This window comes from Zootoca vivipara, chromosome 16, assembly GCF_965207765.1.
Source record: "Zootoca vivipara chromosome 16, rZooViv2.hap1.1, whole genome shotgun sequence".
Classification (NCBI taxonomy): domain Eukaryota; kingdom Metazoa; phylum Chordata; class Lepidosauria; order Squamata; family Lacertidae; genus Zootoca; species Zootoca vivipara.
The window spans coordinates 39147244-39211045 of record NC_142599.1 but is presented as its reverse complement, the minus strand read 5'-3'; the positions used below and the strand labels follow the sequence as shown (position 1 = coordinate 39211045).

The 63802-nt window shown below is 46.7% G+C and overlaps 2 protein-coding genes and 1 long non-coding RNA gene across 3 annotated transcripts; 1 reads left to right on the top strand and 2 right to left on the bottom strand.

Moving 5' to 3' along the window:
- Positions 1 to 26425: 26425 nt before the first annotated feature.
- MCL1 (MCL1 apoptosis regulator, BCL2 family member) lies at positions 26426 to 33313 on the bottom strand. The gene is made up of 3 exons (XM_035097650.3): positions 32491 to 33313; positions 28400 to 28647; positions 26426 to 27992 (listed from the first exon to the last, which is right to left on the bottom strand). Exons 1-3 carry the CDS (start codon positions 33251 to 33253, stop codon positions 27876 to 27878), a joined length of 1128 nt encoding a protein of 375 aa, XP_034953541.3. The 5' UTR covers positions 33254 to 33313; the 3' UTR covers positions 26426 to 27875.
- A 4001-nt stretch (positions 33314 to 37314) lies between these two features.
- On the top strand, positions 37315 to 46088 carry LOC132591349 (uncharacterized). The gene is made up of 2 exons (XR_009556921.2): positions 37315 to 42027; positions 45084 to 46088. It is a non-coding gene; the product is annotated as an uncharacterized LOC132591349 (long non-coding RNA).
- Positions 46089 to 48304: 2216 nt separating this feature from the next.
- Positions 48305 to 62066, bottom strand: ENSA (endosulfine alpha). The gene is made up of 3 exons (XM_035097649.3): positions 61888 to 62066; positions 54529 to 54657; positions 48305 to 53452 (listed from the first exon to the last, which is right to left on the bottom strand). The coding sequence occupies exons 1-3, from the start codon at positions 61945 to 61947 to the stop codon at positions 53282 to 53284; spliced, it is 360 nt and encodes a 119-aa protein (XP_034953540.1). The 5' UTR covers positions 61948 to 62066; the 3' UTR covers positions 48305 to 53281.
- Positions 62067 to 63802: the final 1736 nt, after the last annotated feature.

Genomic DNA, 63802 nt, shown 5'->3' with positions numbered 1-63802 from the left:
CTTGATCTAGATGCTATACTCTTATTGATGCAGCCCAGAATTGCATTGGCTTTTTTAGCTGCTGCATCACACTGTTGACTCATGTCCAGTTTGTGGTCTACCAAGACTCCTAGATCCTTTTCACATGTACTGCTCTCAAGCCAGGTGTCTCCCATCCTGTATTTGTGCCTTTCATTTTTTTTTGCCCAAGTGTAGTACTTTACATTTCTCCTTGTTAAAATTCATCTTGTTTGCTTTGGCCCAGTTGTCTAATCTGTTAAGGTCATTTTGAAGTGTGACCCTGTCCTCTGGGGTATTAGCCACCCCTCCCAATTTGGTGTCATCTGCAAACTTGCTCAGGATACCCTGAAACCCATCATCCAAGTCATTGCTAAAGAAGTTGAATAAGACTGGGCCCAAGACAGAACCCTGTGGCACCCCACTAGTCACTACTTTCCAGGATGAGGAGGAGCCATTGATGAGCACCCTTTGGGTTCGGTCAGTAAGCCAGTTACAAATCCACTGAATGGTAGCATTGTCTCGCCCACATTTTACCAGCTTCTTTATAAGAATATCATGGGGCACCTTGTGAAAGGCCTTGCTGAAATCAAGATAGGCTATGTCCACAGCATTCCCTTCAACTACCAGGCTTGTGACTCTGTCAAAAAACGAGATCAGATTAGTCTGACATGACTTACTTTTCAGAAACCCATGCTGACTTTTAGTGATCACAGTGTTTCTTTCTAGGTGCTCACAGACCCTTTGCTTAATGATCTGCTCTAATGAATAAAGGGAGTAAGGATGGAGATGGTTTGTGCTCAGTATAAAGCCACTTCCTATTGGGGACAGGCCTTTGCTAAGTGGTAGAGCTCCTGGGGAGTGTTATCGAGCTCCAGCAGGCTGGGGGGAAACTCCCTGCCTGAAACCCCGGGCAGCTTCTGCCAGTCAGTGCAGACAGCACTGAGCGTGGTGGGCAAATAAGCATAGCTGTCAAGTTCTCCCTTTTTTTAAGGGAATTCCCTTATGCTGAATAGGCTTCCTCGCGAGAAAAGGGAAAACTTGACTGCTATGCAAATAAGTCTGACTTAGGGGGAAATCTGGGGCCTGATATCCTGGCGGGCTGAGGCCTACAGTGTGAAAGTTGGTATTTAACTCCGAGCAACTTAGCAAAAACGTATAGGACAAGTTCAAATATTTGCTGGAAATGTAAAGAGAAAGAAGGCACCTTTTATCATATGTGGTGGAACTGTAAAGAAATAAAAGAATTCTGGGAAATGATATACAATTAATTGGAAAAAATGTTTAAAATAATGTTTGTTAAAAAAAACAACCCAGAAGCTTTTTCGTTAGGAATTGTAGGTGCAGAAATACTGAAGGAGCAGAAAAGACTGTTTATGTACTCAATGACAGCTGCCAGGATGCTAGTAGCCCAGAGCTGGAAAGAAGGTGAGGTCCCTAGCAGAGGGGAATGGCAGACCAAACTGATGGGCTATGCAGAGATGGCAAGAATGACCAGGAAAATCAGAAACCAGGAAGATCACTTTAATAAAGAATGGGGGAAATTTATATTATATTTGGGAGACCACCGTAAACAACTGAACTCTTTAGCAGGACTTAAATAACGCTTGTAATATAACAAAGACTTTGGATATAATGGACAATTGAACAATTAGAGTGAGTTAAAGTATGCAGTAGAAAAGGTTAATTACTAGTCCAAAGATTCGGAATAATTTGTTTGTTTGTTTTTATTTGTAATTTTTGAATGCAAACTTTAATTTGTAAAATCAAATAAAAATCAACACCAAAAAATGCAGCGTGAAAGTTGGCATGCATTGCCATCTGGGCACGGCTAGAGAGCTGGATGGGTTGGTGGCTAGAAAAGGGCTGGCAATAGCCTTCCAGAGGCCTGAGCTCATTGAACTGAAAACCTGTCGCTTCCAAGACACTGAAAGCAGCTGGCTTCACCTCCCCAGAATCCTGGGAACTGTAGTTTGATAAGGGTGGCTCTGTTGGGGGGGGAGGGGTCACAGGATTCTTTTGAGAATGCCAGGTGGTTTAAATGCCTGGCTCACTTCTTCAAAACTAAGTTCTACTCACATTGAAATGAAAGGGCCTCCATTTCCCACGACCATTAATTTCAGAGGGTCTACACTCTATGATTGACGCTGGATACTGCAACCCCAGATTTAAGTCCAGGTGTGTGTTTAACTGCTCAAGGCCTTTGGTTCCAGCATTTGTTTTCAAAGTAATATAACCTCAGTTCTAACTACTTCAGTTGACCTATTCTTCATTTTTTTTTAAAAAAAAAAATTAAACAAAATGGCTTGCTCTTTCCGGATCTGAAATGATAAAACAGAACAATTGTGTGGGAGGAAAAGTTTTTCTCAGTGATCTGTATTGTTTTGCTTCGCTTGTCTGTTAAACGGAAAAAAATAATAATTATTTTTTCAACAGAGAAATGGCACAAATGCGTACTTTTGAAAATGGAGCTTCGCCTCAACATGCCATTGCCAAGAACAGCCCAAAATATTAGTACCTAATGGAAATTCTCAGTTCTAATCTGAGTCATCCTCACATCAGCCCAAAGGGCAGGTGATGGGCGCATGGCTCTCAGGCGCTGTGGGTTAGCGAGTCAGCCGCTGATGACTCAGAAGGACACCCTCATAGCGAGAGGCTCTGTGAGGAAACTCTGGAGCAGATGTGGCTGTGAAGAGGGAACAGAGAAAAGGTCGTAGGTGGCTGCAGGGTTGAGGGAAGTGGGAGATTAGACGAAGAGCCTTCCTTGATCAGAGCAAAGGTCCTTTGAATCCCAGAAAGGAAATACATATTCCATTATGCAACACAGCACCACAGAATTGTATAGTTGGAAGGGACCCAGGAGGGTCTTCTAGTCCAGGCATAGGCAAACTTGGCCCTCCAGATGTTTTGGGACTACAATTCCCATCATCCCTGACCACTGGTCCTGTTGGCTAGGGATCATGGGAGTTGTAGTCCCAAAACATCTGGAGGGCCAAGTTTGCCTATGCCTGTTCTAGTCAACCCCCTGCCATGCAGGAATCTTTTGGGCCTTTTGGGGGAATCTTTTGAACCCACGGATCTGAGAGGAAGAGTCTCGCACTCTACTGACCGATCTCAGATGCCGCCCTATTTCCTCTTTCAGCCTCCCTTGTCTCCAGTCAGGAATCCCCGGGCTGTGTGAAACAGCACTGGCAGAGCGCTGAAGTCTCTGGGACTTTCGAAGCAGATTCCTCCTGCTCCTTTGGCACAGGAGGAAGAAAATGCAGGAAGGCTTTTTGAGTCAACAAGCTGGAGGGCAAGGGGAGGAGAGATATTCTGCTGTTAAAAGTTTACTTCCATCCTGGGAGGTGGGCAGGACAGGCAAGCAGATTGATTGGGGGGTGAGGAGTGTACACACAGCATACATTTATAACACATTTATCCCCCTACAACTGAATAATTTCAGGAACTGTACTTTAGCCTCTTGCTGAGCTACGGTTCCCAGCACTCTTTACAAACTAGTTCCCAGGATTTTTTTTTGGGGGGGGGGAATGTGTGCTTTAAATGTAGAGTGCTGACGTGTCCTGGGTATCAGGGGTCCCCCATGCAGTTGATATTTAGCCCCCACCCCCCCACCCTTGGTTAGGGGGTGAGAGGCCTGTGCAGGGGGACAAATAAACACCATGTGGTGAAAAAGAAGTTTAGAGGCATAGTGCAAAAAAATTAATCGGAACTAAAGAGCATTGGATTGCTCTTTTGACTTCATAATAAAGTCTTGATGAAATCAAAAACTAACAGACATGAGCATGTGCAAAGCGCACTTTCCTTGCCAGTGATGAACCTCTGTATTAATGAGGGGATTTTCCAAGGAAACCACATTTCTTATTTATTTATTTCTTTTTTTAAAAAGAGAAATATTTATTGTCATGTTGTTCGGAGAGGAGAAGCGCAAGTTGCTTGGAGACGTTTCACAATAAAGGGGCAACAAGAAAACATAACAAATCAGGAAACGGGGAGGAAGGAACCAGGACATCACGAATACATGCTATAAAGCTTTACATAGCAATCATAAGTAGAAAGTACTGGGAGAGGAATAAGAAAATAGGCATTTCTTATCTGTTGTGATTCCTCGTAATGACGATTGAGGATCAACAAACGCTGATCGCATATTAATATTTCTTGTCTATTTCGTTTTCGTTCCTAAGGATTTGGGTTGGTAGGGGCATAAACACACCACACATTTAATCCTGAGGATGGTGGTACTCCCCCCCCACGCTACAGTTCCCAACACCCTTAAACTACAGTTCCCAGGTGCTTTCAATGTGCTTTAAGTGTATGGTGTGTGTGTGCAGCCATGGAGGACAATTTGGAAATCAATGTGGGTGTGCAAAGATGGGGCTGCCAGCCTCCTCGAATGTCAGCTGTTCTTATGACTCACTGGTGCTGTGTCAAGAATTTGCAAGCACATTCACTGACTCATGATGTTTTATGAATTTCCTATTTCCACAGCCTCCAGAGATCAGGCAGAATATGGGCACCGTCCCCCCCACCCCACCCCTTTCAAGCCCCAGCAAAATTTTATATTAAATTAGAATACAGAATTTGAAGGAAAGCATAGGACAATCGGGCAAACAGCATCAACAGAAACATGTTGTTAATCATGGTTACTATAATTAAGCTAACATAGCAAAAGAATACATATAACACAGCCTAACAGGTTTATGGGAAAATGGGTATTTTTTGTAATGTTTTGGAACAACTAGTTCAGCAGTGATGTGCAAACCTATGCAGCTTTCAACCTGCTGTAACAGTAGTTATTTTACTCCTTATCTTTGGTTTATTTTGCTTATTGTTGTGGAAACTTTTGCTGTCCAACTCCCCGAGGGATTCTGAGTCCCCCTAAGTCCAGGATCAGTCAGAGAAGAATGGATGGAGGCAGGAACCAGTCAAAGCAAGGCAGATCTTCATTTTTCTGTTGCAACAGAGTCCCCCCACCTATCCACTCTCCTTGCAAGGAGGCGAGAGACCAAGAACAAAGTGTGCAGGAACCTTTAAAGACTTTAGACATCGCCCAACCCCTTAGCCAATGACCACCCTAAGAGCATCACACTTACATTACAGAAAGAGGTGGTCTCCCACAGAAATCTTGAGCGTGTGCTTTCTCTCCTGTCAACCTGAATCCAGGCCACAGGCCCACCCTATTCCTATACAAAATATGCCTTTAAGACAGGATTTGTAAGTGAAAAAGAAATAATGGGAAAGGTGTCTCCAAGATATTGCCTTCTGGAGAGGAAATATTTAGAGTACCGTAATTAGGAGAGCCAATATGGCCTTTTTTTGTTGTTCTGTGTGCTAAAATAATGTGTAGTTTTCTCAGGGAATATTTCCTAAATTTTGAAGGGTGAAGGACTGGTTTTCTGTGGAATACGTGTCTGCTATGTGTGCGTGCCCTAAACCTTTATAACATTATTAATAAAATATGATTTATTAAGAAAAGTAAGTAAGAAAGAAATATTCTGTTAAAACAGAAAAGCTCGTATTATTATGACAGAGTAGGGTTCTCTCCTTCCCAGCATTGAAACTTGGATGGGAAATAACAGTAAAAGCTGAGCTATAAAAACTAAAATGGCAGCTATAGAAACATAAAAGAAAATGATAGTCTGAGCATCAAACATCACATGCATGGATTGTAATGCAGCTGAGTTCACACCCTTGCATATTTGTGCTTAGACACAACCCCACACCTGGAACATTTCAACTTATATATACCGTATAAAAGACGCAAGTTTCTAGACCTCATGGTTACGAAGAGGCACTGCCTGAGGCAAATGTGATGATGATGAGTCCCATAGTCCACATACAAAACCCTAAGAGGGCACTGCAATTGAAGGCAGCAGGATTGCTTATGGGGCACAGAGGGGTCAGGTGGGCACACACAGCTCTGTCCCTCAGCACCTCAATGAGGCAGATAGAGAAGCCTGGGGTGGGGGCACAGCCAGGTCTGAGATTCACCACTTGTGAAGTGGAGGGATAAAAGACTTGCTCAAGGCCGCAGGAAGTGAGGAATAAGCTTTGGAGCAGTTCTGATCAGTATCACCTCCAACCCCCCCCCCCAAATATAAAGTTTACGGGTCCACTTTGGAAGAGAGAAAATAATCCAGCCATTTCTATGAGGCGGGGGTCTCTCCTCCCCCCCCCCCGACAAAATGAGACACACTTTCCTGAGTTCGACTGTAAAATCTGATCATCATCATCATATTAATAATAGTAAATAATAATAGAAGGTTGTTTCTGCCTCTAAAAGCATACATCAACATCATCCTAAAGCTAGACCCTTAATGGATGAAGGGCAACCGGCTTAACTAACCTTGTTTTGCTTTCTCACCAGCTCTGAATTCTTCCCTTTAAACACGTACACAAGCTGGTGGGGGTGGTGGGAGAAAGGAATGTGGCCTCCCCTTTGTCCCCAGGGCTGCGGACGTGTGGTGGCGCATGATTTGGGGTGGGGTGGGGGGCTGTGTGTCCGTGCTCTGCGTGCGGAGGGAAGCTCCAAACCCAGGCAGGGCAGAGCACTGTGCTAAAGGTGTGTTAGGCGCTTAATCCCCTAGAAAAAGGAAAAACAAGACTGCAGAGGGTCAAGCCCTACCTGTAAAATAAAAATAAAGAGTCTGGCACCCTGGATGTGCCTTGCCTGGCTGTTGTTCCTCAAGGACACCGGGACATTTTTACTCTGTGCACGATTTGGAGCTGGGTTAGCCAGTGTCGTGCCGTCCAAACGTCTCACCCATCACAGAATCGTAGAGGTGTAGAAGGAACCCCAAGGGTCATCTAGTTCAACCCACCACAAAGCGGAAATCGCAGCTAAAGCATCTATGACAGATGGCCATCCAACCTCTGCTTAGAAACCTCCAAGGAAGGAGAGGCCACTGCCCTCCTAGGGAGCTCACCATCACCATCTGCCCTGACCATTAGGCCATACTGCCTCTGAGGTTACGGGAAGCTGGGGTGTGCTTCCTCAGTGGCTGCGGGAGAAACTCTCTTTGCACATGCTCAGAGGCATCTGATCCGGGGGTCCTTGCTTCCATGTATCTAGGGACTGAGCCCCAGCACTGAGGGCTACTTCTGGTTCGCAGCATCCTCCCCTTGGTCTTTGGATGACAACGTCCATCCGCCTCGGCAGCCCAGACTGGCCAATGGTCAGTGCGTGATGACAATGAGAGTTGGGAGTCCAGCAAGAAGTTCTCTATCCTTGCCTTCCTGCGGCCGGACCACTTGATGTCCACACAAACAATGTGGTCCTGGGCGGAGCCTCACAAACATACTCACGGAACCGAAAAGTCTGCCTCCTAAAAGCACCAATGGGCAGGATCTAGCCACATGACAGGAACGGTGTGGGTGAGCCACTTTGCACGTGCTCAGAGGCACTCAACTGGTCTTCTTTTCACGTTCTGGGTGTTTGAAGGCAATGCAGAGATGAGAGGACATGGAAACCCTTCTTGAGGCAAGACTCTATTGTCAGGGAAGGGCCCAAAGCTCAGCGATAGAACAACTGCTCTGACTGCAGAAGGCCCCAAGTTTGACCCCCAAAGGTAGGGTTGGGTACGACCCCTGCCTGAAATCCTAGGGAGCTTCTGCCGATCAGTACAGGCAATACCAGATGGACCAGGGGGGTCTGTAAAAGGCATCTTCCTTCCCTCCTATTTCTTCAGAACCATGAGGACTGGAAGCTTACTACTGTTTTTAAAGGAACGGCTGCAGCTCAGGGATAGAGCACCTGATTCGCCTGCAAAAGGTCCCCGGTTCGATCCTTGATGGCAGATCGTCCCTTGCCTGAAACCACAGAGAACTGCTGCCAGTCAGTGTAGACAATACTGCGCTAAGGGTCTGGCTCTGCCTAAGGCCACTTCTTAAATCCTATGCAAGGCTGTCGATTCCTCTCAGCCCACCCCTCTTTCCCTGAACAGGCCTGAGCCAGCTGTGCTCTTCCGCAGGGTTCCTTTCCACCCCCTTTCAGTGGGCCAGGGAGGGGAAATCTAATCGGCTCTGTCCTGGTGCCAAGATCCTTGAAAGCAGAGGGGCAGACAAAAGGAGCAGCTGCGGCAGAAAGAGCTTTGGGGCAAAAGGGCTTTCGGAGGAGCAGATGCAAAAGAGCAGATGGCAGAGCGGGGGCTTCGTCATATGTTTCTCCCCCCCCCCCTCCACCAGCCGCTCTCAGCTTCCTCTTGCCAACTGCAATCTGGCTTTGGCCAGCTCTCGCAAAAATAAGCTCCTTTTGTTCTGCTTTCTATTCGCTCACCTCCTGGGTTTCGCCAGATCTTGCGCTCTCTCTCTCTCTTTTTCAAGCTCCCAATTAACCTCCTTCTTTGCAGGTGGGTGGCCAAAGCAGGGAGGGACACAGCAGCGAAGGAAATCTGGAGCAAGACCGAAAAATGATTTTTTCCCCCCACCCCTCTGGTGGTGGGAAACATGGAACCGAGGCATTTATCAGCTGTGAGTACTCGTTTCAATGGGCAGGACTGATCTCTCAGGTTGTCTCCAGCTCCCAGCAGCCCATCTCGTCCAGCCAACCAGATGCCCCAAAGAGAAACCCTCAGGCAGGATTCGAACACAAGAGCAACTCTCTCCCCTCCTGCGGTTTCCAGCAGCTGGTATTCGGAAGCCCGGCTGCCTCGTCCGTGAAGGAAGAGCCCAGCCATCGTGGCAAGTAGCCATTGATAGCCTTATCCCTCCATGAATTTATCCAGACCTCTTTTAAAGCCATCCAAGTTGGTGGCCATCACTACCTCTTGTGGCAGGGAGTTCCACAGTTTAACTCTGCTCTGCGCAAATAGCTTTATCTGTCTTGAATCATCCCAACATTCAACTGCATGGGATGTCCACGAGCTCTGGTGTTGCGGGGGGGGGGGGGGAGAGCGAAATTTCCCTCTATCAGCTGTCTCCATGCCACACATAATTTTATGTGCTTCTAACACACTACTCCTTACTCGCCTTTTCTCTAAACTGAAAAGGCGCAAATGCTGCAACCACCCACCGCATGTGGTCCAAAAACAGGCCTCACGAGAAAGCCTCGGTTTCTCCTTCTGTGAAATGGGAAGAGGTCAAGGCAGTTCCCCAACATGACTCATGAGCTCCTGTTGCAAGAGTGTGGATCCCGACTCTGGTGTCTAGCCAGGAGGGAAGTGACGCGGAGACACACCTCTCTCCTTTCCTGTCTGTTGGGGGGGGGGCAATATACTCTACCCAACTCCCCACTACACCCCATGTACGAAACACAGGGAAATAAACAGAGTTGCTTCTGCACAGATCAGGCAGAAAGTCTAAGCAGGGCACTGCACCACAACTTGGGGCAATGTGGGGAAATGTGCTGTTTTTAAAGCATTTGGGTGCTGCAATTTGCTCTGCTCTCAGCTGGTGCGTTTTTTAAACTCTCTAAGCAAACAAAGGGTTTTTCCAGCTGCCAGCTTTTTGCCTTTGGGATACTGTCTGCAGGCCTGTGGTAGACATACCAGTACCTTAAACTTGGAATGTTGGGGGGGGGGGCTTCACAACCAGCAATTGATAAGGTGTCAAATCAATAAAATAAATGTTCATAAATACACAGGGTGAGTGCACATGAGCCACATTCTGAAATGGTCTAGGTGAGCAATCCTGAAGCTGTTTTGGCTCTCCCAAATGACCCCAAAACATTTCTCTGCAGTAGAATGAAGGAAATGGGCAATACGTTTCCAGATTGTCTTTTTAGTTGTTGATTGCTAAACTGTTAATTGCTAAACTGCTTGGAATGCAGGAATGCAATGAAGAAGGGTACAGGTTTGCTAGCTTGCCTGCAGCCAGATGTGGCCAGGATAATTAAGTAAGGAGCAGAAGTGGAAAGAAAAGCAGTTATGTTGGAGGAGCACAGGAAGCTTGCCTTATACTGAATCAAACCCTTCTGACTCTCCAGGGTTTCAGACAGGGAGTTTCCCCCCTAGCTCAGTCTACCTGAACCTGGGACTTTCTGCATGTAAACTGGATGTCCCACCCCTTTAAAACGTAAAGATTCTAGTCCTCATGATTCAGAGGAAAGGGCTGACTTAAGACAGGAACACAGGAAACTACCTTCTACTGATTCAAATGCACTGGTGCGTCTACACTGACTGGCAGCAGCAGCTCTCCATGGTTTCAGGAAGGGGACATTTTGAGCCCTACCTGGAGATGCCAGAGGTGGGGATTGAACCTGGGACCTTCTGCATGCAAAGCAGATGCTATGCCACTGAGCTGTGGCCTCTTCCCCAAAGCAAGGAACAACAGAGAGAGGAAATGCCCCCTGGCCATCTGTCAGAACGGAGGGTCTTTGATGGTGGGCACTGACTGGCAGTGGATGAAATAAAGGGAGTGTTTCCTCGCAGGCAATGCAGGATTAACTGGTGGAATCTCCAACCCCGACATGAAGCAGGAGCCACTGACTCTGAAATGCCTTTAGCTCAGGAATTGAACATTCTTGAGAGGATGGGTTTGCCACAGGCTATTTGCCACGATACCTAAACCTGTCCTGCGTTGTCAAAGGCCGGATAAGGAATAAACAAGAAAAGGTTATTGCCACCTTGGGTAGCTTCTGAACTTCCACGTAGCCATTTGGTGTTCCTTTGGCCTAACCGGGGGGGGGGGGGGATTTGTGTTTCTGTAATACTTAGGTAAACCAAAACATCACGAAACATTTTCGGACTCTCCAGATTTCTCCATCAGTCTAGAGGTAAAAAATAAAATCATTAGTACCATGTTTAAAAGGTAAAGGACCCCTGACAGTTAAGTCCAGTCACAGATGACTCTGAGGTTCCGGCGCTCATCTTGCTTTACAGGCCGAGGGAGCTTGCATTTTTTCGCAGACAGTTTTTCCGGGTCATGTGGCCAGCATGACTAAGCCGCTTCTGGTGAAACCAGAGCAGCACACGGAAACACCGTTTACCTTCTCGCCAGAGCGGTACCTATTTATCTACTTGCATTTTTGGCATGCTTTCGAAACGCTAGGTTGGCAGGAGCTGGGACCAAGCAACGGGAACTCACCCCGTCACGGGGATTCGAACCGCCGACCTTCTGATCGGCAAGCCCAAGAGGCTCAGTGGTTTAGACCACAGTGCCACCCGCATCCCTTATTACCGTGTTTACTCAATGCTCACTTTTTTTGGCCTAATTACGTTGAGAAAATTGAGGTGCGCAATAGATTTGATGGCGCAATAGACTCGAGTAAATACGGTATAATAATAGAGATTGGGGAGAGGAAGCTTATTTAGCCTGAGGGCCAAATTGCCTTCTGGGCAGCTTTCCAGGGGCCGCATGCCACTGGTGAGCGGGGCCAGAGGCAAAATGAATACAAATTTCACAATAGGCTAGTTTCCACCCCTTCTCTCTCTCTCTCTCTCTCTCTCTCTCTCTCTCTCTCTCTCTCTCTCTCTCACACACACACACACACACACACAAACCCTCTCTATTCTCCAACCAAAGAAGCAAAAGGGATGAACAGAGTTCAAGGACACATTCTAGCCAGGCAAAAACCCTCAAGGAGGGTCCAAAGCAGCAGGGCTGGCGAAGGGCATGGCCAGGACAGACCCAGTGGCGGAGCTTCAAGCTCTGGCAAAGGGGCAGAGAGCAGGCAGGGGCGTGGCTGGCACATGTCCCGGGGGTGTGGCATGCTGTCTGCAGGGGCATTAGCGCGTCCTGGGGTGTGACACGCCGCCTGTGGGGGCGTGGTGCCAGCGGGGGGGGGGGAATATGTGATGGCACCCCACCAGGATCGTGCCCGCACTCCTGTTCATCTGCCAGTGGACAGACCCAAGGGCAAGAAAGTCTGGAAGGTCAAATTCCACCCCTGGTCCTATACCTCGACTAGACAGCAAACAAAAGGGGGGGGGGCAGAGAGACATGGGCATAGCCAAGATTTTTTGGGGAGGGGCAGGCCTTTTGTTGGGGAGGGGAAGAACCTCCATTTGCTACGTATTTTTATGTATTTTTATTGATGTAAGGAGGGGGGCAGCTGCCCATGGAGAAAGACAAAATCTAGTTGGTTATAAGCCCCATGAGTCTGCATTCAGTCTCACCAGCAGACTCTGATGAAGAATACTGGAGGCTGCTGCAAGCTTGCACACGGCTTTGCAATGTTCCGGTTGGCCTAATTTTTGTTTTGTTTTGTTTTAAAGCCCTGATATGGTGTTTAGAATTTGTCTTCTGGGCTGTCAACACTTTGGGCTGTTACTTTTTGAATTTCCGTCTCTCTCTCGAGTCAGCATGCCGTTTTCGGCTGCTACCCGCAGGCGTCAAACCGAAGGCCAGCCCCCACTTCCCCCCACTCCTGGTGTGCTTGGGATTGATAAGATTCCTCGGTGGTTTTTATGTCCGCTGTTCTGCGAAATGAAAGTCCAGTTCCTTGAGCTCGGTTGGATTTCGTGTACAGCATCCGCCCCCCATTTCTTCGTAATACAGTAGATGTTCTTTTGGCTCATCGCAAATTCAAGGAAACGCTATTCACTTGCACCCGAGAGATTTGCTAGCAGAAACAAACAAACCAGCTTTGAAAGATGATGTGACAGCTCTCCCTAGAAACTCTCAAACAAATGCAAGGCCACAGATCAATTCCTCAGTGTGCTCCCATTCTGTACTCCCCCTGGCAATGGCTGAATCCTGAAAACCAAAAAAGACCAGCCAATATTTTTAACATCATTGAACCACTGGTAGTCATGGATAATTCTTTAAGCATGGGAACAGGTTAGGACTATGCTACATTTATCATTTAGGATACTTGCACCCTGATCTTGCAGCCAAAAAGGCTCTAAGAATGGCTTTTGGACCAACATGCAGTTAAAACAAGGAGAGCCTGCAGGCTTGCTATTGAAAAGACACAACACAAAAGGAAAAATTGACAGAGAAGGGGGGGAGCAAGAACAGGAACTAAATCTTATTTTGTTTAAATGACCAACTGGATTGGGAACTGTTTGAGGGCAGAGACTGCCCTATGGATCTATGGATCTAGTCTTTCAGCAGAGCCAGAGTTGATAAAATTTACCTCTCTCTGTTTTGCCTGCCTTGACTTAAGCCACATCTGAGCTGTAAATTAAAAAACACTATGATTGTTTTTCTCCCCCAAAAGGACCATGGGAAATGTAGTTTTGGGAGAGTGAAGACTGTTTTCTAACTTGGACTCCTAAGCGCCAGCGAAACAGCCTGACATTGATGATGATGGAAGAAAGGTTAGTCAAGAGCAGGCACCCCCAAACTTCGGCCCTCCAGATGTTTTGGACTACAATTCCCATCTTCCCTGACCATTGGTCCTGTTAGCTAGGGATCATGGGAGTTGTAGGCCAAAACATATGGAGGGCCGCAGTTTGGGGATGCCTGGTCAAGAGCGTTAAGGGGAATCAGTTCTTCAACTGATGATGTAAAGCAGTTGGGAGACTGACTGATCTGATTGTTTTTAGACCAGGCAGCTGTGTCAAGAAATTGTGGTAAGTTAAAACCTTCGGGGCTCAGCTGAGGAATCACCCACATGCATATGCAAACACACAGTCTCAAGACATTGCCTCCTGAAGCCCCACCCCCACCCCTGCCCAGTATTTATTTGTTAAATGAATATCCTATCCTGCCCTTTTCCTTCCAAAGGAACACAGGACATCCAACAAGAGATAAAAGAATAGCGGACATGGTAAACATCCTAAAATGATTCCAGCACAGATGCAGGTTGGGAAAGATCTCAGCTTAAAAGGCTTGTTGGAAGAGGAAGGTCTTCAGTGGGTGCCGAAAATGCAAGAGAGATGGAGCCTGTCTGATATACAGTGGGAGGGAGTTCGAAAGGACAGGTGCCAACCCGCTAAAGGCCTGTTTCCTACATTGTGTGGAATGGACTGCCTGATAAGATAAGGTAGTATCTGCAGGAGGCCCTCGGGCACACGAAAGCTCATACCTATGACAAACTTAGTTGGTCTCTAAGGTGCTACTGGAAGGAATTTTATTTTTTGTTTCGACTACATCAGACCAACACGGCTACCTACCTGTAACTGGTCTATAAAAGGTAAGCTATCCTGGTCCCATCACCTTGCGAACAAAGGTCCATATAGTTCAAGCTATGGTTTTCCCAGTAGTGATGTATGGAAGTGAGAGCTGGACCATAAAGAAGGCTGATCGCCGAAGAATTGATGCTTTTGAATTATGGTGCTGGAGGAGACTCTTGAGAGTCCCATGGACTGCTAGAAGATCAAACCTATCCATTCGGAAGGAAATCAGCCCTGAGTGCTCACTGGAAGGACACATCCTGAAGCTGAGGCTCCAATACTTTGGCCACCTCATGAGAAGAGAAGACTCCCTGGAAAAGACCCTGATGTTGGGAAAGATGGAGGGCACTAGGAGAAGGGGACGACAGAGGACGAGATGGCTGGACAGTGTTCTCGAAGATACGAACATGAGTTTGACCAAACTGCGGGAGGCAGTGGAAGACAGGAGTGCGTGGCATGCTCTGGTCCATGGGGTCACGAAGAGGCGGACACAACTAAACGACTAAATCCTGGTCCCAAGCTGTATAGAGCTCTTTACACCAGGATCAGCACCTTGAACTTAGGCCTGTAGCTAACTGGCTGCCCCAGCAAGCAGTCAGTGACAACAGACGATGACTCCATCCCCGTTTCTGACAGTCTTCCAAATTCATCATTGTCCAAGAGACTTCATCTTTCAGGATGAATGACTTGTCATCCTTTTCAAATATTTACAGGGGAACTGACATTTGCAACTCAGCTGTTCTGCGCAAGGTTTTGCCACAGCTGGTCAACTGTAGAGGACAAAGTACTCACATAACCCTCTTTTGAGACGCTGTGACCTAACCGTATGTTTTCCAGTCTCCAATTTCGACGAGACTTTAGCAAAAGTCCGCTGGTTCAGCAGAGAGATATCAGTTCTCAAGATTTGTGGTGAATCCACTCAGGAAGGTGAATGAATTCTGGGATATTTATTGACATGCTTGGGCTGGGGGAGGGGGGGGAGAAGAGCATCAAAGCATAGGAAGAGACACCCACTTCCTCCCTCTCACCCAAGAAAACCCCAGCAGCAACTCAGAGCCCTTCCAGACTAGTGTTTTATTGTGTGTTGTGCTCTGCAGGCTGCAAGTCAAAAACTTCACGTTCCCTGCCCCACCGTGGATGGGAGGAAAAGGCAGTGAGCAATGGATTAATAAACACAGGGGGGGGGGGGAAGAGTCCAAATTTCAATAATGCTTCTTCTAGAAAGGGGTGCCCACATGTTCTACAAGTAACCAGCCAGTGAAGAAATCCAGAGGAAAAATTAAAACAGAATCTGAACTAAAAGCAGGAATTCAAGCCATTGTAGGGGTTTCCCTGGATTCAGGAAATGGTCTGTGTTGGAAATACCTGTCTAATTGTGACCAGAGAGGCAGTATCGAAACAACATTTTAGGATACGGATGTATGGGATAAATGTTGGTTTCAATTTCTTATGTTTGCTGACAGTGAGCTGTTATTGGAATTAAAAAGTTTTCCAATAACCCCCGCCCACCCAATGGCAATTTAGAAAGATCCATTCGCCACATGACCTGGAAGCTGTACGCCGGCTCCCTTGGCCAATAACGTGAGATGAGCGCTGCAACCCGAAAGTCGGTCACGACTGGACCTAATGGTCAGGGGTCCCTTTACCTTTTATTCCCTGTAAAGGTAAAGGTAAAGGGGCCCCTGACCATCAGGTCCAGTTGTGTCCGACTCTGGGGTTGCGGCGCTCATCTCGCTCTATTGGCCGAGGGAGCCGGCGTTTGTCCGCAGACAGCTTCCAGGCCATGTGGCCAGCATGACAAAGCTGCTTCTGGTGAACCAGAGCAGCGCACGGAAACGCCGTTTACCTTCCCGCCGGAGCGGTCCCTATTTATCTACTTGCACTTTGATGTGCTTTCGAACTGCTAGGTGGGCAGGAGCTGGGACCGAGCAACGGGAGCTCACCGTAATAGTCAGTATTCCCTGTACTGACTATTAATTTGTTTATTAGATTTACACCCTTCATCTATGAAAAGATCTCTGTGTGGTTCCAAAGATAAAAAATACAAGATAGAAACACAAATAAGTTATTAAAATGAAAACTACCAAACAATAGCCCCCTCCCACAAACACATGATTGAAGAGGAACATTTCCCCCTGAAGATATACTGTGTAAGCGAGGGGAGAGCATTCCACAAATGGGGAGCTACTGCAGAAAAGGCCCCATTCTTGTGTTGCCACCCTCTGGACCTCTCTTGGATAAGGCACACAAAGGAGGGCCTTAGATGGTGAATGCAGAGTTCGGCTCTGTTTATATGGGGAGAGGCGGTCCTTGAGATACCGCGGTCCTGAGCCTTACTAGAGAAAAGGAACTGCAGTCTGGAAAAGGCTACCGGAGAGAGGAAGGAGCAGGAAGTTCTCGAGCTATAAGACTCATGCCTTTGTCACATAACCTAATAATGTTTGGATATGCTCCAACAGATAAGAAGGGAAGATTGGCCCAAATCCAGATGTTGGAATAAATATGCCCAGGTTAGTGGTCCAAAATTCCTACCCTGCTAGCAATCTATTTTTCAGAAATCAAAGGGATTATCCATTAACAAACGCTCACGATAAGCCCAGGCCTGTGGGAGAAATTTCAAATTGCCAACATTGAGTGCAGACTTCTGTTATTGATCCAAGAAGAATAGGTTTAAATAGGGTCAGAATAGGTTTAAAAGATGGTATGACTGGTGCTTTTAAAACACTGTTTTAAGACTTTCTTGAGCTTTATTTCCCAGTGATGCCCAACACAGCCTTGGGTGGCCACTACAACACGGCCCTGTACGCAGACAGATTTTGTATTTCTGGCCAACCTCAGGTTGAAGACATCACTCATTATCTGTTAGCCTGTCCCTCATATAGAGACCCAAGAGATCCCTTTCTGAAACCTTTGATCACACAAGGAAGTAAGTACACCCTGCCAGAAATGGTCCAGTTTCGTTTGAATTATAATAATAGCTTCGTTACACAGGACTGGCTGGGGGGAGGGAATCAGGGAAAAAGGAGTTATATAAAATCGTTATAAATTGTTGTGGTGATTTGGAGGTTTAAATGAAATCAAGGTGAACTTAGAGTTTGTTGGTGCCTCTGTAACCTCCCTCTGACATCATGTATGTTGGCTCGTATTATGGATCTGTATCATTTTATTGGTACTGTTGCTGTGGGCTTGTCATGGCCTTTGGCTAGAACAATAAACTTATATTGCTTGAATGAATGTGTTCTTGATATAGCAATAAGGCTGCCAGGTCCAGAGCATCCCAGACCCTGAGATCTGGACCCGAGTCCTAGGGGCGGCCCCTGGTGATGTAACAGAGGCAGGCCATGGTGATTCTTCCTCTGGACTGTGTCCCCCTACTGCATGGGTAGGCAAGCTAAGGCCCGGGGGCTGGATCCGGCCCAATCGCCTTCTAAATCCAGCCCGCGAACAGTCCAGGAATCACAGCGTTTTTACATGAGTAGAATGTGTGCTTTTCTTTAAAATGCATCTCTGGGTTATTTGTGGGGCATAGGAATTTGTTCATTTCCCCCCCCCCCAAAAAAATATAGTCCGGCCCCCCACAAGGTCTGAGGGACAGTGGACTGGCCCCCTGCTGAAAAAGTTTGCTAACCCCTGCCCTACTGAGTCCTGGAGATGGAGATTAGTTGGAACAGGAAAGAGGGAGGGGGGAAGGACAACTCCCCCAAAGCCTTTGCAAAGATTTGGAGACAGAGGTTAATTGGGAGGGAGAAGCAGACGAGAGCAGCAATCATTTGCATCTGGCTCTTACCAGGCTGAAGCTTGCAAGCTGCATGCATAGTCTTCTTAATTTAAAAAATTTGAAGGCCCTCTCAGCCATCTGGGGATTCAAACCCACCCCTTGCCACCCGGAGGGGGCCAGTCAAATCTGGAGACTTCAGGTCAGCTGCAATTCAATCAGATCCCAATGTAGCAAGGGCTGATGAATGCCACCTCAGGATTCAGACAGCCTGGAAGCCACTTGTAGTAGGACACCTTGTGTTCTGTGATGGAAAGTCGGAATACAAATGTGAGACAACTAACAAATAAATAATAGCCATATTGAGGGAAGGCAATTAAAATGCAAACCAGGGTCCTGTATATGAACATTTTTTTAAAAAAATGCAACAGCTGCTTTGTCATCTAAAAAAGCAAGGAGCGTAATAGGAAGATTCACCGCAAGACCTATGAAAGAAGAAAAACGGCTAAGGTTCTTTTTGAAAAGCCTAGCAACTCAGACCACCAATTATACTGAGAAAAACAGATTTTCTTTCTTGGGAGAACTCTTTTCAGACCTGGACAGGACCCAAGAGTGAATTCATGTCAGTGGAATGCCTGTCTCCTGCTGTCTGCTGAGAAAACTCGATCAAGACTGGGGCAGCCTCATTCATGGCCTTTTTCTTTTTCTCCATGCCCATGGTGCTGCTTCAGGCCTTACTATTGCTGGGGATATGAAGACTCCTCCTTACCCTTCCTCCATTTTCAATAGGGCCTAGTACCAAGCCTAGAAAGATGGAGGGCACAAGGAGAAGGGGACGACAGAGGACGAGATGGTTGGACAGTGCTCTCGAAGCTACAAACATGAGTCTGACCAAACTGCGGGAGGCAGTGGAAGACAGGAGTGCCTGGCGTGCTCTGGTCCATGGGGTCACGAAGAGTCGGACACGACTAAACAACAACAACCAAGCCTAGAGATCGCGGCACCAATGCAGTTTGATTGACATAACTCCAATCCAACGCCATTCAGGTGGCAACCCATGCCTGGCAAATAGGATTGGTCCAGTTGAGGTGGAGGGGCAGAATTACTCCCCCCTCACCACACACACACAGATTTGCACCTTGTTCCTACCACCTGAAGGGAAGCTCGAAGAGAAACCAATCCGTTACAGCTGTCATTTTTCCTGTACTCTGTGTGGCAGGGTCAATTGATGCCACGTCCAAGGCAGAAAATATTTCCGATGCCAAGGCCCTGCAAGAACTTTATTTGTAACACAGAAACAATTGTTTGTGCCTTCCAACCCTCTGGGCTGGGATGAGGAAGATTCCTCTGGAGTCACTGCTGGCTAGAAATAATTGATACTGAGCAAAACAGATCAGTGGTCCAGACTCAGCAAAAAGCAGGTTCATCTGTAACCACATTGAGGTGGGTTGTTTGTTTTTACAGTCAAATTGTATATTCATTTATGAAATACATGGGGCTATGCCCCTGCAAGCTCTGCTTACCAACCCGCTAGAGCAGACACCCCCAAACTCGGCCCTCCAAATGTTTTGGGACTACAACTCCCATTATCCCTAGCTAACAGGACCAGTGGTCAGGGATGATGGGAACTGTAGTCCCAAAACATCAGGAGGGCCACGTTTGGGGATGCCTGCGCTAGAGTTTCCCCTACGCACCCCATGCAACTACTAAGCTCACCTTCCACCTTCAAAACCCCATTTCTTCATAAAAGCCAGGATTGTGAGGAAGCGATACATACCTATCCTCCAACGAGGGCTACGCAATCACAGCTGTACATTTCTTCCATAATAATAAATACACGTCCACACAAGGTTGCCCTCGAGGACTGGGGTGGAAAGCCAGATGCATGTTATATATCTGGGTGCAGGTAACTGCTTTGGTGTGCTATATCCTCTGGAACAGAAGTCAAAACTGGACCGGTCAGCTTAGATGCCAGTGTGCTAAAGTGGCTTGACAGAAGCGGGCAGCCTTCAGCCCTGCAGTCACACAAGGCTTAATTTCACATAGCCCTCAACCTTCTTGCAAAAGCCCTATAGAAGCAGTGATCTGCTTCTTCCAGAGCCACTAACAGGCAGCCAATCCCATCCTCCTCTCCGAGTTCTCCAAGGGGGAACCATACACAGAGCAGACCTCTTTGAGGTATCTACATCTAGAGTAGCCAAGTGAGCCTTCCATGACAGCTGCCTTACCATTTGAAACAAATCTTCTCTCCCCCTCCTTGGTTTCACGAGAGGCACATATACACAAAAGGGCTTTCAGTCTCACTTTCAGCTCTCACCTGGGCAGCAGATACTGCAGGGACACAGTTTGGAATTGAAACGGCAGTCCCTGGGTGTTTCATTCGATGTTTTAAACATACAAGTAAGCTTATGGAACTCAAAGCAAGATGTTATTTGGAGCGTGGGGGTCTGTAAAAGGAAGCATAATTAGTACATATCGTTTAATGGAGGAGATTGTGAGTGTCTCAAGTGCTGTTAGCCACATCAGTTTAGTGGTTAGAGATGAGATGCTTCTGAAGAGCAATTGCTGAGGGGGGGGACGACAACAGAAATATAGATGCCCATGGGAAAGGACTTGCAAACGGAAGGCTGACCAGATGGACACTTAAATCTAGGCAGCACAGAGTTATACTATGGAACTTGCTCTCCCAAGAGGCAGCTATTCCCACCAACCTGTTTGGTTTTTAAGGATCCACAAAAATCATGCAAGATACAGCTATCAATGGCTAATAGCCACAATGGCTATGCTCTGCCTCCACAGTCTGAGGCAGTAAATGTTTCTGAAAACCAGCTGCTGGAAACCACAGGAGGGGCGAGCTGCTTGAGCTCAAATCCTGCTTGCGGGTTTCCCACGGGCATCTGGTTGGCCCCTGTGAGAACAGGATGCTGGACTCGATGGGCCACTGCCCTGACCCAGCAGGCTCTTCATATCTCACCCAGCAGGACTATTGCTCTGTTCTTACAATACAGCTGGAAACAGAACTTCCATGTTTAGTGGTAGTATACCTTTAATATCAAGATGAAGGAAGGCATTACAGAGGAAAGCTATTGCTTTCGTTTCATTATACTGGACTTCTCAGATGTACATCTGGTTTGCAGGAGATTAGGAGTGGCTAACTGGTGGCTCTCTAGATACTGTTGAGCTTGCAACTCCTATCTGCGCCAGCCAGTGCGTGGCCAACAGTCAGGGATTTCAACATCTGGAGGGTAGGCATCCCCAGAGGAGGAACATTTAGCTTGATCCAGTAGGTATACACCAAGCAGGCCCTTTCAGGTGCAAAAGCAACGGAGTCCTCTGGTGGAAAATCTGTTCACCAATGGTGCCTCAGCTACCCAAAGTTTGGGGGAAACTGCCTGCATATCTGACAATTACACTTCCCCAAATACTGTAATTAAAAAGAAAATGAAAGTGTTGTGTGCAAACATTGACAAGTACAAATAACTAAGAGGAAGGCACACTAGTAAAGGGTGTTTTTCACCTTGTCAGGCCCATGAAGGAAACGCTGCCCGTCTGCTTGGCTGGATAAAAGCTTCCCTTTCATTTATTTATTTGCAAGGCCTCTTATTACAGGAAAAGCCACAGCAATGACTTCACCGGAAAGGAATGGCGTTAACATTTGGATGGCTTTATTTTTTGCTTTTGCAACCGAGAGCTAAAAGCAGCTGCATTAAGTTAGGCTCCATGGAAAGGGCTGGATAGCTTTATGAATCAGCTAGATCTCAGACAGAGTAGGCAAAAGAGAAGGGACAGCCCAAAGCAGGGCTCCTCGACAGAGTCTGCAGAAATCCCTAATCAAGGAAACTGAAGGGCTGCTCCCTTTTGGAGTCTTTCCTTGTGACTTCGGTCAATTGTTTTGAAGGAGTCCAGCATCCTTTGAAACAGATGATGCCCTTGACAGCCATCATCTCATGTTGTTTGCAAATGAATCACAAAAAAGCCTAAGAAATCCATTTGCAAAAGGCAGCTGCAGTTGGGTCACCATGGACCTCTGAGAACCCGACCTTTTGAGTAAGCATCTAGTCCCCATGGTTACAGGGGGGCACTTTGAAACATGATAGCTATGGTGGTAAACTCTGGAAGTAAGAATAACTGGAACTACAAGAGAAGACTGTATTCCTAATCCAGATTCTCCCCTGACCCCCATTCATATCAACACAGACCCTAGGCTGGATCAATGCCACACAGTGAAGTTGATATGTAAACAGAGAAGGCTGATACTCAATGCTGTTTGACATTATTTGCCTAAACAATTCAGCCAATGTTGAAGTGAGTTCTAACAGGCAAAACTGATTTTGTTTTTTGCAAGAAAGACTAACAGTTTAGTTGAGACCCAGTTTTGTTTCCCTCCACATGAATATCATTTTGTGTGTGTGTTTGTCCTCCCCTTGGGATTTTTATTTTAAAAAAGAATGACCTCCCTTTGCTTTTATGAACAGCCATTGAGTTAGAGCACCACACCCAACCTGATTTCCAAAACAGCTACCTGTGTGTATTGCAAAACTGAAGGGGAAAAAATTGCTCAAACTTACAAAAGCCTACTTTTGGGGGAAGGTGCAAAAAAATTCCCCTTTTAACTAGTCTGGATCAATCAAGGCTGGGAAATTATGACTAAGCTTAAGGGCAGAACATGTTGGGCTTTGTTTATTTTTTGATAACTGGGAATTACCTGGCAAAATACCCACAGCTTTTTTTTTAGTCTTTATCATGTTACAAAGAAAGGCCCTCCCCTTTTAATAGCATAGTTAATAGGGAGTTATTATATAGGATGCTTCGAAAGACTGGTCCTTCAACACCTTAGAACTTGCTTTCCACCGGACTTTGATAAACATCACTTTGCCTATAGATTCAGAAATAGGTACACAGATGATGCGATAGCTACTGCCTTTCATCTTGCAGCAAGTCATCTAGAGAAACCTGAGAACTATGTCAGGATATTGTTTATTGATTATAGCTCGGCTTTTAATACCATCCAGACATCCTCATTAAAAAGCTGGCTGACATGAACCTTTCTTTTACCGTATGTGGCTGGATTAAAGACTTTCTGAAAGATCGGACACAGTGAGGATTGGACAAGTAACATCCAATTCCTTAAAAATAAGCACTGGCACTCCAGCAACTATTCCTGTGGGTGGGCATAGGTCAGCGGGCTGCATTAGGTAACCATTTCAGTGCTGTATTTATGCTTCAAGTCTAGTACCATGGAAACAATACATTCACACACCTATTAAAAGCAAATGATCTTGACATTATTAACCATCCAAGTGGCAGGGAACTGATCTTCTGGGGGTGGGGCAGGGTGGGGTCTTCTGGCAGACGCAGCAATTGTGAATCACTCTTTCTAGAGGGAAATTATTTCCAGGCTGAACATACCAAGCTAACAGAAACCCCAAAGGTAAACCCTGTTAGGTAACAGAACTACCCAGCAGCAGTAAGCTTATGAGCAAGAATTCACTGCTGGTTGGTTGGAGGCTTGAAACATATGAAGATAATGTGGACAGTTCAGGAGGAAATGTTTGTGATGCTAAAGAAAAGGATGCATAGCAAGGTTAGCTGAACTACAAAGCTTCCTTCCAAAGAGGAATTCTGCTGAGAATAGGGCCTTTTAGATCCTGTCCCATTCTTATGATCAGGTTAGAGGTATGCCTGGATTAGAGAATACCGTGGCCCTACAGGTGCTGTTGGACTCCCCAACTTCTATCACCCCATGTCAGCATAGTCAATGGTTAGGAATGATGGGAGAGCTGGGAGTTCCATCATTTGGAGGGCTAGATTCCTGACCTAGACCACAAGTAGAGGGGTCTGTGCTGAGGGATGGAGAAGCTTTGGCCCTCTAACCGTTCTCTATTTTCTAGATCAGGCATCCCCAAACTTCAGCCCTCCAGAAGTTTTGGACTACAATTCCCATCATCCCTGACCACTGGTCCTGTTAGCTAGGGATCATGGGAGTTGTAGGCCAAAACATCTGGAGGGCCAGTTTGGGGATGCCTGTTCTAGATCCATTTCAATCAGGGCTTCGGCCTGGAAACTGCCCCGAGCGCCCTATATTACCTCTGTCAGGAGAGATGGGGCAATGTATCAGATAATCCTTCTTGACAACTTTCAATACCATTAACCACTGTATCTTCCTGGAAAGGCTTGAGTTGTGGGTCGGCAACACTGCTTTACAGTGGTCCCAGTTCTACTTGGATGGTTGTCCTCATCAGCTGATGCTTGGGGAGTGTTTTTCGGCACCATGGGGCCTTCAATGCGGGGTCCCTCAGGGCACATTCTACCTCCATGTTGTTTAATATCTATATGAGGCCGCTGAGTGGAGTCTTCCAGTTTTGGAGAAGAGAAGGGTTTGGATTTGATATCCTGCTTTATCACTACTCGAAGGAGTCTCAAAGCGGCTAACAATCTCCTTTCCCTTCCTCCCCCACAAGACACCCTGTGAGGTGAGTGGGGCTGAGACACTTCAGAGAAGTGTGACTAGCCCAAGGTCACCCAGCAGCTGCATGTGGAGGAGCAGAGACGCGAACCTGGTTCCCCAGATTACAAGTCTACTGCTCTTAACCACACAGCTCTATTTCACCTTTACATCTGCAAGGGGAGGCAGTGGGTGTACTAAACTGGTGCCTTGCCTAGGTAATGGACTGGTTGAGAGCCAACAAACTGAAGCTCAATCCAGATAAGAGGCAGTGTTAATGGGTGGTCCCCTAGACCGGATGGATGGGAGACTGCCTGCTCTTGAGGGGATTACACTCCCTCTTAAGGAGAAGGGATGTATCTTGGGTGTGCTCCTGGATCTATTGGTGTCGCTTGAGACCCAGGTGGTCTTTTATCAGCTTTGGCTGGTGGCCCAGCTATGCTCATATTTGGACAGGGATGAACTAGGTTGAATTACTGCAATGCGTTATACATGGGCCTCTGAAGATGGCCCAGAAACCTCATCTGGTGCAAAATTCAATGGCCAGATTGCTCACCAGAACAACTGTTTGAGCATATAATACCAATCCTGGCCCAACTGTACTAGCTGCCAATTTGTTTCCCAGCCCAATTCAAAGTGCTGGTGTTGAACTATGCCGCCGTACATTGTTCAGGACCTCAATACCTTGGGACTGCCTCTCCCTATATGAACAGCCCGCACTTGTCATCCATGACCCTTTCTATGTACCTGCTTCCCTAAAGGTTCAGAGGGTGGCAACACAAGAGCAGGCCTTTTCTGCAGTGGCTCCCCATGTGTGAAATGCTCTCCCCAGAGAGGCTCGCCTGGCACCCTCATTACATGTCTTTAGGCATCAGGCAAAAACATTCCTCTTTACCCAGGTCTTCAGCCATTAAGTAATTGATGGCCTGTTAAAGAGATCTGTTATGATTATTTTATTATGGCATTATTATGCTTTGCATTATTATTATGCTCTGTAAAATGTTGTGCATGGCCCTGGGATCTTTTGATAAAGGGAGGTATATAAACTGAAATATAATAATAATAAATAACAATAATAAAAACAATAACAACTCCCATCAGCCCCAGCTAGCACAGCCAATGGCCAGGGATATGATGAGTTGTATTCAAGCAGCATCTGAAAGGCCATAGGTTTCCCTCTCTGGCCTTAGAAGCATGAAATGCTTGATTTTCCTCAGGATTCTCTTGAAACAGAGCACAGGGAATTGGCTTTTGTTAACTTTTGCCAAGTGCAAATTAGCAGAACAGAGTCCAATGAAACATCTAAACAGTGTTTAAATAGTTAAGTGAAGGGTCTGGTTATAAAAAACCCTCCCTCTACTTTTGACACAGAGATTTCCTGTCATGTGAAATAAGTTGCTTCAGAAACTGCCTGATCTACCCTAACCAGGAAGCATCCACGTTTGACATAAACACTGCACCATTAACTAGAAACAGAACTTTGCAAATGGTGCAGATTTGCATATTTCCAGGGCAAAGCTTTGCATAGGGCCAGAGTGCAAGCACATTCAAAGGTATTACAAAGTTGGTGTGTAGGATTGTGAAAATGGTTTCATACCTCTTGGCTCAAGAGTTACAGCACTTAGATGGGGGAAGACTGCTTCTTATATAAATTCAGGACCCACCCTATTCCTATGACTGTAATCTGTTTTCACTGTTTTTAATTCTGAATTTTAAATTGTTGCAATCTGCCTTGAAATCTGCTAGTTAAGGGTGAGTGGTGGTAGTAGTAGTAATTAAAATAACAAAAATGTAAAATACAGCACTTAATTTCAGATAACTACTGCAATATTGCACTAATATGGCTCTCACTTTTTTTAACTACAAAGTTGAAAAATGCAGTATAGGCATAGATATGCTGAGAGAGCTATAGATAAAGGAAGTGCAATAGGGAAACTGAGGCACTCCTGATGCTGTTTGACTGCAACTCTCATCAGCACCTAGAGGGTTATAAGCTTCTCCACCACCCGATACAGAGACACCAGTCATGGACAAATGGCAACCCCAGGGGCCAAATCCAGGATCCAGCAGCAACTGGCTACTTTTTCACAAGCCAGCTAGGGGCGCTCCCCTCCAAAGCCAGCTGCAAGTTTGAGCGACAAAAAGGAAAGAAGAGAGGCAGGAAATGGCCAGGCTGTCCAGTAGAGTTTTGCCACAGAGAAGACAGTATGCATACAAATATAGCTGCAATTGTTTCATGTTTCTGCCTTAACAGAAGGCACACACAGCAACCACCTGTGAATTGTTTTATTGGACAGTTTATGTAAACAAGAAAGTCTGACCATAGCACCATGTTGAGTCTATGCTTTGTTTTAGGTTTTCACATCTGCCACGATCTGGTCTAAACAAACCTAACAGTACAGTACAGCGAAGACTAAACGCAATCTAGTCAAACTGCAAAAAACTCTTCCTTCTATACTGAACCCTTCTGCCTAATAAAGAGTTCAAGAAACCCAAGTCTACAAACCTCTCTCATATCTCCCTCAAAGATTCAGGTTTATTTCGTGCATAGGCCGTAATGTCTTACATTGCTAACTCATTTGAGAAATTTTATTCTTAGAGACAAGTATGACATTCTTTTGTAAGTTTAGCTTAAAATAGTTGGCTTTAAAGAAAGCAAGAATCAAAATAAAGAATGAAGGTAAAAAACCTTAGATTTGTTGAAAATGCCCCCCCAGCAACCATGAGGAAAGAAAAACATTTTAAAGGGGGGGGGGGGAAGGCGCACAGCTGTACTTAGATGGTTGTTCAGTAAAGTCACCTAGCAGAACCAAGTTGTTACTAAAGTACATAGAAAGGTAGGCCCAGATTATGTGACATTTGAGGGCTAAAGAATAAAGAGCTGCAAAACCTGAATTTAATTACATTTTTAAAAAACCTCTTTTACAACCTTTCCCAAAGATAAATCTCTGTAAGTGTATACACTTTGTACAGTTTCAGCCACAAATGTACATACATTACTGCTGACTTCCCTGTGAAGGGTTATACATATTTACACTATTGCGCTCCATGTCTTGTGATATCTTGGGAGCTATGGCAGCGTACGGTTCCAAGGGGAGGGCAGAGGAGAACAGGAAACAAAAACTGAAGGGAGTACATAGAACAGGATCAGCCCTTGATGCAATGAGATGGGTTCAGATTTTGGGAGTTTTCTCTCTCCACAGCAGACACAACACACACCTGTGCCAGCGAACAGATAAGGCATTTGCAGTGTTCACCTGAAGGTCCTTCATTTTGCTCACCACACAAAGCATCTTGCACGTCACCCCTAACACACCACTCTCTTCTCTGAAGGTGATAATTTAGATACCCTGTTTGGGCGTATGGTCACAGTTCTGTGCAAACAGAACACTACCTAGCACATCCAACAGTTCTTATAATAAGCCCAATGTGGCTGTGGGTTCATAGTCCAAGCCCAAGACTGTGCTCAGGTGGGCTGCAGTCCTCTTAGCTTCACCTCTGGAGGAAGCGGAGTGCATGTTCCTTGGCTTGAAGGATCTACTCCCAATTTGTAAAGACATCCTTGTTGGTGACATTCTAAAACTGACAGTTCAGACCAAACTTTCCATGGGATTTCGAGGTGTTTTAATTCTCCCGTCAACTTTCAAAGAACGGCTCAGTTTTCTAGTCACAGTAGAACAGGACAGTCCAAGCTAGCTCCTCACTGGGAGCACTCCTTGACTCACCGGATCATGTAAGCCAAACCTGCTCCTATTCCAGCAACGCCTGCAAAAGCCATCAGAACGCTTCTGATGCTGCCTTCTACGTCCTCTACATGGAAGAAATTAACAAATCCCTCCTAGAAGAAAGAATTGCATTGTTAATTGCTTTTAAGCACTGGCAGCCATGTGTCTCTGACTGCTTCAAAGAGAACTCGCAGCAAGACTGGAAGGTAACAACTATGTACTGAGCAAAGTTCAACATCCAGCAATTCTGAGTCCAATCCGCTTCCCATTTTCAACATCCGCAACCACGCACACACAAACAATGTTCCCTTTGTGGGAAACCAATTTTAGTGTAGCTCTTTTAAACATCTCGTGACAGATATTCAGCCCTAAAATCTGAAGAAGCATGCATTCACTTCCTGAAAGATCAGCTACAGGAAGGTATTGGTGTCTCCAGGTTTGGATTTTGACTGGGAAGAGTTAAAAGGGAAAGGGGCAGCACAACAGCATCTATCATTCAGCCCCACCATGACCCACTTACCCAGGCATTATTGTTGAGGATCCATTCCCGCTTGTCTGTAACCAGAACCTCGGTGATGAGCTCTGCCAAAGGCCCGATGGCACTCTCCTGATTGATGCTCTTCAGATGTTTGGCAAGAAAGGCACCAAAAGAGATGAGAGTCACAATTCGACCCCAGTTTGTTATGCCATCACTGAAAAGGTGCTTTGCAACTTTTGACACAGTCTCCAGGTCATCCTCTTTGTTTATTTCCATCTTCCTAAGCATTCCTGAAGAGAGAAAAGATGGGAGTGAGCAATAAGCAAGCATACAAGGAACACAGGTGAAAATATTGAAAATTCCACATTTAAGTGTGCAAGAAGTTTTAACAATCAAAATTATTAACAAAGCAGTTTAATTTTCTCCCCCTCCCCCTTCTTTTTGGAAGGCATGGAGGTTGTAGTACTTGGTTGAATGAGCAATGGATGGTGGGTGGGCATTGATGTTTAAAACTCAGGGTCAGAGCCTGAACAATAAGGTAGCTCAGAAGTCTTATTGGCAAAGAGCTTCCCCCTCCCCAATGAGACAGGGAGTGAATGTGCTGTCCTAGGTGGGAGGCAATTATTACTTACTTTAATTCTGGGGTTGTGAGTTTTTTTCTGGTCAGCTGTCTTTGTTGTACAAAGTGATTGGTTGGGATTTTGTAACTGTATGCTTTTATTTGATTATTAATATACTGTATTGCATTTGATTTCTTTTTTGTGCTGTTTTAAATTCTTTTGCATTGTATTTGCTTCCCATGTTGTACATTGCTTTGAGATTCGTTTAAATGGTTTTCACTTCCCATTTTGATGTTCTATTTTTTTATTTTGACTATCACTTTATGAATTCATTTGAATACAAAATGATTGTCTGAATAAAAATTAAAAGTTCTAGCACTTCCTGAGAACATGAAAATGTTCTAAAGCAGCTTTAGACTTCTACATGCAGCCATTGATATCTGCAGCCCTAGACCAAAGCCCAGCTCTAGCATCTAACTAGCAGTGTTGCTTCAACTATTTTTTAATACAAAACAAGGTATCCAACAGTCAACATGCTTTGAGCTAGTGGTTCAATACTTGAATCCTGGCTGTGTAATGTTGTCCTTTAGGGTTAAGCAGCCTTCAACTATTAGCAACTGCTACTTAAAAGAAACTTGAGGAAGCTGAAATCCAGAAGTCAACAAGGAAGTGACTAAAGCTAGTTCATTTTCATGATTCAGGAACAGGGATGCTTGCATCCGCATTTGGGAGTTGCCCCAAAGCAGTCTTTACTCTACTGTGGAGAGGCAATGATTCAGAAGGCTTAAAGCAAACCATTAAACATAAGTCTAATGAAATTTGTTCTTATATAGATGAGCCCTAACCCTTCCTAACCCAGAAAACAAACAATACCCCTGTGGGAAGTCTGTGCCATTTTGACTTTTGTGTATGCAGGATGTAAGGAATGTTCTACAGGACATCTCACAAATGGCTTCTGTCAAAGCTTTTCCTGCCCATCCACATTACAAAAACCTGAGCAGCTCAGCCACAAGGATAGCTGGGAGGGGATAGTCAACTGGAGGACATTGACTTAGAGGTGGCAAACCATAGAGGCTCCCTAGGAGTGTTCAAATTACTGAGGGTTATTTTAAGGCTACTTTCCAACTCTTAATAGTCAGTGCCCTAGCTAATGTAATATACTAAAATTAAGTCAAATGAGAATGGCAAAGTGCTGGTAAATAGCAAACCTGTTCCAAAGAACTCAGAAGGAAGTTGGTTGTTCACAGCAGGAGCCAGCTAATTTTTCATCACCATGTTTACAATGAATTATATTTCACTTGCTAGGCAGGAGCAGGACGTCAGCAAGAGCTAATCTATACCCAGATTATCTTCTTCTGCCTGCAAGAGTTTCTCCCCGCCCCCACTGTCAAGTGCACTAAGTTCAGTTTCGTTTCTGCTGGGCTTGGTGCTTTCACAGCGACTCCTTGCAGCAAAACAGGGTGGGAAGGGAAGGCAGGCTGGGCCACCCACAGACTTCTGGCTGCCAGGGTGGCCTCGCAGAAGCCTGAACTCTACTGGAGATCAGGAATCTGGCTCAAACTGCACAGAACTGAAGTCAACCAACCAGACTCAAATGTGCAACCTTTCATTGCATGGACACATCAGGAACTTTCCCTTCAACATCCCCATTGACTCTTTTTAAACTTTGGACACTCTTCCAATTCTTTTTCATAAGGGTCCCACCATTTGTCCCCTTTACTTGCCCCTCCAACACACTCCCCCTTCCACCCTTCAATTTCCTCCCTACACCCCCAACTTTGCTACATTCCCATCCCAAGGACACCCTGATCCACTATGTTTAGCTCACCTTCACTTCTTTTTTCCTCAGGCACCCTGCTTTCCTCCCTCTCTCCTCCCAACCCCTACTCTAGCACTTCACTAGCCTTACAGGTGCTCACCTTCATTTCCATTCACCTCTTACAGCTGACACCCCCAACTTTTCTTTGCCCAACACAAACTCCTTTCATGCTCTTCCCTAAACACCCCTTAGTGCTTCCCCTCCTCCTTCCCCACAGTCCCTTTCCACTTCAGTACGCTGCTGCACTTCCTGCTAGTGCTATTGAGGATTTGATTTTGCTTTTTTATAATGATAAATCTTGTATTAGATTTTGTGAACTACCTTGGCTGCTTTAAGAGAAAGGCAAGATACTAAGATGTCAGTAAATGTGAGATGCTGGTACCATTTCCTCTTCTTCACACCCCATGACTCAAGCCCCCCATCAGTTATTACTCCTCACTGTTTCCTCCCAAGCAAGCAAACACCTCCATTTCCTTCCCACATTCACTCTAAGAAAGCAACACCTCAACTCAAGTGTGTGTAGTTAGAACAATTTTATTTTTAATGTTGCTTTTCTCATCAGCTACCCAGGAAATATTGCTGTGGAGTGTTCCAGTCTGTCAGCTTGCCTGATAGGCTTCAACTAGCAGTCAGGCACTTGGGTGTCATAGGTCCCAGGCAGTGGGGTACACTTCCAGAAGATTAGGCAGGCATCCTCTTGAAAAACTGTTTTATGCCAACAGGCCTCTGCAGAAGCTTTTATTTTCTTAAAATGAAGCAGCCATTGTTATGGTTTTCTGTATTTTTATCTCCTCCTCCATAAATTTTGTTGCATATGTCTCTAGTCTTTTGTATCTGTAAATATTTCCCACAAAAAAGCTGCTGAAATGTGGCAAATGGCCTTCTGCTTCAGGCTTTCCTCACAGGATAAATGGGTCTTTACCAGTTTGTTAGGCCTATGGACTTTGCTTGCATGTAATTCCTGTTTTTTGTATATGTTTAGCATCTTAATTAAAAATAGCTTCTGTTTTATTTATTTAATGAGGCATCATCATAGCTCAAGGACACATTCCAGCCAGGCAAATAACACTTAACTGTGCAAAAGTCAGAGTCTGGGAAAAGGGGGTGTGATCTCAAGAAAAGGCACAACCCCCCCCCCTGCATCATCATCTAGCTTGGGCTGCTTTGGGGGCAAGTACCGGTAATAATCTCCCCCAGCTCTTATTTGTAGACCTCTTCTGGCTTTCTTCTTCCCTTGCCCTTTTTCCATCCCCCAATGTAGGGTGCCAATCTGGGAATGAGGGGGGGCGTGGCCCCAGAACAGACTCTTCCCCCACTATTCATTATTATGGCTGTCTAGAATAAGAAATGATTCATCATTTCTTCCCCAGCCCTCTTTTAGACACCCCTTCCATTTACTCACTCTCTCTCTCTGCCCCCCTCCCCAATTATGACCTCGTAAAAGAGGGTGCCAACCTGGTCCTGTAGAGGGCAGTGTGCGGCCTAAAGAACTGGCACCACGCCCACCTCCTACTGCTTTTCTAAGCCGCCCTGGTTCCTTTTTTCAGGGCGGCTTGCAATAACCTCGACACAATGAATAAACGACGAGATGTTTTCTCCCCGCAACCCTCTTTCCCCTCATCTCCCCGCACCCTCGCCACTTCCTCCAACCCCATCCCACCTTTGCCCAACTGCGATTCCAGTACCGCGGGGGAGGGTTGGGCTAGATGACCTCGGGGGACCCTTCCCCCTCTGCAGCTGCTCCCATCACCCACCTTGGAAAGCCAGCTGGTGCTTGTCGAGGATGTTGTCCCCGACCCGCCGGAGGGTCTCCAGCGCCTGCGCACCGCACGTCAAGGCGGCGGCGGCGGCCTCCTCCTCGTGGGTGGTCCCCAAGCGGCCCAGGAGGCCCTTCAGGATCTTCTTCCCGCCGCCGCCTCCCGATGGCCCTTTGGCGTCGGCGTCGCCCGAGGCGGCCTCGTGCAGGTACCGGCTCACCAACTCCAGCGTCACCTTGCGCAGGTCGTCCGGGGCGGGTGCCGCCGCCACCGGCGCCTCGTCGTCGTCCCCCTGCGAGCACGGAATGGACTCCAGCGAAGGGGTGGGTGAAGGCAGGCCGCCTGTCTCTGTGGCCTCCACGTCGTCGTCTTCGTCGCAGCCGTCCAACTCTCCCTCAGGGAGCTCCAGCGCCAACGGCCGCGCGGCGCCAACGGCCGCCGCGGCGGAGGAGCCAATTAGTGCGCGGGGCGCTACTTCGAAGGGTCCAATCCGTGCCAGGGGCCCCGCGAGGGGCGCCCCCGAGCCAAGTCGCGCCAAGGGGCCCTCAGGGAAGACGCTGGCCCCCCAGCCGCGCCCAATCCGAGGCGAGAACGGGCCGGCGCCCTCAGAGCGGCCATTGGCGGTGAAGACGGCTGCGGCGGAGGCTCCGTTGCTGCTGCTGCCGCTGCCTCCGCCGGCCCCGGGGGATACCGGCGTGGCGGGCGCCATGCTCGCTGCGCCACCACAATACAACACCACGGAGGACTTCTTATTAAACATGGCGGCCTCCTCGCAGCTTTCCGCGATCTCCGAAGCTCGTCGCGTAGAGCTCTGAGAGGGGAGCGGCGGCAGCGGGGAGGGTCTTATAAAGGTTCTGACGCGCTGGCGTCAGAAGCGACGTGGCATACGACGTGAGCTTAATGTGGTGACGGAGATGGGAGGGGGGCGTAGCTAAAGCTGGCCACCATAGACGTTTAAAGGATAGAAGAAGAAGCCCGCTTTTGTATAGGGCGCTTCTTGGTTGCTCCATTGTTCAGGGGCTGGCAGGTGGGGGCTGGTTAGTAGGCCTCCGGGTGGCTTCCCAGGAGATTAGCCCCTTTCCTTCTGATGGTCTCTTTTCTTCTGTTCCCTTCCCTTGCCTTTCAGGGAAGTTTTTAATGTGTGACATTTTGATGTACAGTATTTTTAATCTTTGTTGGAAGCCTTTGTTGGGGAAACCCAACCAGATGAGTGGGGTACAAATAATGAATTATTATTATTACTATTATTGATTTGGGACACCAGGGAGCCTACCCACAAACCATTAGCAAAAAAAAATCAAATGGAAATACTGTAGCCAAGCAATTACCCTTTAAAAACCTGTGTTTTATTTTGCGTGGAATGTGTAATTTTTAAATGTGCAGCCCATTGCCCGTATATACCAGGTGGGCTTACAACAGTCCTGCAATGTTGTCCATTGCTATGACTCCCATATTGCAGATTGGGGTCTTTCTGTGCTGCTGCGACTGAAAGAGAGAGCAGTTTTACAACAGCCCTGCAATGCAGTCCAGTGCTTAAAAATGGCAAGGCTCATCTGGGACTGGATATGGAGTTATGGGACAAGACCACCCATGTAAAGTAACCCCCCCCCCCTAGCTTGTAGCTTTCTCTGTTCAAACTACCCTGGGGTGTCTTCCTCCCTGGACCAAATCCAGCGCTCGGTTTCATGCAGAAACGTCACCCTTAGTTGACTCATTTTGAAATTGACAGGATGAAATGACCTGCTGATGTTAACAGCTTTTCAACATTGAGGCTGTAACCCTTATACACATTTGCGTGGGAGTGAGTTTTATTGAGGTGAATAGTGTTCACCTCTGAGTAAAAACAGGAAAGAGGCTTATAGCATCTTAAAAGACTTAACCAATTTTTATTACGGCATCAGCTTCCATGGACCAGAGCCCGCTTCCTTAGAGTGCTGCTGTGCTCAGGTCCTGCTTGTGGGTTTCCCATAATAGGCATCTGGTTGGCCACTGTGAGGATGCTAGACTACGAAGGGCCCCCTTTGGCCTGATCCAATAACCAGGCTCTTCTGACTTTCCTATGGAACCTCCAGGTCCCGAGGCAGTCTATCTAGATTCCACAGGATGCTAGACTTGACAGGCCCCTTTTGCCTGATCCTGTTGCGGGGCTCCCCAATCTACGAAAGCTGATGCCGTCATAAAATGTATTAGCCTTTAAGGTTCATGGAGATCCTGTTGTTTTTGCTGCATCAAACCACCATTGTCCAGAAATTGTTTATTTTGAGGAGACGGGTATAGGATGGAGCAGTAAATGCCACACTTAAGACCTAAGTTAGGAAGAGGAAGAGCTCTTTCTAACATGGAGTAAAAAGGTAAAGGTAAAGGTAAAGGGACCCCTGACCATTAGGTCCAGTCGTGACCGACTCTGGGGTTGCGCGCTCATCTCGCATTATTGGCCGAGGGAGCTGGCGTATAGCTTCCAGGTCATGTGGCCAGCATGACAAAGCTGCTTCTGGCAAACCAGAGCAGCACATGGAAACGCCGTTTACCTTCCCGCTGTAGCGGTTCCTATTTATCTACTTGCATTTTGACGTGCTTTCGAACTGCTAGGTTGACAGGAGCAGGGACCAAGCAAAGGGAGCTCACCCCGTCACAGGGATTCGAACCGCCGACCTTCTGATCAGCAAGCCCAAGAGGATCAGTGGTTTAACCCACAGCGCCACCTGGGTCCCTCTTTCTAACATGGGGTACTCTCCTATAAATCCATGGACTCAAAAGTTACTCATGGCCACCAATGATTTCAGTGGGTTTACTCTGAGGAGGACTTGGGTCTTCTTTTTAACAAAGTTTTCCCAACACCAAGCAAAATTGGCCTACCAGAGCAATTATAGCCCATTAGCCAGTGTGGTGTAGTTGTTAAGAGCATTGGACCAAGACCTGGGAAAGCTGGGTTCAAAACCTCACTTGCCCATGGATCTCACTGTGGGTGACCTTATGCCAGTCAGCACCTCTCAGCCTGACATACCTCACAGGATTGTTGTGAGGGTAAAATGGAGAGAGTGGGAGAACCGTCACTGTTATAAGAATACATATATATATAAATGTTCATAAATGTACCAAGCAAACATATATATACAATATATAAGCCACATGTCTGAAACCGATAGAAAAAGTCCTAAAGCCATTTTGACTCTTTCAGTCACCTCAAATATTTATCTACAAGGTCCAAGGAAATGCAGAAACCTCCCCATTGTCTCTTTCCTCACAAATCCTGCCTTAAGGGCACATTTAAGGTGTGAATAGGGTGAGCCTGTGACCTGGCTCAGGAATTAAGTTTCAGGTAGGTAGCTGTGTTGGTCTGATGTAGTCGAAACAAAATTTAAAAAATCTTTCCAGTAGCACCTTAGAGGCCAACTAAGTTTGTCATTGGTATGAGCTTTCGTGTGCATGCACACTTCTTCAGATACATGCACACAAAAGCTCATACCAATGACAAACTTAGTTGGTCTTTAAGGTGCTACTGGAAGGAATTTTTTTTTATTTTGTCAGGAATTAAGTATTATTATTACAAAAGAATGGCCAGGCTCTCCAGGTAATCCAGTCAAGTGACCATTAATAGGTAACCTGGCAGACAGGTATGATCTATCTGGGGGGTGGTGGTCTTGGGCTACACCCCTTCTGTGATGTATGTATGATGTATGGAGGGGTGGTCTTGAGCTCCAGGGCAGGGGATTTCAAAATGTCTATATAAGGGCGGGCACACCTTTCTTCTGGGTCCTCCTCCTCTCTCCTGCGTGTGGGGGGAGCACCCTGTTGCAACAGTTAATAAATATATCAGGCTTACTAGCTGCTTTGCTTCTCAATATTCTCTGGTCTGTTATTTTCTTCTACCAATAGAGAACCTACAAAAGGATTCTATACGGGCTCTTGGGTATCCCAAAAGGGGAAAGGAGCAGTTTTTTTACTTATATCAATCACCTTGGGCTCCTTGGAGGAAAGATAGGTTAGAAATGTAACAATAAATAAAATTAAGGAAACGAAATAAAATGTTGGAGTCCCTCCCCCACCGGTTGAGTTTGATGGGCAGCGCTCACTCCCCCCCCCCATGAAAGAAATGGTTCAGTCTACAATTTAACATATCTATGTTGAACAGGAAGCAGCGAGGCTACAGGAGAGGTGGGAAGGGCGTGGTTAAACGATCAACTGCTCCATGGAACTTAATGGAGGAAGGCGGGGCCAAGCTGGAAAGGGAGGAGTTTCTGTTGGGGAAAAAAGCTCAATGGGTGAAGGATTCGGGTTTTTTCCTCTCGCGTCAATGGAAAAGGGAAGAGAAATCTTGAAGGAGAATAGGAGGGGGAAGCATCTGATCGCCGTGAAGAGGAAGATATTAGGAAGGTGGAAGCAGATTAGAGCAAAGGGGGAACAACCAATTCCAGGGCAGGCTGTGTTTGTGTAACTCACCCGTGGAAAATGCAGAATGCTTTGTTATGTAACGCTTTCTCCAAAGGGGGAGGGGGGCAGAGAGAATAAGGGAAACAAGTCTCAAAGAGAGGAAGTGGAGGGGACTTCCCTAGACTGGGAAGAAGAACAAACATTGGAAACTTCCAGAGGCTTCCCGAAAGTTTTATTTTCAGCACCCGATAAAATGAAATCGTGCATTTTAAAGAAAAGCGCACTTTAATGTGTGTGTCGTGGGTGGTAGGAAGATGCAAGATCCTAAGACTATGAGGGCATCAGAAGAGCACAGCCCACAGTCCCTTATACTCTAGCATCCTGTCCTTTGCGGTTGGGATCTTTGATTCAATTCAACTTGAAAAGGCATGCCGGCATCTCCAGGTAGGGCTGCGACTATCCCTTACCTGAAACCATGGAGAGCAGCTGCCAGCCTGTGCAGGCATTACTGAGGCAGATGGACCCATGGTCTGACGCAGTGGCAGGCCCCTTCCTGTGCCCCTGTTTAAGCCAGCTCTCTCTCTTTAGAACCATGAGGACTAGAACCTTATCTTTAGGCCAAGGGCTGCTGCTCACTTGGTAGAGCAGATTAGAGCAAGCGGGGAGCATGCAGAAGGCCCCAGGTTCAATTCTCAATATCTCCAGGCAGGGCTTGGAATATTCCCCCATCTAAAAGCTCAGTTGCTGCCATTCAGTGTGGACAGCCCTGAACTCTGTGGCTCTAGAGGCAGCCCTGTTTAGGGAAGCTTTTAATGTTTAACAGACTATTGTATTTTAATATTTTGTTGGAAGCTGCTCAGAGTGGTTGTGGAAACCCAGCCAGATGGGTGGGGTATTATTATTATTATTATCATCATCATCATCATCATTATCATTATCATTATCATCATCAACAACAGTTTGCCTCGGTATAAGGAAAAAACAAAGCAGCAGATCAAAAAAGAACTTTCCCTCTGCTCGTTGCCATGGGCACCTCATCCCCATAAACAACAGAGGTGCAAATAGTTTTCCGGGGATTTGTTGATGTGAGGGGGATGTGAGCTGGCTTCAGTGGATAGGGTTTGACCAAACCCACCCACCAGATTTTAGCACAAGTCCATTCCCCCCACCCACCCAAAGTCTAGCTAGCTCTGCCCTCTTTCCTAGTTCTGCACTGAGCATAACAGGATGTCATGTCTTCGCTGGAAAGTGATGCTTTTTTTCCAGCGGATGTGCAATCCCCCACTGCCGACTTCTGCAAAAAAGCACTAGCTGATTTTGCAGAAATATAGGTCAGGAGGTAGAGGCACCCCAGACAAGCCTGTTTGTTCCAGATGACGTCTGTGTCTCGTGGAGGGCACAGGGTTTTCCAAAGTGGTCATTGGGACCAGCAAGGATGTTGTCACTGTTCAGCTGATCGCCAGGGCTTGCAAAAGGACAGAGCAGCTGCTCTGCATGCAGAAGGCCCCCGGTGCCCTCCCCAATGGTATCTCCAGGTAGGGTTGAAAACCCTGGAGAGCAGCTGCTAGTCAGTGTTGACATTTTTGAGCTAGATGGTTGGCACCCGTCTGTCTCAGGAAAAACTGAGGAGTGCGCCTTTGGAGATGAAGTCAAACTGTTGGAGAGTTACAGCGCCTGCTGTGGCTGTGGAGACCGATACGGGAGAGGCATGCTTTGTTGCAGCTGGGGCAGATGAAGGCGTCCGGTTCTGCTGCTGCGGATGCACCACGGCGTTTCTTCTCTCTGCACTGCTCCCAGCAGTCATTCCTCCTCTGGTCACTGCTATGAATGTCCGACCTGTCTGTCTCCAGGCACTGTGGTCATCTGCAAGGGATCCCCACATGGCGGTGTTGATACCGGTACTGCCAGCCTTTGTGTCACATTTGCAGACCTCTTTGTGACACAGAGCTGGTCTGTCAACAGATCTGGTGCCTGAAGCCAGCTCCCCGCAGAGCATGGCCTTGGGGATCCTGCCGTCTTCCATTCTGTGCACATGGCCAAGCCAGCGTAGAGGTCACCGAGACAGAAGCGTGATCATGCTCAGAATGTAGGCTTGGGAGAGCACATCTTTCTTTGAGACTCTGTCCTGCCATGTGATGCCCAAAACCATGGCATAACTTGGTACAAGTTTTCTATGTTCATATTTAAATCAGCTCTTTATTCAGAATCATGAGGAGCATAATATTTTTAAGGGAAAGACTGAAATCATGGAGAGCCACTACCAGTAAGCATCAACAATACTGAGCTAGATTAGAAACAAAAATACATTTAGTATTTATTTTAAGGCATTTATATACCACTCAGTTGTCTGGTATTTCTAAGAGCTGTGCCTAAAAATGAGCCATACAGAGAATAAACTAAAAATCATAAAAGCCCAACAGACACCTGCTAGAATAAGGAAGTATTTGTTGTGCAGCTGAAGTTCAGCATGGAGGGGAGCTGTCAGGTGAGTGGGAGTTCCACAGACCAACTGCATTTCTTCTAGTAGCTACAAGCCATGCATCTCAGCCATGGGTGACCATCAGCAGAGACTCCCCCAAGATCTCAGTCATCAGGTAGGGATACAAGGGGTCAGGCAGTTGTCAGACCAAAGGCCAGGGGGAAATGTGTGGGTATTATGACCCTGGGACTTTTCTGGAACCTAGGGTTGGTACTCAGCTTCCCATCTCTCAAAGGGACAAAATTTGTTGCCAATTGGAACGAAACCTCAGCAAAGGTGAGAGCCAGCATCTATCTCACTCTGCCCCACAGCAGAGGCGGCCCTGGGCAGCCCACCCTGAATTTCATTTGCAACTGAAACCCTGAAACTGAAACTCTGCGGGCTCTGAGGACTGTCTTTGAAAGACATGCCCGTTCTTATGTAAGCAGATTTAGCAGGTCGCTGGAGATTGCATCACCGCAACCCTTTTGTGGGAACATACCTGAGGAAATAAAATAAACACCAACGCACACCTATTTTTAAAAAGTACATGCCGTATTCAGATGTCACAAAAATGACGTATGACAAGCCCAAACCTGTCCTGAGTTGCACTTAGGGACTGCCAATCATTATTTCTTTTTCTATTTTGAGAAAGATGTCTTCCTCTTCCTCCTGGGAAAACCAGAAAAACTCACCTCTCTATTAAACAACAATTGCTCATGGATCTGAGCTTCATCAATTCAGGGTGGGGAGCAAGTTTCTAGCCCTCATTGTGGCAGGAAAACGCTTGACGCCAATGAAGCTTTCTACCAAGGGTAGGTACAATTCCCAATAGCCTCAGCAAGCATGGCCAAAGGGTGGAATATAGTGAGGGATGTGCATGAGTATCTGTAGAAAGCAGTCTTCTGTACAAGGGCAATATTTACAACATTTACAAAGTGTGTCGTTCCACACACTCTTGCCCCTGGCCCCTGGGAGGTTGCCCAGAAAGGAATGCGGCCCTCAGGCTGCAAAAGTCTCCCTCTTCTTTTCTTTACAGCCTGGCTGAGTCATGCACTGAAGAAGCCCCTGGAACATCCGGGATCTTGCTGGACGAAAAACGTCCTCCTGAGACTTTGGCCCTTCTCAAACCCTGAGATAATAGAATTCTCATGTATGACTCCCCATAAACCTAATCATCAAACAAGCCTCAAAGTCCTACACATAAAAAAGAGGGCAAAGTCTCTAGCAATAACGTTTCTAGAAGATAAGAGTAGACCTTCGACCGCGGAGATATCCTGGAAGAATCTGCACCGTGCCTTGGGTGCGGAGGGAGCCCAAACTCCACAAAGAAACCACACTGAGACGGAACAGGTTAAAATATCCCAGGAGTCAGGATCAACCTAGCTCAACTTTCCCCAACCTGGTGCCCATGAGACATTTTGGACTACGACTCATATGTGGGGCTTCCCTAGACCCCAGCTAGGCCAAAGTCTCCAGCTGGTACAAAGCTCTGTGGCTAGACTGGAGTATCTCCAGCGCATAACTCCAGTGTTCAGAAGCCCCCACTGGTTGCCCCTACGTGCCCAAGCCAGGTTCAAGTCGTTGTTGTAATTTACAAGGCCCTTAACAGCCTGAGTCCAGGATACCCCGAGGACTGCTTGAGCCCTTAAATCCCTGCCCAGGGATTTATTACTCAGGCGTGCGGTTCTGATCACCCATAGATCATAGAATTGGAAGGGGCCATGAGGGTAAACTAGTTCTATCCCATGCAATGCAAGAATCTTTTGCCCAACGAGGGGCTCGAACACCTGAGACTAAAAGTCTCATGCTCTCCTGACTGAGCTATGCCGAAAGTGGTCCGTTTTGTAGGCCCAATTTTAAGAAACTCCCCGCCAGTTGAGGTCTGGGATGCCCACTTTCCCTGTTGCACATGGTATTTTCCCTCCTTGTCCTGTAGGCTTACAATGTAAAACTGAAAGTAGGGAAAGGACACAGAGCTGACTGAAGGCCCCAGGCACAACCTGAGACCCTCCCAGGTAGAAACAACAGCATTGGGTGTAGACTCAGCTAATTTCCCCTATCCTTTAACTTGAAAACAACGGAGCGATTCAAAGATCCTTCAAATATTTTGGGGTGGGGTCTCAAGAACAGTGGAACCATTGCAAATCTCTTTGGGGAATGGCTGTGACTTTTAACATCTTTGAACTTGCCCTTTGGCATGTCTTCACTATATGGCTTTGGGCGAATGCTGAAGACACACACCTTTGACACCTGAGCTGTGTTGTTTGAGAACCCTCCCTATTCCTGCGACTGTAACATTCTTTACTTGTGATCTTTGGGTGAAGGGTGGTAATAAATCGCCATCATCATCATCATCATATCCAGAGCACAGCCCAAGAATCTCCTGACTCAGGCTGAGTGGGCAGAAACAGGAGTGGTTGCACCTTGCTACCTGGAATGCAGAGCAACACCTGAATGCAGAAAACACTGATCTGGTGTTTTGGGCCAGGCTCATTTGACACAGTCCTTGACATGCCCCTTTCCTTCACCAGAGGGTCACATTCCCTCCCTGGGTAACCTCCTATGGTAGGCGGGGCCAGAGGCAAACGTAGGCGGGGGCCAGGCACGTGAGTCTTTACCTTTGTAAGGACAAGCAAGAGGCACAAGCACAGATCAAGGACATGTTTGAACCAGGCAAAAGCGCTCAAGGAAAGCGTGACCAGGTGAGAGGGCAGGCAGGGGATCCCCAAGGCCAGAGGATTTTTTGGGGGGGGGGGGGAAATAAATAATTATTTTCATCCAAAATTTGGGTAATTCCATACTGAGTGACATAACGTGCTATTTTGGGAAGAAGAAAAAGAACCTGTTACCTGGTAAAGAAACACTAGGAAATCGTCTTTAAAATGATACAGAGCATGTTAACTGTGAAATGAAAAATGAATCTGTAGGCTGACGTTTTCATGGAATTACCCAGTTCTGTAATGTACCGTATTTTTCCCGTGTATTAGACGAGGTTTTTTGGCTCAAAAATCGTGTCAAAAAACAGGTTGTCAAATACACGGATAGTGGCATGGGGGGGGGGGGGAACGGTGCCCCCGCCAGCCAGCCGGTTGGCAGGAGCACAACTGCCCCCGATGCTGCTGTGCGCGGGAAACAATCTAGGTTTCTAGGAAGTGTTTCCTGCCCACAGGGGGATGGGGGCGGAGAAAAGCTCAACAACTTTGGGCCATCTCCCCTCATTTTCTTAAAACCAAGTCCCCAAAAGGGGGGGGGGTGTCTTATACATGGAGGCATCTTATAGATGGAAAAGTACAGTGTGTGTGTGTGTGTGTGAAATAGAAAGAAAAACAAGGAAGTGAAAATGAAACACACACGACATATCTGGCCTTCAAAGAACCTGAAGTTTCCCAACCATGACAGTGTGGTGTAGTGGTTAGGGCATCTGACTACTACCTGGGAGTCCAGGGTTCAAATTCCCACTTGTCATGAAGCTTCCCGAGTGACCTTGCGCCAGTTACCACCATACTCACAAATTAGGATCTCTCTGTCCCAAATCTTCCACCATTTGGCTTCATTGCATGGCCACGAGAGAGGGACGCCCACTGCATTATTTTATAAACTTCCATCATGCTCTTCTTACTTGCCTTTTCTCCAAACTGGTAAGTCCCAAAAGCTGCAACCTTTCTTTGGGGGAGTCGTTCCATCGCCTTGATCGTCTGGCTACCCTTTTCTGAACCTTTTCTAAACCTACCATATCCTTTTTGAGCTTAGCTGCCCTGAACCGTTCACAGTATTCCAAATGCGCCTCTCCCCTGCTTTTTTAGACAGACAGCAACATTTGCGTAAACTGCTTCAGGTATTTGCTTCAGGAGGGCTTCAGGTATTTGCCTCCGTTGGCCTTTTGGAGATATTTACTTGCAATTTCTTTTTCTTTCTTTCTTTTTTTTGCATCTACTAAAAATTAACCCAATAGGATTTTTGAACCCAATTGGTTTGTTTTTGCTTTTTATATGCAGTATTATTCTACAAAGATGGGCTTGAGCTTTTCCAGGGGCATCAAGTTATTTTTCTGCTTATATATATGTTAGATGAAATGCGTGATGTAATCGAGGAATATGTATTCGGTGATAAGTCGGGTAGTATGCAGTATATAAAAGGGATGACTATAGAAAGTTAAAGTTACGAAAATCTAATAAAAACCCTAATAATAATAATAATAATAATAATCTGAGAGTTGACTCAAGTGTTGCTTTTTGTGCTGTGATTTACGGACAAGCGCCTGGAGCCAAAAGCACCTGACCTTGGACAATGCATTGCAATCAAGTTATTTTGGGATTAGGAGTCAGCAGTTCAGAGAAATAAGTTTCCTTTTCCTGGGACAATAAAGAGGAAACTTGCAATGAGCGCCTTTCCTGTCCCCTGGCTGCCTCCCAGTGCCAAAAGCAGAATCTTTCAGAATTCGAAGGCTCCCGAGACAAGATCTTGTGGTAGAAACAGACAGCGCAATTCACAGAACAGAGGAAGCTGGCTTTACCATTGCTCCACCTAGCTCGGTACTGTGCACAGGCTGGCAGCACCTCTCTGGGGGTTTCAAGCAGGGAGCCTCTCCCAGCCCTACCAGGAAATGCCAACGGGGACTAAAACAGGGACTTTCTGCAGGCAAAGCCGATGCTCTGCCCTAAGTTAGGGCCCTTCCACTAAAACAAAAGCAAATGTCCACATCCCCATGGCTCTGGTATAAAGGGCTGGTTCCAAGAGGACCCTAGCAAGCTGCCTTGTACTGAGCCAGACCCTTGGTGCAATTGACTCAGTGCTGTGTACACTGGCTGGCAGCATATTGCCAAGGTTTCGTGTTGCAGTCTCCCTTGGTCCTAGCTGAAGAGGCCAGGGATTGAAGGTGGGAGCTTCTGTGTGGAGAGTGCTGTCCCTTAAAAATAATCTGGGCCTCATGATTCTCAACATGGAGCAATTAGACTAAATCATGGAGATGGCTAACAAAGGCTAGGAGCTAAATAATAATAATAATAATAATAATAATAATGAGCGCGCAACCCCAGAGTCGGTCACGACTGGACCTAATGGTCAGGGGTCCCTTTACCTTTAATACCCCACCCATCTGTCTGGCCATGTTCTGCCTCTACTCTTGTTTCCCCTCACCTACGGTGGCAGCTTCTGAGTTTCCTCCTTCGGAGGCCTGACTGCGCTAGAATTATTCAAAATCTGACGAAACCTGACACACGGGGCTTTCTGGGTCGATTTGGGTACATTTTGACTGTGCTGCTTCTGCTGCTTTTGGTAGAGCTATATTAGGATTAACCAAACCATTTAAAAATTATTGTTTTCGTGACACAATGGCTTATATATATAAAAAAACAAACACCCAGCAACTAATTTCGCTGTAAGCAGCTTTGTGAGAGCCTTTGTGGTGGAAGAGCAACCCCATTCAAATAAACACTTTCACCACAGATTTAACCCTCAGACAGAAATGAAGAAATTGACATAGGCCGTTTTAGAATTTTTCAAGCCCGAGTGGAATTCCACTGCATCCTGGAGCAGCCCAAAGAAAGCCACGTGGCAGGACCTTTTCGGTGGCTGCTCCCTCCTTGTGGAACACCCTCTTTATTGACTTTCAGGAATAACTTAAAAACATTCCTGCTTACTTCAGGCCTTTTGATGGCAACCTTGGAATTATTAGTTGTGAAGGTGACAGCTTTTAAATGTTTTTTTTGATTGAGTTAACGTTTTAAACTTTTATTTTTAAAATGCATTGTTTTACCAGCACGGTTCTTTACCTCCCTGGTCACCTTTGAGAGGAAAAGCAAGACGGAAATTCCTTCCTGTATTCATAAAAATGTAAGGTGTTGTCACCCTCTTCAGGCAAGCTGTTTAACGCAGGGCGGAGGCACTTTACACAGTGGTTTAGCAAGCTGCTGTGTGAAGCTCCTCCCCCTTTAAAAGGGGGTGGAGCTTGGCATGGTGGGAGGGGCTTGGGTGAGCTGTGGGTGGACAGGCGAGGGATGGGTGAGGTGTAAAGGTCAGATGTGGGCAAAGGGCAAAACAGGAGGAGGGGTTGGCAGCCCCTACCCGGTCATAACTGGGTCATGCCAGGAAAACCAAAGAAGAATGTTGCGTCAGAAGAGCACTTTCGTCTGTTTCCCTGGACCAGTTTCTGCTTGAGAAATCACATGGGATTTTGGTTGTTGTTTCGTTTCACTCCGCCGCAAAGATAACTGAATGGAAACTACAAGTGGCAGCTTGGGAATTTGAGGGTGGGGGGGAAACGGACGCTTTGCTACCCGAAGCCAAATTCAAACATGTCTCTGCATCCGGGGGCTCAACAAAAATGTAATTTACTTTCGATTGATTCCATCAGGCTCCACTTTAAACGGCCGGCTTAGAAGCAACCATCCGTCAGGCGACAGGAGAGAAAAGGAACCACAGGGCTTCCTTATCCGCTCAGCTGAGAGATCAGAAGTTCCAGCTTTTTCCTCTCCTTGAGCTTGTTCCACTCCAGCCGGTTGTCACAAGAACCTTGCAATGAAGATCTAGTGCCCAATTTTGCTTTGCTCCTCCCCCCTTCTATTTCCCCATCACTTTTTCCTTTTGTGCTACATCTTTTAGATAGTAGGCCAGAATGCAAGGATTATTACCGCAGAGATTGCATTGCCAGCCAGCTCTTTTTGAGGCTTGACATCTTTGTTTTTTAACTGTGATTTTCATTGGGCAATATGTATTTATATGAAAGCAGAGTTTATAAATACTGAAATAAAAAATAAAATTGGAATGTTGGTGGTACATTTTTTTCCCAACCCACCCGCTGTTGGGTCTACTTTATTTTTGCTGCATCAATAGTGCTGTTGTTGCAAACCTCCTGAAATCAGGCCAGTGGCCCTGTAGTAAGCTCTAGCTGAAGACAAATACTTTTTGAAGGGGGGTGGGGTGGTGGTCCTGCTGTGGTTCAGATCCAAACTTTTCCAGCAAACCTTTCCTCCCTCCCCACTGCAGTCTTCCCCTTTTGCATCAGTCAAGTGATGTTATCCCTTGCATGACACGCTCCCAAGTTAATAATAGGGTGCAGGTATGCACCTGGGGAAAAGAAAACAGTGATTATATCTTTGAAAACAAACAGGAGAGGTTTATTTTTAAACACAGACGAAAGAGGGTTGCTCGTCCGGCCCAGTCACGCTGACTGCTAGGAGTCCAGACCATTGGAGGGTTGGAAATAGGAACAAATGTCAACCCAAAAACTGCATAGGTTTCCTCCCAACTTCTAGATCAGGACCAGGAACCTTTTTCATCCTGAGGGCCACATTTTCCTCTGGGAATTTTTTCAGGGGCCGCATGCCAGTGGTGGGCAGGGCCAGAGGGAAAAGTGGGCGGAGCAACAACTGTGAACATAATCTTTGTAAAGTAGGCAGGTTTCTACAGCCACTCACATATCCCCCTTTCCAACCACGGTTGGAGTTCAGGGATGCATTCTGACCAGGCAAAAAAACACTCCAGGAGGGTGCAAAGCAGGGCTATTGAGGGGGTGCCCAGGGGCCAAACAGAAGAGGGCTGGAGAGCCACACTCGGTCTGAGGAGTCCCACTTCAGTTCTAGAAGCAACAGTTGGTCTTTGATGACTCTCTGTTGCACCATCAGCAAAGCAGGCCAACGAGAGAGATCCCGATTTATTTATTTCAGGGTGAAGAGACTGATGGGGTGTATTTGTTTTGGCAGGGAGAGAGAAGGCAGACTTGAAGAAGTCTGAAGATGCTTCCAAACTGGGGCTTCTCCTCAGATGGCAAATAAACAGGAAACTCTAAGGAGTTGGTTCCCATGCTTTGCTGGGCTTTAAACCCCCCCCCCCCCAAGTTGCTGATCATTTCTTCCCACACTTCTGGAGGCAAATGACCTAAACCTTTGAAAATGCAAGTCTAAACTCTGGCCGTTGCTGGCCTCTCCCTCCCTTATATGGGAGCAATTCGTATTTATCCAGCTTCATCCAAAAGTCTCTTTCAGCCTCTGCCGGCCGAAAGGAGAACTGCAACGGCCCTCCCTTCTGACGTTCTATTGGATCTTATTTTTAAACTGGTATTTTGTTGGGGAAAGGGGCCTTCGGACGGTTGGCCCGATTATTACTGGCATGTCACAAGCGACTACATTTGTAGTCATTTAGGATATTTTTAAAAAAGATTCTGTCAGTTTAGAATATAATCCAGCAACAGGGCAGAACATCCATACTTTAGAGTGGCGGGGGGCGGGGGGGCGCATGTGTCCTTAGGTTTGGGCTGATCCAGCTATGGGGCTCTTCTGGTGTACATATGGAATCTCCAGATCCAGAGGCAGTCTACCTAAATCCCTAGGTTCTTAAGGGAATTTGGCCTTGGTGAGAACAGGGCAAGTCCCCTTTGGCCTGATCCACCAAGGTTTTTTAGATCCTTCTTATGTCCTCCAGATAGGGCTGGGAGAGACTGCCTGCCAAAACCCTGGAAAGCCACTGCTGGCAGTCAGTGTAGAACAGCTAGATGGAGCAATGCCCCCAGCTGAGTGGAAGGGAGCTGACAACTTATACATTGCAACTGCAATCCGCAACTGCTTCCTATGTTCCTATCTAAGTCAACAGCTTTCTTCAGAGCCATGAGGACTAGCATTTTAAATTTTTAACTGCCCTGTGATCTTTGGAGAAAGGGTGGCACAGAAATTAAAGAAAGAAATACACCCCCCCTTTAAGGGAAGAGCTGTGGCTCAGGGACAAAGCAGAAGGTCCCTGGTTCAATTTCCAGGTAGGGACCAGAGAGACTCCCTGTTGGAAATTTAGCTGCCTAGTTCTGTGAGCGTGAGCAGGGGAACCTAAGTACTGTAAGTTAACAGAACAAAGTTTGGGGTGCCATTGAAGCAAATGCTGAAGCCATCACAGGAGAACCAGGAGTCTGAAAGTCCACATCGACATGAGCCGGATGGCATTTTCAAAGTACTTTTTAGGTACTTTTAAGAGAGCACACTTCAAACCTACAGGTCGAGACAAGGATTACTTTATTTCCACACATTTTCTCTTTAATTCTTTCGCACCCAACTCTCCCTTCCTTCCTCTTTCTACATCAACAACAACATAGTCATCTGGAATTGCCCAACAGGACCCAGACGAAAGGAGGGTGCCAACATCCCCCTCCCCATCACCTCCCCCACTGCTATAAGCAGCAGCAGCAGCAGCAGCAGCAACAGCAGCTTCAAAACTCCAAAATCTTGGCTTCACCCGAGGCCTCAGTGGAACGGCTGACAGGCGGGCCAGTGATGTGCTATAGATGTGGGTTGGTGCGCTTTTTGTGTTTTTTTTTAGAATGTGTCTTTTTGCCTATTTTTTATTTTTATTTTTTTAGAAAAAAGCAAACACCAGAAGATAGAGATGAAGATGATGTAAAAAAATTATATATATATATATATGTATGTGTTATATATATATATGATTCACATCTATTTACAGTATGGCTGGGAAGGGGGGGGGAAGTATAGGAACGAACAGGAGGCTTGAAATATATCCATGTGGTGAACTGTCAGCCTGCAGGCCAGAGATGTCCCACGAGCCAGATTTGGACAGCCAGCCCCCAGCTCAATTGACCGCAGCTGCCTGTTTGCAAAGATGCTCTGGAGTGGTATTGGCCACATGCCCTTCCATCGCCACTGGCCTGTAGCCCCCAGACAGCTCTCAAATAGCCCCCGAGCCCCCAAAGAGGGTGTTACATCACCCCTGCTGTACGGGTTCATCTGGTAGAAATGGAAGTGAACTTTGAGGGGAGAAGTTTTTTTGAAAGGGCAGAAGAGAAGGAAACAGTCTGCCTCCAAATACAGCCTACCGCCAAGCACAACCCGCTCTATAAAGTCCTGCCATTTCAGTCCCACCCAGGGAGTGGGCATAGTGGGCAGCAGAAAGGAAGGGGCAGCGGCTACAGTGATACCTGGACACGGAGGCTAACTCACTCCTGAGAGTCCTCCATCCTCACTGTCCAGCTTGTGCCAAGGTATACACCCCCCTCCATAGGCTTTCGAGCCAGTGAAGTCTTGCTGATGGCCCCTTTTTTGCACTCATCCGACAATTGTGACAATTTTGAGCTGGTGTCGACTGCCCTCAAATCAAGGTGGGCTTTGTTTTCCCCGCTGGGCTTGTAACCCTGAAGCATCAATTGGCAGGACAGTGAGAGGAAATTGGAGGTCCAACCGGTCAGATCATTCATCAGATCTTTTGCCCAGGCTCCGCCACCTCGACATGCCAGCTCCTCTTGGAAAGATACACACAGACAGACACTTTGGATGGCCACCGCTCAATTTTAAAAAATAAAAATAGGTGAAGCCATCCATCTTCAGAAATTGTACATTGCCCTTTTCTCCCATTGTCCTTAGTCCAACCATAGCTGCCAAGTTATCCCTTTTTTTAAGGGATTTTCCCTTATGCTGAATAGGCTTCCTCGTGAGAAAAGGGAAAACTTGGCAGCTATGAGTCCAACCCATCTGACAGCCCCAAATTCGCTTCTCAGTTAAACCCACAGCCCAGAATGACAGAGGCAGAGGGCGACAAAGATGGGAGTGGGACATTCCTGTGTCAGAAGTGCAGGGAGAAACCTCCTGGGGGCAGGGAAATGGGAGTGGGATGTGTTTTCTCCAGGAGATGCACCTTGGTAAAAATAAAATAAAAATGTAGGCTTGCAGAGGTTTTGGGATCTCGTTGCAAGCAGAGGACATGCAGGGCGCCGTGGATTACAGGCGCTGGCAGCAGAGCAGGGCCTCCAGGGACTTTCAGCTTTCCCAGAGTTTCTAGCCTTTTAAGACCACAGGATCCGCATTATTAGCAAGGAACGCTTGGTGAAATCCCTCAAGCTAAGAGATGAGGCTGGACGAGATTGCCAGAAGTCACAGGGGGAAGAGGCTTCACACAAACACTCTGCTGCGTTTTTCTTGCAACACTGCCCACAAAAGAGCTGTCAATTCGAGAAGGCAGAACATTTAACAGGTGGGGGTCTCATTCTATGGAAACTGTTTGCAGAGAACTTTCTCGGGTGTCATTGAAAGGCAAAGCCCAGGACAGTAGCTAAGACTGAGATTCCCCCTGCTGCCATTTTTTACTTTCTCATTCGCCCTCACAGCCCTGTGAGTAACAAACGGGGCCAAATTAATTATTATAAACTCTGTTGTAGGCTGTGAGGACCCACACGGGTGGGTGGGGGAGAAGCAAGATGTTAGATTTTGTTTTTAAATCTTTTCAGCAGCAGCAAATTAATATTTTGTGCTTTTTTTTTCTTTTAGAGCAGAAGGTCAGCTCTGCCTATTGCTGTGTGCAGTATTATTCAAGAAGCCTCAAGGACAGCCATTGGGAAGAACTTGCTCCTTGCTACAGGATTGGTTTCCCTGACCCAGCTGTCCTCAACCTGCTGCTCTCTGGCTGTTTTGGACTACAACTCCCATGAGGCTGTGCTGGCTGGGGCTGATGGGATTTGTAGCCTGATGTATCTGGAAGGCCTATTTGGCAAAGGATGTCCTGAACACGAAGAGGCAATAAAATCCTAATTTTTGGGGTGGGGGGTGGGGAACCAGAGATTTAGAGTGGGTGACAGTGGAAAATCAACTAACGGATGAGAAATTTCATTTTGAAGTCTGCCAGAAGCTGAGCCAACTCTTAAGGTCAAGCTAACTTGGCCATAGCTCATCCCACTTCTTAAGGCACTGAATTTTGTTAATTTGAAAATCCAATTAATTTTTTTGGGGGTGGGGTGAGTCAAGGGATTGGAGGTGCTGAGTGGCAGAACTCAGCTCAGTATTTTTTAAGGAAACTGTTTCTCACACAATGAGACCCTGGGAGGTTCAAACAGAGCTGAGCATCAAGGTATATGGATGTCTGTGGCCACTGCCAAATAAAACCCTCAAATTTGCCACCTGAGACCCAGATGCTCGAATTCAAAGCTAAAAGATTTCCATTATAGTGATCATGATTCTCTTACCAATTATTTTTTCTCAAATAGAAATCCGACCTGCTTTCCTTAGGCATAAAAGTGATTTTATTTATGCTCACCGACTGCATTGGGGATGGATTTGTGTCCATTTTCTAAACGCTTTTTTGGGGGCAGGGGAGGGAGTTAAAAGTTGTCAAGAACAACATTGTAATCAGGGTCATTTCCAAAAAAGGCAGCATCACACCCCGTGAACAGAACACCTTGCAGTTTGGTAGAGGGCAGCGATGGAGGTGAAACTCTGTAGGATCAAGGATTTCAGCACCGTTTACAAACTAAGCCAAGGTCCTAGTCCTTAAGCCTCCAAAGGACATGGGCGATATATTTTAATGCAATGTCAGAAGCCGAGTGCTGCCGGATCGGTTGAGATCTCCCCTTCCCAATAATCAGGACTGAAGCAGCAAACATCTCTGTGGTCCCTACAATTTCCTCGACTGATCCAGATAACCGACCCTCTGCTTCCATTGGCACAGAATTTCATGTTGTGGTTTTTAAAAATCCACGAGGGAAACACAGCCATTTGGGGAGTGGGATGCTGGGACTTTGAGCCACCTGCCGCCACTCTGTCAAAGGGTCCTCGAGGAAAAACTAGATGCCGACTGGTGCAACAGTGGCGGCCTGCCTGTTTGCTGAAGAGCTGTCTCAAATTTAAAACTCTCCACATTCTTTATACCTGCCTAAAGTTGGTCTGACAAAAAAGCTTTCCAAAACTCTGCTTTGAAACAAACACAGCACCCCGGATCCTCTGTAAGTTGATAACGGACCGTCTACCCCTTAAGAGCCACATTGGGCCAAAAGTCGGCTCAGGCGGCCTTTGGGGTGGGAGGTAGAGCTCCATGCGTAGATGCTTGCCTCCTGCCCCTCCTCAGTTTGCCAAGGAGACACAGCGGCCACCAAAACCCGCTGCGTGGAGACTTTGAGCAGCCTAGCTCACCCACATGGTCACGGACCAAAGCCCATCAAGCTTTTGCCATCCTAGCTTAGAAGATGTTAAAACGAAACAAAAAATCCTGCTCGGGCCAGCCTTTCCCCAACCAGGGGCCCTTTCTAGATGTCTTGGACTACAATTCCCATCAGCTGCTGCTAGGATGGATGCTGAATGGCACCCTCGTATGTGCCAGGTGTTGGGCTCAAAACTCTGGAGCCATGATGCTTTAGACCCCAGAGGGAAACAACATGCGGAACTAGATGAATCCGTGATCTAAATACCAGCAGGGCTCTCCTTGCGAGAGCTGGCATAGTGATGAGGCTCAAGAAAGTGTGCCATGTCTCAAGCAGCCCCCAGTTCTAATCTCACCCCTGTAAAGAGCTCTCAGAGTGACATAAAGCAAGCTTGTCTCTCTCAGCTGCAAGGCCCTGCCTCACCACCTGCCGTGTGGGGGCGAGCACCCTGGACTACCTTCATAGGGCTGTTGCCACAATGGCTGTGTGCACCCAGGCATGTTATATAGAAACGCTTAGTGTTATTCTTAATTATGATCCTGCTCTTAGGGTTTCTCTGATGCCACTGGCAGTTCCGGATCTCGCTTTCAGAGTTCACAGTGGGGGGAAACTCACAGATGGGGCTGGTGCTATTCCAATGGCCTTCCGCAGCGTCGCAGGAACAAGCAACAGCAGCTATAGAAATATCTGGCTTTGGCCCACCAGGACACCCCATTCCACTTGAAAGTGAGGTTCTTAACTCATCCTGGCAGGTGAGCGAAATTTAAGAACCTGTTTTCAGTGCCCATCAAGAGAACGAAGGGCGGAGGGGGGGGGGGGAGGGACATCAGATCAGAATAAACCACGTCCATGTGCCAGGCTCTTGGTTTGGGATTTGTATAAATATTTCCAACGGCTAAAACGAGTCCTGCATTATCCCAGCCTTATGATACAAGCAAAGTTCAATCCATCTGACAAAAAAGAAAAAGAAAAAAAGGGAAAAAAGAAACCATAATAAAAATAAATCAAAAAAACCCCAAAAGAAGAAAACTCATTGGGAGGCAGAGGAGCACAGGTTACCCTGCCAGCTTGCTGGTCACGAGGGAGGATTTCCTCTGCGGGAGATCTTGCGGCGTCGGGATGTGGTCTCCCGTCACCAAGTTCTTGTCGGTCCCTGCAGTTGGCAGCTGCTTGTTCTTGATCTTGGCCTTCGCCATGTTGTAATCCCCGGAGTCGAAGTACTTTTGCTGAAAAGTGGGAGAGACAAATGTGTATGTTTAGATCGTGGGGCTACCTTTGAAGGTGACCCGGAAACTACAACTAATCCAGAATGCGGAAGCTAGACTAGTGACTGGGAGCGGTCGCAGAGACCATATAACACTGGTCCTGAAAGACCTACATTGGCTCCCTGTACGTTTCCGAGAACAGTTCAAAGTTCTGGTGCTGACCTTGAAAGCCCTAAACGGCCTCGGCCCAGTATACCTGAAGGAGCGTCTCCACCCCCATCGTTCAGCCCAGACATGGAGGTCCAGCTCAGAGGGCCTCTGGTGGTTCCCTCATTGCACGAAGCGAAGTTACAGGGAACCAGGCAGAGGGCCTTCTCTGTAGTGGTGCCTACACTGTGGAACACCCTCCCATCAGATGTCAAGGAAATAAACTACTGTATCTGACTTTTAGAAGACATCTGAAGGCAGCCCGGTTTAGGGAAGTTTTTAATGTTTGATCTTTTATTGCTATTATTATTGTTATTATTAATATTCTGTTGGGAGCTGCCCAGAGTAGCTGGGGATACCCAGACAGATGGGTGCGGTATAAATAAAATTATTATTATTATTATTATTATTGAGAGGAGAGGTCAGCAACGTGCCGAGAGTTCTTCTTAAGCCAAACCTAAGAAGAGGTTCTGCTGGACTTGGCCAATGGCCCATCTAAGTTGAGCATCCTCTTCTCCATGTGGCCAATCAGATGCCCCCACGGGAAGTCTCCAAGCACGACCCGAGCACAAGAGCCCTCTCCCCCTCCTGCAGTTTCCAGCAACTGGCATTCAAAAGTGCTTGGCCTTCAAAGAGTGGAAGCAGAACCACTGTGGCTAATAGTCATTGATAGCCTTATCCTCCAAGCACCTGTTCAATTTCCTTTTAAAGGCATCCAAGCTGGCGGCCACTGCTGTCTCCTATGGGAGAGAGTTCCACAGTTTAAATATGCACCGTGTGAAGGGCTTTATCATGAGGCTTCTGACAAAAGCCCACTGCCCCTGCTCTAACCCTTTGCAGCCCTGCTGTAAGCTTTCAGAATTCAACTCTCTCCCTCTCAGCACACATACCCCCTTCTGGAGTCTTTTCATTAGGAAGTCGGAGCCGCCGGGTTTCTGGAGTCCTAAACTTGGGTATTTGGCTTTGAGTTTTGCCTCCTCCGCTCTCTCGGGGATGACCGCTTCCTTCTCCTGCAAATCCTGAAAGAAAGAAAAACCCGCAAGAAATGAAACCCAGCCGTTTGAGCAAACAGGACTGATTTGGCTCCGCTCTGATGGCGAGCTCGGATGTGAGCAGCGCTTCCCTGGAAAGCAAAGTGTGCTTTTGAAGTGGGGACTCCAGGTTGGGGCGAACCACCGTTCACACCTGTGCCAGTGAAAGGTGAACAAGGGAAAGGGGGCTATTTGCTTGGGCAAGGAGAGGCGAGTGCTGGGGAAGAGCAATTGGCAAACCAGCTTCTCTTGCAGACGGAGAAGAGAATGCATGTTTCTCCTGCTGGCTGTTTACATAAAGATGTACAACTCCTCTCGTCTCAATGCCGATTCATTTCTCAGAGCAGTTACATTTGATTTGGGAGTCCAGCTGGCCCAAAAGATGTGTGCCCCCCAATGCTTGCCAAGGATAGGAATCATCCTGGGCCCCAGTCACAGCAGGAGAGCAGGGCCCCAAGGCTTATTTAGAGCTTGTTCCAAATCCTTGCCCTGCCTTGAAGTTCACCTTGGTGCCTGTCACGCCCTTTCAGCCTAACCTAGCTAACAGGGTCATGGCATGGGAAAAGGTGGTTCTTCTAAATTGCTGAGATTTTCCTCTTTTGAGTTAAGTTAAATTAACCCTCACCTCCTTCCTTCCTTCCTTCCATTTCTCATACAAACAAAAAATCATGTTCAAAGTGGCTTACCACAAGAAAACGAATGCATTTCAAAAACCAAACAGTGCAAAAACGATTTCACAACAACACAACAAAACAACACAACAGCATATATAGAACATCCTTACTATTATTACTACAAGAGCAACAACAGTATTTGTAGTTTAGCTAAGGCATTTTAATCTGTGCTGCGAACCCCTTAAAACAGTGGTGTCCAAACTTTTTTCAAAGAGGGCCAGATTTTATAAAGTGAAGGGCCGTGGGGGGCCAACCAAAAGTTGTTGACCTTTTTTAGGATTGAAGTTGTTGAGGTTTTTTAAGGATTTTACCCCAGGAAATAAACTGCCACAGGGGCCAGATTAAACCAAACAGCGGACAGAATTTAGACATGCCTGCCTTAAGAGTTTTGTGTTTAATCCAAGTGGTCAAAATAAAGATGTACGTAACCCTGAACTCCTTTCAAGGAAAGCGGGGCATACATTAATTTTAATTGTTTTAATATACTTTTAAATGGCTACAACTCGACTTGGGACCTCATGAAGGCAAGAAATCTGATTGACAGTATGGTAACAATGCCAGGATATAAAGGAGTAACATTGGAGCAATGCTAGTTTTTGCTTTCCTTAAGAATGGATAGGTTTGATCTTCTTCCAGTCCATAGGACTCTCTCTTGAGACTGCAAGAAGATCAAACTTATCCATTCTTAAGGAAATCAGCCCTGAGTGCTAACAGGAAGGACAGATCCTGAAGCTGAGGCTCCAATACTTTGGCCACCTCATGAGAAGAGAAGACTCCCTGGAAAAGACCCTGATGTTAGGAAAGATTGAGGGCACAAGGAGAAGGGGACGACAGAGAACGAGATGGTTGGACAGTGTTCCTGAAGCTACTAACATAAGTTTGACCAAACTGCGGGAGGCAGTGGAAGACAGGAGTGCCTGGCATGCTCTGGTCCATGGGGCCATGAAGAGTTGGACACGACTAAACAACAAAGTTTTTCCTTTCTCCGTTAAAGGGAAAGATAAGAGACTGAGAGACTGTGTGTGTGAGGATATGAGCAAGCATGAAAGAGATGGGGAGAGAGGCAGGTTCAGCCTTTATTGACTTCTGCCGAGTCCCTGTTCCATTATAAACCTCCAGGCCAGGATGCCCTTTGTTGAATCACGAGCACCATCTGGAACATCCAACTATTTTCAGACCAGCATGTGCCAGAGGGCAGCCATGCTCTCGAATGCACTGCCCTTGTCCAGTAAACCCAACTCGTTCTAGCATCTTTAGGGAAATACACGCCACTGCTCCTCAATTTTAATTTAAACCCTCACTGAGTAGGCAGGGTCAAAAATCCTGCTTTTGTGGTGCTAGTTCACCATTTTAATGTCTGAACAAGAGAACTCACAGCCAAGAGGTCTATCCCTCAAGACTAATCCATATGTAAAATTCAACATGCATGACCTTGCTTCCCCCACCCTTTTCCGTTTACACAGCTTCCCACCAACAGGCCCTCCTGTGCCTGGGGCCTGTGTTCGGTTCTTCCTCCTCCCCACTTAACCTTCCTTCTCTCAAGTCAACAGCTGCCCACCTTTCTTTTATTTACTTTGTTCCTCCTAGCTTTTAAGGAACTCCTATTTTTCCACTGTGCCCGGCCGCAGCAAAATGACATTTCACTCTCCTCATGGCCTGTCAATAGGCTGTGCCCAACAGATGCATTCCATGACATCACAGCATTTCAGTCAATAGTGATGGGCCTTCACAGCTTTTTTTTTTAAGCCCATCATGAAATATGTGAATTATCTCCCTGCAGGAATAACTTTCTGACGACAGAGGAGTGCCTGGGAAGATGAAAAACCTTCCTTCATTGGAGGTTTGTAAGCAGAGGTTGGATGACCACCCATCAGGGAATATTAACTGTAATTCCTGCACATGGGGGCCACTTCCAACTCTACAGTTTTATGATTCTATGAATGCTCTGCACTATCTTTTTTGTGTGTTTTGTTTAAAGCCTCCTTCTCTTGTGCATTAGGAAGAAGCAAACACTCCGTCTCTGGGAAAGACAGAATGCTTGAATGATTAAAATGCCAGGCGGTAGCTAAGAGCAGATTCTGTGGGCAGCGTTCACAATAAGTGGATGACTCAGGAAAGTGGATGACACAGGAAAGGCAAAACAAGGGGCGAAAATAATACTTGTGTGGAGGAATTATGTGGGATGAGGGAGAATGGCTTTTGGTTCTGTTATGTCAGCGCAGCAAGCGATCCTCCGCTGGGGGGGGGGCGCGGCGATGTACGTCAGCACAGCATTCAATACTAAGCCTCCAGGGCAGAGCTGTTGCCTTTCCCACTTTTGAACTGGGCGCAGTATAGATGCATTATAAAAATAAATCTGCAGCTAATTCTGCTCTTTGGTTTGCAGGCAAAGATTCAGGCTGACAAAAGATTATTATTTTTTAAAAAAGAACGTAAGAACACAGCATCACTCTAAGTCTTGTTTCCAATGCACTTTTCTTTAATGCTGTCTCTGTACTTCAGGGAGAGTTGGTAAAAATGTTATTGTGTAAATAGAAAAATAAATTAATAGTAATAATAATAGGCGAGGGTAGCCGATGGGTTTCAAACCCTCTGTGCGTTAGGGTCTTCACCTAACCATGTGAATACAGGCTCTGAAAGACTTAGCCAACAAGACCTTTAGTGGGTCCAAATGTCCAGAAGCCGGTTTCTGCTCATGTTGTAGAGGGAAGAAAGGGGCAGATGGGGCTCATCAGCATGGGGAGGGAGTCCATCTACTGTAGAAGGAAAACTCTGATCCTAAACCTCCACTGCCTTGCAGGATGTCTTCAGGAGAACAAAAGGCTAAGGAGTCAAGCTTACACAAATCTAGAGTGGAGTCCCTAAGATGGTCGGATGGCGCCTTGTATGCATCCTTGGCAAATCCTGCAGCCAAGCGGGTGCCAAACATCTTGCTCGGCTTTCCTTTGGACCACGTTAGCAAGGCTAAGAAGTGGGGGTCTTGTTGTCTGGGCAGTCCAGGACCTCCATACGCACCTCCCAGGCTTACGCCATGGGGAGGTCACCTCAAGGCTGCTAACAGAGTGGTTTGACTTCACCCCTGGAGACGCACTCCATTGTCTCTTGAGACAGATGGATGCCAAAAACTAACAACAATTAATGCAACATTAATGCAACTGTGTATTTTTGTAATAGTTTAAGATGTTCCTTCTTTTTGTACACTGCTTACAGATATTTTAAATATATTAATCAGTATAGAAATTAAACAATCAAGATGAAGGACACTTATAGCACTGCCCCTCCTCTCTCAGTTCCTGAATGTTTCTCCACAACCAAGAGGACTAGAAAGTTTGATTTTTTAAAATATATATGCTAAAACAGATAAATTTGGCATGCAGGCATCCATGCCATATTCCACCTTGCTTTGATCCTTTTAGTGCTACAGACAAGGGGGGAGAACTTCAGATCCCTAGATCCTATGCAGAAATATTTTCTGAGTGATATCAATTTGTCCAAAGAATTTGGAGAACATGGGACTTTTTCAAGCTTCTCCACAAACTAAAAAATCCCATTACAATTAAGAGGAAGGTACAGGATCAAGACCCTCAGCTTGATAAATATTTTTCTTCTTCAAAAAACAGCAACACACAAACCAAGTGTGACACAACCTAGATCTCACCCAAGCCAACCCAATTATGTTTGCAGAGCCCTGCAAAGTCATCTCAACAGAGATCAACAGACATCACTTATCTGGGTGATGCCAAGCTGGATGCCCCATCGGTGATTCTTGCTTCCTAAAATTCTGCTGCTCTGCTAAAGCTTTCCCCCATGCCAATCTGAGCTTGGCAGAGACACCAGTCCTGAGCCGTTTATTTGGGGCAACCAGTAACCCAAGCTTGATGTGCCCCATCAGGTGGGAGATCACACACAACCTTCAACTCTGCCTTCCTGGCTTTGAAGGCAGGAATCCCAATTAACCACATAAGGATAGAAAGGGGTCCTTAGCTGAAAATGAGAGGGACCAGGTTCAAATGGGCCATTTGTTTCACCTTTGTCAAGAGACTCCTTTGCATACCCTCAAACAAGCTGCTTGTCTGAGCCCCAGCATCCTGCCTCTAACTGTGACAAGCAGAAAGAGGAGCCTAGAACTTAGGGGTAGATTGTATGATTGACTCACAAAAGCCCCCAGGTTCAATCTCCAGCTCAGGACTGGGAGTTAAAGATTTCTGCCACAGACCTTGGTGGGCGACGGCCAGGCACATTAGACAGTGCAGGCCATCCCAGATCAATGGTCTCACTCTGAATGATGCAGCTTTATTGGAAGGGGCCCCCAGTAATAGCCCTAATAGACTGTCATCCAGCATCCAAATAAGTCACCAATGAGTAAGAGCCTACCAAAGTCTGAAGCAAACTGATCTGCCATCGAACAGCTCATTCCACCAAGGAAGTACTTTGTTCAGTCAAAAGCCCTTTCTGAACCTGCTGGGATACTACCGTCCTGGAGCAACAGAAAATGAATTTGCTGCATCTTCTAGGACTTGCCCCTTTAAATGCTTGAAAATGGTTACCATAGCATTTCTCAATGGTGCATTCTCCAGGCTAAATGTGGCCAACCACTCCACCTCTGCATTTCCTCCTAGGATTTTGATCTCCAAGCCCCATGTCAACTTTGTTACCCTGTTCCTGCTTGTAAATATCCTTTGTAAAATATCAGAAAATATACTGTCTTGGAACCACAAAGGATTTGATCTCATTATCCTTCCCGATAGGAAATTCCCCGCAGACGTCAATTCTGTCTTTGAAATCCTGGTAATGTCAGGGAAAATCCAGATGTATGGTGGCCCTACTTCCTGATGTACCCAGAATTTTATGTTCTCTTTGCTAATTTTGAAACCACATTATTTTGAGCAAGGGGAGTAGAGAAATCTTGTCTGGAAATATGAAGGGCTAATTTCATCTAAACTCCATCAGCTATTTCTTTATTGACTGTACTTCTATCCCACCCTTTTTCCTCCAAGAAGTACAATTTGTGTACATGGTTCTTCTCTCCCCATTTTATCCTCAACAGCCCTGTGAACTAAGTTAGGCTGAAAGAATGTGACTGGTCTAAGGGCACTCAGTGAGCTTCAAGGCTGAGTGTGAATTTGAATTGTCCAGGCCCTAGTCTTAAAAGCATGTAGGGGACCCTCTCTCAACCTGAATCTTCCAGATGTTTTGAACTCCAACTCCCAGCAGTCAACATGGTCAATTGGCAGGGATGACAGGGGTTGTGTTCTGAGAATGTCTGGATGTTTCCCACTCCTGTTCTATGATGAGTGACAGGTCCCACAAGCCTCCCCATTCTATTTCACACCCACCAGCATTGGCTCGGTAGCCATGCAACACAGTCCTAATAAGATTGCTCAGTTGTAGCAGAAAATCACAGGAAGCATGTCTGCAAATGGGTATCACACTAGTTTCCTAGCATCTAAGGTTGAAAACCAGCCCTTCTCCAGTTCCTAGCTCAAACATGTTCCCCCTCAATGATCCAAGACCACGGTTTAAGGGCATGGAATCTTTATCCCATGATTCTCTACTGTAAGAGCTGAACCAATTCCTGTTTTTCAAGATGTAGAGCTAAGGATTTCTTTTAAAATGGTAGTCACTCACCATCCCAGTCCGTAGTGGAACTTATGGAAGATAAGGCTGCATTAATGGCTACAAGCCATGATAGCTAGGCTCTGCCCCCACACTCAGAGGCAGCAATGCTTCTGAAGACGAGTTGCTGGGAACCATGGGAGGGGAGAGAGCTGCTCTTGTGCTCAAGCCCTGCTTGTGGGTATCCCATAACAGGTACCTGGTTGACCAATGTAAGAAGGGGATGCTGGACTAGATGGGTCATCAGCCTGATCCAGTATGGCTTCTCTTATGTTCTTCCAGTTTCAAATGGAACTAGATTTCCACTCAAATGTAAAATCAGCCGAAAATGCATACAGTATTTAGGGCAATGCCAAGCTAACCAGGGCATCAAAGGTTCCCCAGAGCTCCTTACTCACATGCGAACATTACTTTTAGTAGGCCAGCCAAAATGTCACAAAATAGCGTGCAAGCAAAGCCACTCAAAACTCCTCAGCGGAAGAGCCATAGGAAGAGTCCTGCATTTCACAAAAGCTTGCACGCTCACGAAGAGCTCTGGGAAACACAAAAGCTTGCACATTATTTTCTTTCTGACATTTTGGTCGACTTAACGGGAATGCGGTCCCCACAACGGACACATCCCCTCTTCACTTTCCAATGTCAAGTATGCATAGTGGGCTTTTTAACCACCGAGATGCCAAAATGAGACAGAATTCGGGGAGCGGGGGGTGTTGCTGAAAAAAGCCGGATGTTCAGAATGAATCTCTATGGTTCCAACGGCCTCCAATACCGGAAAGGGCACCTGCCTGGAAGGCGCCAACCAATGAGCGCCGAGCATTGCTCAGGAGTGACCAATCGGAAGCAGCTTCAAGAGCTGGCGACCAATCAGGACTCAGACCCACACACACAAGACACAGAGCTCTCTCTCGTACCCCCTCCCCGACCTCACCTGTTTCTCTTCGCCCGTCTCGTCAGAACGGGCGTCGCCGCCGCCAAGCGTGTCAGACATGACGGGGCAGATTAGAGGCAGGCGGGCGAGACGGTCGAGGCGCTGGGGCCAGGCGAGGCCGGCGCTCCTGCTCCGGCGCCCTCTTCGCCGCTCTCTGCTCTCCCTTCCACAGCAGAGCCAAAATGTCCGCCGCCTCCACCGCCCCCTTTCTAAATATTGGCCCCGCCCCAGCCCCCGCTCTTACGTGAGCGGCGGACCTCGAGTCCAATCAGGAGCCGAGTCCCAGGTGGCGGGCGGTGTCTCGGCCGACCAATCGGGTGCGGCTTTGTCCAACGAGTGACAGGACAGCCGAAAGAAAAAGGAGGGTGAGGAAACGAGCGGGCTGAGGGAGGCGAGACGTTCGAATTAGACGGACATCTTTTGTAGCCAATAGAAATAAGCGAAGAGTCTCGGTGGGCCAATGAGGGAGCGGCCGGTTATGACCTCGTGAGGGATCAATTGGCAAGAGAGCCAAACAAATCATAAGAATGGATTGGAAAACCAACTGGCGCCTGAGGAAATAGGTGTCTGAACATGCGTGGAGTGTTTATTCGCCTGCCCCGCAGGACGAGATTTTTTTTAATGACAAAAATCTCTCTGTGCATGTGCAGAGTGCTAGTTAAACCTCTTTTGTTGACCACCAACATTACGCTTTCCATTTTTAAGTTCGGAATAGAGTAGTTGCTTTGGAAGACGATCATTAGGCATCCACACAACATGACCAGTCCAACGAAGTTGATGTTGAAGAATCATTGCTTCAACCCTGGTGATCGTTGCTTCTTCCAGTACACTGATATTAGTTCGCCTGTCGTCCCAAGTGATGTGTAAGAGTTTTCGGAGACACCGTTGATGGAATCTTTCGAGGAGTTGGAGATGGCGTTTATAAGTGGTCCATGTTTCACAAACATACATATAAAAGAAAGTACTGTAGTATAAACACTGACAACTGGGAAGCACTGGACTGGGAGCACTCCAATTGGAGAACAGCCTTTAGCAAAGGTGTCATGGGCTTTGAAGACACTTAAACTCAGGACGCAAGGGAGAAACGTGCTAAGAGGAAGGCACGCTTGGCAAATCCACACCGTGATCATCAACTCCTGCCCGGAAACTGTGGAAGGACGTGTGGATCCAGAATTGGCCTCCACAGTCACTTACGCACTCATGGTTAAAACCGTGTTTATGGAAGACAATCTTACTCGGCTACGAGGGATCGCCAAATAAGAAATAAGCTAGTTTAAAAAAATACTTCTTGGCCAAACGCTACTTAGGATTTACAGAGTGCCTTACATCAGGTTAAGGTGCCTCTAAGCCTGTGCAGAGTGTTCGTTTCCAGGCAGCGGAATTAGTAGTTTGAAAAATAAAAAGCTCTCAGGCCAAAGTGGATCTGAGGGTGTACAGAGGGCTTGTCCTCTGAGTAGGTCAAGTTTGTTTGAATAACCTCAAGTCCATGTGCCTTTTTGAAGATATAGAGATCATGTTCCCATCAGGAGGAGATTTAACCATGACCTCCTGGCTAAATGCACAGACCAAATGTTTTAAAGTAACCTGAGGTCAAGATGCCTCTGATGTGTGTGCAGAGTTGCAGAGTGCTCAGCAGACTAGTCTCCACCCCCCTGACCTCAGGCCAAAATGCCTCTGAGCATGTATGCAGAGTGCTTATCCTCTGAGCATAACTCCTTTCTCAGAGAGAGACATCCACTTTGCCATCTTTACCTCCGCATATTTCTGCATTTAATCGCTGGCTCTGCTGCTTTTGATTGGTCTGAGAAAAAAAAGTTTTTATAAATATCTTCAGACCAACAGGCCCATGAAGAAGCGGCCTTGGAACATACTCCGGCTGCATTTTACTCTTCAAAGTAAAACGAAGGACGCTTTC

Bases quoted from the DNA above. Each gene is read 5' to 3' on its own strand.
- MCL1 (XM_035097650.3), bottom strand. From the start codon at position 33,253: ATGTTTAATAAGAAGTCCTCCGTGGTGTTGTATTGTGGTGGCGCAGCG. The intron at 28,648-32,490 runs GTGGGTGATGGG...TTCTCTCTTCAG, and splicing joins GCACCAGCTGGCTTTCCAAG to GAATGCTTAGGAAGATGGAA. The intron at 27,993-28,399 runs GTAAGTGGGTCA...TCTTTCTTCTAG, and splicing joins TCCTCAACAATAATGCCTGG to GAGGGATTTGTTAATTTCTT.
- ENSA (XM_035097649.3), bottom strand. From the start codon at position 61,947: ATGTCTGACACGCTTGGCGGCGGCGACGCCCGTTCTGACGAGACGGGC. The intron at 54,658-61,887 runs GTGAGGTCGGGG...TCTTTCTTTCAG, and splicing joins AGACGGGCGAAGAGAAACAG to GATTTGCAGGAGAAGGAAGC. The intron at 53,453-54,528 runs GTATGTGTGCTG...CCCACTTTTCAG, and splicing joins TGAAAAGACTCCAGAAGGGG to CAAAAGTACTTCGACTCCGG.